This window comes from Hakea prostrata, chromosome 7 (genome assembly GCF_041222555.1).
Source record: "Hakea prostrata isolate BN-2017 chromosome 7, UWA_Hpros_2, whole genome shotgun sequence".
Taxonomy (NCBI): Eukaryota; Viridiplantae; Streptophyta; class Magnoliopsida; order Proteales; family Proteaceae; genus Hakea; species Hakea prostrata.
The window spans coordinates 27,327,647-27,399,735 of NC_142606.1; the positions used below are offsets into that span (position 1 = coordinate 27,327,647).

At 38.4% G+C, this 72,089-nt stretch overlaps 2 protein-coding genes across 2 annotated transcripts; both read left to right on the forward strand.

Annotated features, from left to right (window-relative positions):
• Positions 1 to 2,077: 2,077 nt before the first annotated feature.
• LOC149010841 (uncharacterized) lies at positions 2,078 to 2,869 on the forward strand. Its single transcript, XM_089162485.1, has one exon. It carries the CDS (start codon positions 2,078 to 2,080, stop codon positions 2,867 to 2,869), a length of 792 nt encoding a protein of 263 aa, XP_089018611.1.
• Positions 2,870 to 10,743: 7,874 nt separating this feature from the next.
• Positions 10,744 to 54,558, forward strand: LOC149010842 (uncharacterized). The gene is made up of 3 exons (XM_089163437.1): positions 10,744 to 11,156; positions 15,437 to 15,552; positions 53,554 to 54,558. The coding sequence occupies exons 1-3, from the start codon at positions 10,928 to 10,930 to the stop codon at positions 54,235 to 54,237; spliced, it is 1,029 nt and encodes a 342-aa protein (XP_089019563.1). The 5' UTR covers positions 10,744 to 10,927; the 3' UTR covers positions 54,238 to 54,558.
• Positions 54,559 to 72,089: the final 17,531 nt, after the last annotated feature.

Sequence of the window (72,089 nt, forward strand, 5' to 3'; positions counted from 1 at the left end):
AGTTCAACAAAAGCAATCCCCTATTATGATCATATTAAGGAGCTTGGACCTAAATTCATTTCAAAATCCAAAGCTCATGCCAGGTTTGTCAATTCTGTTTATTCTGTCGAATCTCATATTATTTCCAAGAGAATCAAGAAGATGAAGGAAATAATCTTCATGGAGGAAGAAATGAGTGGAATTCAAGAACCACATGATGACGCAATAGTAGTCATCATCGAAGTGGGGAACAGAGACATTCATAGAGTCTTGATTGATATGAGATCTTTTATAGACATTATGTCTACGAAGCTTTCTGCGTTTAAAAACTGGATGTTGTGAAGATAAAACCTTATGGAACAAGGCTGTTTGGGTTTTTTGGAGAATCAACTTTCATAGAAGGAACTGTTGAGTTAACAATAACGTTGGGAACACATCCACAAACAATAACTACAGTGACTAAATTCTTATTAATAAAGAATTTGTCAGCGTACAATGTAATTCTAGGGAGGCCAACTTTGAATTCTATTGGCGCTGTGGTCTCAACGAGGCATTTGAAGATGAAGTTTCCAACAAAGCAAGCATTGGAGAATGTAGATCTGACTAGAAAACTTCAAGACAAAGCTATACGAAATTTTTGAAGGATTCAAAGTCACAAGGTAAAGCACTCACCCTAACTGTTGAAATTATGGATAATAGAGATGAGGAAAAAATCCAAAGGGGAGAACTAGTAGAAAAGTTGGAGAATTTTCTTTCAATCTTGAAAATCCAAAAAAAGGGACCATGATTGGAGCTGATCAGACTGATCAGACTGATCAGATGATATTGAAGGAGTTCCTTCAAAAGAATGCAGATGCATTTGCCAGCTTAACCTAGGATATGCTAGGGCTGAGTAGAGAAGTTGCAGAACATTGTCTCTGGATAGATAGTACTGTTAAACCCATAAAACAAAGAAGGAGGATTTTCTCATCAGAAAAACATGAAGCAATCAAGGTCGAAGTTGAAAAACTCAGAAAATCAAGGTTCATAGAACAAATTGAATGTCCTAAGTGGCTGGCGAATGTCGTGATGGTGAAAAAGCATAATGGAAAATGGAGAATGTGTGTAGATCATACTGATCTAAACAAGGCATGTCCTAAAGATTGTTATCCATTGCCACGGATTGATCAACTAATTGATGCAACTTTAGGTCAGCAAATGTTAAGCTTCATGGATGCGTATTCAGGTTATAATCAAATTCTTATGAAAAAAGAAGATCAACCTAATACAGCATTTATGACCAATCGTGAAAGCTACTGTTACAAGGTCATGCCCTTTGGATTGAAGAATGCTGGAGCAACATATCAAAGGGCAATGAATAAATTATTTGTTCATCAAATTGGGAGAAATATGAAGGTTTATGTGGATGATCTCTTGGTAAAAAGTCAAATCAGAGCTGATCATCTTTTTGACCTGGAAGAGTGTTTCAATGTTTTAAGAAAAAATGGAATGAGGCTCAACCTTGAAAAGTGTGCATTTGGGGTCTCATCAGGAAAATTCTTAGGTTACATGGTCACCCAGAGGGGTATTGAGGCAAATCCAAAAAAAATCAAAGCCATCTTGGACATGCCACCAGCAAGTAATATGAAGGAAATTCAAAGCTTAAAAGGGAAATTGTGGCTCTGAGTAGATTCATATCTCGATCTGGAGATAAATGCGCACCTTTTTTCAAAACATTGAAGAATTTGAATGCACTTGATGAATTCACATGGACCGAGGATTGTCAAACTTCATTTGAAGAATTGAAAAGAAGGTTAACCAGCCCACCAGTGTTATCTCGACCAGTTTCAGGGAAGCTCTGTAGATATACTTATCTTCTTCAAAGGCGGCAGTAAGTGCAGTATTAATTCAGGAAGAATGTATGGTCCAGAACCCAATCTATTTTGTAAGTCATACATTACTAGATGCAGAAACTAGATATCCCGAGTTTGAGAAACAAGCTTTGGCTCTGATAGTAGCAGCTAGAAAGCTTAGACCCTATTTTCAAGCCCATCCAATTATTGTTCTGACTAATTGGCCATTAAAAAAAATACTCCATAAACTTGATCTTGCAGGGAGAATGGTGTCTTGGGCGGTGGAATTAATAGAGCATGACATTGATTATAGACCCAGAACTGCAATAAAGGCACAAGTTCTTGCAGATTTTGTCGCTGAAAGTGTCTTACCACCCATGGATCAAGGAAATCCCAGTGAAATTCCTAGTCAATGGACTCTCCATGTTGATGGTTCAAGTCACTCTCAGGGATCTGGAGCGTGTATAATTTTACAAAGTCCAGCTAGCTTTGTAATTCAGAATGCTCTTCAGTTCAATTTTCATGCTTCAAATAATGAAGCAAAGTATGAAGCCCTTATTGTAGGATTGCGATTGGCAGAATCCTTATGTATACAAAATATTGAAGTAAAAAGTGACTTTGAGCTAATAGTCAGTCAAGTAACAGGGGTATATGAGGCGAAAGATGTCAGAATGATCAGTTACCTCAAAAAAGCACTTGAATGCAAAGAATGGTTTCAACAGTTCTTGATCATGAGAATTCCAAGAAGTCAAAATACAATGGCAGATTCTTTAGCAAAGCTAGCATCAGCAAAGTTTGCCTCTCTGCCACAAGCAGTGTATGTTGAGGAGTTGGATACCCCTGCATATTCAGAATTGGAGACAATGGAAATTGATGAAGAAACATCATGGATGGATCCCATTATTGAATATCTCAAAGAAGACATCCTTTCTGTTAATAAGGAAAAGGCCAGAACATTGAGAAGAAGGTCAGCAAAATTCGTTTTAAAGAATGGACTACTTTATAAGAGGACAGTTTCTGGACCACTTCTAAAGTGTCTGGGCCCATCTGATGCATAGTATGCACTGGCGGAAGTTCAAGAGGGGATTTGTGGGAGTCATCTTGGAGGAAGACCTTTAGCTTATAAAGTTCTGAGACAAGGATTTTACTGGCCACAAATGCAATCTGAAGCAGTTGAATATGTAAAAAGATGTCATCAATGCCAAATCCATGCTCCAATCTAGAATCAACCCGTAGAACAACTGACTTCAATCTTGAATCCCATTCCATTTGCAATGTGTGGGATGGATTTACTTGGTCCATTTCCCATCGCATCTGGAGGAAGAAAATTTGTGGTGGCTGCAATTGACTACTTTACAAAGTGGGTAGAAGCAGAAGCTTTAGCAACAACAACAATGAATCAGATGGAGAATTTGTTCATAAATAAGATCATTTTCAAGTTTGGTTTGCCTAAGGTTTTGCTAACCGACCATGGCACCCAATTTGATAATGAAAAATTCAAAGAATTATGTGCAGACTACCACATTGAAAATAAAAATTCCTCTGTGGCTTATCCTCAATGTAATGGGCAGATTGAGATAACTAATAGAACTCTCTTATAAGGAATTAAGAGGAGATTAGATGAGGCAAGCAACCAATGGGTAGATGAACTGCCTCATATGTTATGGGCTTATCGAACTACAGTCAGAACTCCAACAGGAGAGACACCTTTCAAATTGGCTTATGGATCTGGAGGCCTTGGCTCTGTAGAAGTGGTGATTGGGTTAGAGAGATCAGCAAAATTTGATCTAGCGACCAATGAAGAAGGATTGAGAGTGAACCTAGAGTTTCTAGATGAAGTCGGAGAAAAAGCATTATATCGAAATATGGAATACTAGAGAAGGACAACATCATACTATAATGCTCGCATCAGACCCAGGTCTTTTAGGGTTGGTGATCTGGTTTTCGGAAAAAGTCAGCATCATATCCAATAAAATGTGGGAAACTATCTGCAAATTGGGAAGGATCATATATAGTGATGAAAATTGTTAGCGCAAACACATATTGACTTAAAGATCTACATGGAAGTTGTTTAAGGCGATCATGGAATGTAACCCATCTCAGAAAATATTATCAATAGCAAGAGCAAAGGATCCTATTATTCTTGAAGACTTATTTCTATCAACCGTTATCACTTAAAGATTCTTCTTCAACCACGCAATAGGACTTCTTCATCATGCCAGCCTTCTGAGGCCTGATCATGCTTTCCGAAGCTGATCCAGGATCATACCTTCCGAGGATGATCCCGACTTTCGTAAGTCAGGCTCTTAGTAAGCCAGCCTTCCAAGGCCTGATCATGCTTTTCGAAGCTGATCAAGGATAATACCTTTCGAGGATGATCCCGACTTTCCTTAAGTCAGGCTCTTAGCAAGCCAGCCTTCCGAGGCCTAATCATGCTTTTCGAAGCTGATCAAGGATCATACCTTCCGAGGATGATCCCGACTTTCCTTAAGTTAGGCTCTTAGCAAGCCAGCGTTCCGAGGCCTAATCATGCTTTCTGAAGCTGATCAAGGATCATATCTTCTGAGGATGATCTCGACTTTTTGTAAGTCAGGCTCTTAGTAAGACAGCCTTCCGAGGTCTGATCATGCTTTCCGAAGCTGATCAAGGATCATACCTTCCGAGGATGATCCCGACTTTCTGTAAGTCAGGCTCTTAGTAAGCCAGCCTTCCGAAACCTGATCATGCTTTCCGAAGCTGATCAAGAATACTCAATTTTTTGCACAAGACAAAGTATATTGAAGATTCTAATCAATATTATTAAGACTCTCCTCATCTATTATCTAAAGACAGAGAGATCAAATCAGTTGCCATTCATCCACATCAGCTATCTATTTCGGTAATCGCTGTATCAGGAAAATTTTTGAACAAATTCACAAGAACAACTTTATAAGAAGTAAAGGAAAAGAAAAGAAGATTCATTGATCAAAAAAGAAAACAAAAGGATCAATGGAATCAGAACATCAAAAAGTAAATAAAAAGGGGATTTCTTCTAGACATTTTGTTCAACAGGAGGATTGTTATTAGCAGGGGGACCATTGTCATCTTGCTTGGACGCTGATTTATAATCAAAACTAACTTCTTCATCAGAGCTAGAAGTTCCTTCTTCCTCGAAGCTTTCATCTTCATTTTCATCTTTAGATTCTTCTGAAGAGCCTTCCGAATCAGGATACTTTAAATGACGAAGATCAAAAAACTTTCTGGTAGGAAAGAACTCAGAGGGAAGCAACTTGAAGTCAACATTGGGACAGATCTTGAGAATCTCTGCAAAGATTTGATCAGTGTAGACGTTCACCACATTCTTGCAAAATCCCAGGAAGGTTGGATTGTCTTTTGTTTGTTCAATGGCGGAGGTAACATCACTGAAAGCAACTTGTTAATCATCTTGCATCTTTTTCTTCTCAAGTTCAAATTGTTTTCTCTCTGCTTGAAAAGCTTGAATCATGGAGATTTTCTCTTTGAGAACTTCATCCAGAATTGTTGCCAGACTGCTCTTTTCTTTAGAAACTTCATCCAGAGATGCTTTGAGATTGTCCTTTTCCAGGGAGGTTTCAACCAAAGTCACCTTCATGCTATCCTTTTGAATTTCCAAGTCAAACTTTTCCTTCGAAAGGGAATCAACAACTTGTTGTAAACGTTTGTTTCGTCTTTCTAAACTTGATTTCAATTTATCATCCTTTTGAAACTTTGCCTAGAGGTCATCTTTTTCCTTTTCAAAAATTTTGGACTAGGCAGTAACCCTCTCCAATTTCCTTTGAACTTCATCTCTCTCATACTTAGCAAGTCTAGCTCTTTCCAGAGCATCATTCTTCAACATCTCATTCTGCAAAAGCTCATCTTTATGCTTCATTATGGAAGCCCTTAAATTTGAAACCTCCTCCTGCAAGCCAGCATAGAGATCAGGACAAATTTGAAAATCATCCTACAAATAATCTATCTCAGAACATAAATCCTTTTCTCTGAGTTTAGCAGCTTCTAGTTTTCTTTTTGAATGTTTCAAGCTTTTCTTGAGTTCTTGTACCTCATCAATCAGTTCAACATTGCATTTAATCAGATTTTCATTTTCCAAAGAAAGAATCTTTTCCCTTTCTAAACCTTAGAGAAAGCATTAAAGGCAGCACCAAAACATCTGTAGACAAAATCATAGGAGTTTAACAAAATAAAGCTCAAAGAAGCAGTCAATTTCAATAAAAGAAGTAAAGTTTATTTCTTACCCCCAGGCATGAGTGTAAAGTCCATAATCAGTCATACCAGTTGTCTCTCGCTTATCCCTGGGAATTCTACCTTTTGTTCCCCATTCACGGGCAACTTCCCAATTCATATTAGCAGTATGGTTCTCTTTTAAGTTCCAGGCAAGGTTGAAATAATCCCCAGAGTCAGCAATACTTTGGGCATCTTCTAATTGGCCAGGGTCAACAAGATGAGGAATGGCAATTTCAATCATTTCATTGGGATTGGCATCTGCAGCGGCATCATTAGAGGCAACTTGAAGGTCAACCACTTCAGCCACGACATTTTCTTGACCCTCAAGGCCAGCAGGAGGATCAACTTGCATGTTAAAAAACAGGGGGAGCAATATCTAAAGCATTATCAGGAGGTGCAATCAGAACATTTTCTTCAACAACATCAGAAACAACATTAACGTCTGGAATGACATTATAAAAAAAAGGAGCAGGAAAAATAAAATCTGGTAAAGGGGGTGCAAGAGCAGGGGGATTATCAGCAAAAACAATATTATCTTCAAAAATACCCTTATGGATATATCCCTTAAGCATATCTTCAGGAGGAGAAACAGAATTATTTCCATCAAATAACTGATTAGCTATTTGTTCAATGATGTCACATGCAGCATGAGTAACAAACTCTTCAGCCATTTTCTTCAGCTAATCAAGAAAATAGTTAGAGAATTCCTCACCTTGGCAGTTAGGTTCAATTATTGTATCGGAAGGAACTGTACCATCATTTGGAGGAGTAGAGGCCTCATTTCCAGGAAAGGGGACAGGTTCAATTGTCTCTTCAGTAGGGTTTTTCTTTTTCAGTATGAACTTCAGCAGAAGGTGAAGCTAAAGTTCTCTTTTTTCTACTCTTCTTGGTGGCAGTTAACTCCCAGAGGAGGGGCCCATAGAGCAAACTTACTCCTCAGGGTCCTTGTCTTTTCAACAGGATTTTCACTGGTCACCACTTTAACAAACCGCACATCAAAGTTTTCAACATCAGCATTTTCCTGTCCCTGGTCCACTTTTTCCTGATCAAATTGATTTTTCTCCTTAGTAGTTTTTTCCTTGGTACCTTTGGATTTCTTCTTGGAAGATTCTTTAGGATTTTGATCATTTGAAGGATGGGTGGCTGAATGTTTTCTTTCCTCCCTAGCTTTCTGGGCTTGAGGTCAGACCTTTTTTCTTCAAAAACACCTTTTCAAAGTTCAGAAATATTTGGGATTTGGTAGATATCAGTTCAAGGGAAGAAGGGAACTTTGTGTATGTAAACACCACCGAGAACGATAGTTCGGAGTGGGAATGGCACAGAAGAAGTAATTCTCTCTCCACCTTTTGTTATCATGGGGTATGGAGGAGTTAGTGAAGATCTTTGTCTTCTCACCTAACTCATTGGCAATGCATGTTCTTCTAGAAAAGTGGAAGTAACCACGTTCATAGGAAACTTTGAGGGTATGATAATTTCTGAAAATTTCAATAGAGGGAATGCGCCCCATTTTACAAATGAAGGCGAAAAAACAGTAAACTAGTGTCACATCCACCCAGCTGGTACCCTACTTGGTATACCCGAGTGTGTGATCCACAGCCCCGAAGAACAAGTATCAAGGAAATCATCCTCCCATATACACAATAACATAATCATGAACAAGATATAATCAATATGTAATAATATAAACAAGAGATCAAAATAAGAAGAGACAATGACAATATAATCAGAGTGCAGAAAGAATGATACCAATATATAATAATCAAATGTAGAGTATGTGGAAAATCACTCCACATATTACAACGGAAATATAGCTCGAAAACTAAAAAGGAAAGGTTACAACTGATTCTCAAAAGAAAGGAAAGAAAAGAAGTAATCAAACTAAACTAAGGTCTCTTCGGTCTTATAAAGTATATCTTCATAAACATAAACTAAAGAAACTAAACACGGCCGCTTCCATTCCAGAGTAGGGCTAATCTTGGTATGTAGCATGATCACACGGTGGATCTTCACCATAGTCTTCATAACCGCTAGCACTTTGAGAGTAGTATGCTTCATCGGCTTGTGCTTTATAGAATTGGCCGTCATACTCATCGATACCTGTAGAATAATGTAACAAAGATATTTGCACAAAAAAGAGTGAGTTCAAAAGAACTCAGCAAGGCAAGTAATTCCATAACAACATAAATAACATGATAGCAAAACATAGCAGATGCAATATGATATGAAATAGACAATGTATGTATGAATCTAATTCTATATATGCTGGTCTCTATAGGCAGACATGCTATAAGTCATAGCACCATACTTCTTTGGGTAGGTCAAGTCACTCTCCCTCAACCATCTAGGTATCTTGGGCTCTGCCGGTGGTAGTTGGGTCCTGCATCCCTCGGGACATTCCATGGCTGGGGTTTAGGTTACCGCACCATTGGTCTAAGTATTGGTGCATGTCAAGGTAAAGCCTAGCCAAATGCAAGTCATCTACTTGGTTATATTAAGTCAGAGTTAGATACGTCCATTCCTCGCCCCGGGTGATCCTTTCCGATATCCTTTTCACTAAAGTCAGCATAATCCCAGACTACGGACTCATCAACCCTGTTGGTCATCCACAAATAATAGACGGGAAGCTCTCATGTCCTGTCACGGGTTGGCAACCAGTCTTGCGCTCCCATGAGCCCAAGTCTACTATTTGCAACCCTACCAATAAATGGCCCCTACAATGTCATTCATGTCCTCTCACGGGTTGGTTACCGGTCTTGAGCGCCCATAAATCCCCATTGCTACCACAGGTTACTTTGTCACATCCCCCCAGCGGTACCATAACTGGCATACCTAGGTGTGTGATCCACAGCCTCGAAGATCAAGTATTAAGGAAATCATCCTCCCACATATGCAATAACATAATCATGAACAGATAAAATCAAGTGTAATATTATAAATAAAATATCTAATCAAGAAATGAATATCAATATAATCAAAGTGTGGAAAATGATACCAGATGTAAGCACATCAAAAAGAAGTAGAGTGAGGTGGAATCTCACTCCACAGTTACAGTGGAATGTAGCACGTAAATCTAAAAAGAATTACAACTGTTTCTAGAGAAAAGTAAAGAAAAGGAAGTCAAATGAACTATGAGTTTTCTATTCTATACATAACATCTTCAAAGTAATGGACTTCATCAATCCAACAAAGATGTTCCCATTCTACGTTATGTTTAATCGTAGTACGCAACTTGATCGCTTGAGGGATCATCAGTGTGATCTTCATGGTTGCTAGCACCTTGAGTGTAGTACGCTTCATCGGCTTGCACTTCATCGTATTGTCCTTCATAATAGTCAATACCTATAGAATAATCTAACAAAAAGATTGCACAAAAAGGAGTGAGTTTGAATGAACTCAGCAAAGCAAGTTAACTCATAACAACATAAATAACATGCGGTAGAACATAACAAGATGCAATGCAACATGAAACAGATAATGTATGTATGCATCTAAACTCTATGTATGCTGGTTTCTATTGGCAGACATGCTTTAAGTCATAGCACCATGCTTCTCTGGGTAAGTCTCAGTCACTCGGCTCCGGTTGGTAGTAACAAGGGTGTCAATCGGTACAGTTTTCGTACATGCCAAATTTGAAAAATGCAAACCAAAACTGTATTGTACCAAATTTATATGGTACAGTTCCAATACCAAATCAATATGCAAAAATAGTTTAAATATATTTGTTATAAGCGAATTTTAAATGCTATAAGTGCAACCGTGGTTGGATGATAAAGATAACACCTTCAAACGGACTACCCTGGGTTCTATTATGCTCCATGGCAAAAGCTCCAATTTAATTTCACAACTATAGTACTTAAACCCTTATATTTATAAGAAACACAATTGAGTTACCACAAGCCCATTGGTCTGGGTTTGATTCTCATCTAAAGCAAACATTCATTTTAATCTCTTTAGAAATGAGTTCAGTACTTCGGTTTAATTCAATACGGTTTTCGGAGAACCAACAATATGGTTCAATGCAACCGATACTTTAGGCTGTGTTTGTTTGCAAAGGTAGGGTGGAAAAAAAAAAACATGTGCGCCCTATGTGTAGTGGGATGAGGGAAAAAGAAAGGAAATGAAAGAATTTTGTGGAAAAATGTTAATTGTGGATTTCACATTTTACTTTTCCACATTTTTTTATAAAGTCCCACACATTTTGTAGGGTTTTGAAAAGGCTTGGGGTGGGAAAGTTATGTTGCCACATCACCAGACAAGTTTTCTTAATTTAAGAGAACTTGTCTCTAACTTTTCTACCTCAAGCAACCAAATAATCTACAGTTTTAGGACTTAAATGAGAAGTAAGAAAAGTTTGTTTTTTTTGGAATTTTCCCACCCCTTTTTTCCCACCCCATCCTTATTCCAGCAAACAAACGCAGCCGTATTGAAACTGTTTTAATTCAGTTTCGGGTCAAACCATATCGAATTTTGAATGGTGCAGTACAAAGTGGTTTTAAATGGCGCTGTTTGATATGGTTAAATGGTTTCGGTACACAATTGACACTCTTAAGAGAGTAGCCAAATACAATTTTTCTAATGCTGTATTATTTATTTATTATATGATTATTATTATTATTATTTTATTTTTATGGGTTGAATCTAATGTTTTGATTTAGGTGATTAGGAAAAAAAACTGGGGAGTTCCAATTTTTCTACGCTGGCGGACTACATTGGTTCAGTTGAGCTAAGAATTTCCACTCTTCCCCACCCTTCCTGTTTGGTCTCTTACATTTTTCATTTCTATCCAGTTCTTAAACACTTCTTATCAACAAATTCTGAGGTTTGGAGAAAAACAAATTGTCATCCTTCAATCAGAAAACAGTTGAAAAGGGGCCATGAATCTCTCGACTCTTCAAGTGAAGAACACTAATGGTGGCCCTTTCTGTTCTACAAGTTGCTCTTTTTCAGGCAAAAATTCATGCAAAATGGGAAAGGTCACATCTTTGAGGATGGTAGATGGAAGGTTCGTGGAGATTAGGAATAAGAAATTTAAGGCGTTTCCATATCCGTCTTTGGTCGTAAGAGCCATGAGAAAGGAGAATCGTCAAAACCCATCTTCCTCTGGTAATAGTTGTTTAGGTTTATACATTTAAAATATTTAAATAATTTCGTATTTTTCGCTAATTTCAGCTGGGGCCGTTCAGTTCTATCAGATTGTAAGGATTTGTTTGCTGAATTTATACTTCTGGATCATAGAAACTTTAAGATGATTAAACTCCCCCACTCTTCACAACTTAAAAAAAAAACAATCTTATAATGTTGTTGTCGTATCTTAGACTTCATTGCTATTAATATTCTGAAAATAACCTAGGAGAAAAGTATTTTTATCTCATCTGTTTTGTGTAATCTTTTTAAAACAGACCTGTGATCCAACTGGAATTTTTTTTTTGGGTTGTTGGGGGGGGGGGGGGGGGATGGATCAGATCTGCCTGTTTTGTGTTTTTTTTCTGTTTTAAGTCTTAAATATAGAGATCAAAGTTTTGGGAATTAGCTTACCAGTATCAATGTAGAGTTTTACATCCAGAGTACTCTAGTACTTTTTTGTTTGTAAGCGCCCACTTTCTACTCCAAAAGGTGGGTTTATATTTCAACTCTTAGTTTCAGTTAAGTTTACTGTAATCAGTTGAAGCTGGTGTGGGTGAATTTGGGACAACTAAAATTGATTGGAAGACTATTCTGGACCTTTCTATTACTATACCTATAAAAAAATGACAACTGGAATCAAGTCAAGTCTCAGTTTCAAACCTAATGAACTGGTGTGTTGTTGAATCTGTAATCTATTTTACTAGCTAAGTTTTCTGTGTATCTATTACTCATGAGGATATCATAAATCATGATACAATTTTATCTTTTTTTAGCACTTAACGACAACAAGTATCGATAGGACTTCCTCCGTTCGTGAAATAGAGTAGTATATGTTCACAGTTTGCAACATGTTCTATATGTTGGTTGAAATCCTTTCTCATTTTACCAATGGTTTGAGGTTCAAGCCTGCATGCTTTGAAGATGACTAGGCAAGAACTATTGTTTGATGCATGTGTTGTGAAGCAACTTGGACTGGGCTTATATTTATGTTCAAAAACCAATTCATGTTCAGTAATCTTTAATTGTGCTTAACTAAGTTCTTGTTTCAGTGAATTAATCCACGTATCTACATTTTAGTTTAATTGTTTGAGGAAAGTGACAAATGGCTCAAAACTTAAAAAGGAAAACTCCACATGCTTATCCATGTGAACATGACTTCCCTTGAGTTGAATATTTAAAATCCAAGTAGGAAAATTATTTTAAGCTTGAGGGACTCCTGCATTATCTTGGGCTTCAAGAATAGTGGGTCAAACTAAGCAGTTAAGTGAAGAAATTCACAGAATTAGAAAAAAAACATACAAAACAGAGGAGGAATAACTGCTGTAGAATGAGTGCAAGCCTCGATGCAACAGTTAGGTTGCTCTATTAATCTGATGATCAATGGTTTAAACATGGAACCAGCCTTTTTGAGGTGGTAGAAGTAAGGCTGCGTACATATGCCCTGCCTCAGATCATGCAGTAGTTGGAAGTCTCGTGCAGTCTATGCCGTTTATGAATTACTGTAGAATCTCTATAGAAGACTTATAGAGATCTTCCCTTGCAGAAACAATGAGCAGGAAACACCTGAATGATAAACTATCCTGCAAGCATTTAGAATTGGATTTAGGATCGGTTTCCATTGATTCTATTCAAGACAGTTTGAAATCGGAGGTTATTGTCCCAGCCAGGGTTGGAATTGGCAGGAACTCAACCAAACTTAGTAGAACTTTGTTTGTCTGCAAAATCAAGAAAATTAAAATAAATAAATAAATAAAATGAAAAGAAGGTAATAGAAGGAGGGGTGATTGGATGCTTGGGAACCCAATTTTAGGGTTAGAGTTTCTAGGATAGGTTTCCCTAAAACTAAGTGTTTGCCTAAAATCTTCCTGCGAATAGGTCTAAAATATTATGGGATGTGTGTGGATTTCTAAAGAATTGATGGGAAGATCTTAGAGACAAGTTAGGACTGATATGGGTTGTTGACAAGCTGCCAAGGGACAGTTTGATATACCCAAAATTAATATGGGATGAAAAGGATCGATCTAGAAATGAATCAATTGATAAGGTAAGCTCAGTTAACTAAATCTAGATGGGTTGGATGATTTTGGGGAAAAAAAAAAAATTTAAGGTTTTATGAAATTTCCCATGGGATGATCTTGAGGGATAAAGTTGATGATTGATAGGAAAAGGGAGGGGATACTGTGGTTTGTTTTGGTACAGTTTAGGGAAGATTTTAGGGGTATAGGAAAAGGGTTAAATGAAAAATTGATGGTTTCTTGGATGGATCTTGGGCGATCTTTTCTTGAATCTTTCTCTTCTTTCTTTTCTTTTTTCCTTCTTTCTTCTCTGTTTTCAGATCTGCTGCAAGTCAAAAAAGGGGGTGGGAGGGGTGTGATAGAGAGAAGGGAGGAAATGGGGAAGCCGTAGGGTGGGGGAGAGGTGGGGGAGGGGATGGGAAGTGTTGCAGGGGGTAGGTGAGGGGTTTTAGGTGGGCTGTCGGGGGTGGGGTAGAGGCTGGGATGGGCTGAGATGGGGTGGGTTGGGTTGGGTTCCTAGGGTTTCCACAAGAGGAAAAGGGAGGGGATGGCTGCGATGGCCTAGGGAGGAAGGGGAAGCGGCTGGGGGTGCTTGCACTATCTTGCTGGTTTGTTAAAGAAAGCTTCTGCAACTTGAATCAAGACTCTTAAATCTGCCGTGGCCCTACCAAAGAAGACCACAACCTGTTTCCCACAGACAATATTCAATCTTTATTGAATGTAAACTAAAGTTTACAACTATAGACTGGGTTATTTATAGCCTTACATAAAAAAGAAAGAACTTAAGTCAAACTGGGAGACTCTGTTTAGACTCAACTAAACTTAGAAACCACTTAACTAGTGTTTCCTATATATAACTTACGATGCCCGGTTTACAACTAGATAATTACCACACAATCTAAAGGAACTCTTCTTGAAATAAAAGACTCAACAACATTGAGCCTTGTTGCAACTAAATGGGGTCGACTACATGGATTCTTGCCTTCCAATCAGCTCTGTTTAAGGCCATGCTAGATACAAGAGCCAACCTACCCATATCCTTTCTTACCTCTTCTCTTAAGGTTATGTTAAGTCTGCCCCTAACTCTTCTAATTCCTTCAATCTGGATCATCACTTCTTCATAAAGGGGCATTTATAGCCTCTATTGAATGTGGTCGTGCCACCTCAAACGACATTCTCGAAGCTTATCACTTATCAGAGCTACTTCCGGATTGACTCTAATATGATCATTCCTTGTCTTATCCTTCCTAGTTTTGCCACTCATCCATCTTAGCATCCTTGTTTATTCCACATTGAATTTATCTATATGATTTTTTAACTGCCCAACACTCTGCACCATACATCTTATATGGTAGAATGACGGTCCTATAGAAATTTTCTTTGAGCTTTAAAGGAATACGTTGATCACACAAGACTCAGGACACACCTCTCCACTTCATCTACCCTATCTTAATTCTTTGGGAAACATTATCTTTTATGTCACCTTTTTTTATTTATGATTGAACCAAGGTGCCTAAAACAATCACTCCAAGGAATCTATCATCAAGTTTCACCACCTCATCGTCAGTCCGATCATAACCAAAGTTACAAACGAGATACTCTCTTCGTCCAATAAGAGTCATACATTAAAAAAAGCCTCCTTAGGACTCAAGAACTCAACTAACAAATCAAACTAGGACTTTCAAACTATACTAGACTCTGAAAAATCAAGTTTAAAAATTTGAAATTTAATTCCAGCAAATTATTAGGGCTGGAATCAACCAAAATACCCTTCTTGAGAGTTTGGCCAGCCTTAGGTGCGGCCTAGGGTTTTGGCCAGGTTTGGACCCTTGTTCACATCTTTCATGCTGGCTGCCAGATGCCTGGATGGGGGAGACTTGTTTGGATCTGTGGGGGATCTAGGGTGGCTTCTGTAGGTTGAACACCACAACCAATGAAGGATCCTTGCTTGACCTCACAAAGAACCTTTTTATCGAACGCCTTGGAGACAGCTTAACAAGGGCTGAGAACGCCATTCTAAATTAGAACAATAAAGAGACAAGGTGACATGGCTTAGTTCACTTTTCCATGCAATCAATGATATTTGTTTTCCTCAATTAGCTTTCTCCTTTACTGCACTTTTGAGCATTTAGCTTGACTTTTGTGTATATGTTGGTGTGAGTGCGTGTTTGCATGTGCACGTGATCTATGGTAAGGTTCTTAATGTACAGTAGTTATATTCACTGGGCATGGTTTCTATTGCAGGAAATGATGATCAATCTATTCCGGAAAATGATGGTCCCAAAGGGAAGGATCCTGCTTCTGACAAAGTCATTTCGGACTGGAGAACATTCAGAGCAAATCTTGTTGCACGGGAGCAGGTAAACTATAGCTTTTCCACTAGCCTTATCCAAGTTTCAACTGAAAACTGAGATGAAATAAATCTCAACAGTTCTGAGGTGTTTGTAGGAAACTTCTCATCCTTAGTGGTTGCTAGGTAGAGTTCCATTACATATCACCAGCTGGTGTTTGCATTGCCTTTTTCGAATCAGAGGTAAGCAGGTTGCATATGTTTCACTGCTTGGATTAGTACCTTATATCCGACCGAGTTGCACAAATATCCTGAAGACTCTTAGTTAAGTACATGCTGTAACATGATTATGACCCTACAAAGTTGGAATGGCAGAATAAGGTTCATGTAGACGACCCAATATATTGGACCAAGATTTCCCATTGTTATCTCTTTCCTATTCTTTTTTATCCCTTCTTTTTTGGGTTTTTTTTTGGGGGGCAAGGGAGGAGGGATGAAGGATGAAGGGAGGAGAAGATGGGAGGACCAATGTGATTGATTTTAGATCAAGGATTTAAGTATTGGTATTTGGTATTGTATCAGAAGAGTGATTGTATGATATCTATTATGTGTATCAGAGAGACTTAAGATACGCAAGGAAATAGTCAGGAAATAAAGGATGCGCTTAGGATACATGTAAAATACAGTTTTAAAGGATATAAGAACCTTGTTAGACAACATGTTGATAAATTTGGCTTGCCTTCTAAAGCTCATCTGGAAGATTGCCTTAGACATGTCTCCATTGGGCTATTTGGGTTCACTTTTATCTCCTCAAATCTAACTTGACCTGGACCGTTCTTTCTCCTCTCGATCCCTTGTGGGTATGGAGGAAGCTCCTCCTCTTGAGATTGCTCGCCCTTTTAGCCATCTCCACTGGCTCATCTGTCTCTTTGTGGCTTTACTTGTGGCATCCAATGGGTATCCTCTATACTCTATTGGGCCCCCGCACTGCTTATGAGTCTTGCATCCCTAAATCTACCCTCTCTCTCCATGTTCATCACTAGTGGCTCCTAGTCCCCCCCCCCCCCCCCGCAGTCTCACTCAAGTTTGGTCTGCCCCCCCTCTTGGATATCCCCCTTGACCTCGCTGTTTGGATCCCCTCCCCCACCAAAACCTTCTCTATTTCTTCAGCCTAGAACCTTCTCAGATCCCCTTCCCCCCGTCCCTTGGGCCCCTTGGTTTGGTTTAAAGGGTACATCTCTTGCCCTTTCCCTCACCCTTTGGAGAGCCCTCAACCTTGGCCTTCCGACTCAATCCTTTTTCATTAGTTGCCACATCCTGGCTAACCCACCCTTTGTTAGACTGGTTCAGAGGATTTCGACCACCTCTTCTTCGCTTGCCCCTTTTCCCGTCCTTTTTGGGAAAAAGCCATTACTTCTATTTGGATCCGTTCTAGATGCTGCTTTGGTTTTGCTTGAGATTGCCTTGGATTTTGAGAAAATTTTCTGGTTCAACTATCTGTGTCTGTGATAGGGCTAGTAAGCTGGTTTTTAGTGCCACGATCCACCACTTGTGGTGGGAGCGCAACCTTAGGAGATAGACTTTCAAATTCTCTTGACATGATTTGGAACGCCATTTGCTTTGATGTATTCTAATGTTGTCCCCACCCCCCGGTTGTTGACACCCCAAGCAACAGGCTCATTGTCATCTCTTGAGGTGTTAGCTCCTCACTCCGGTCTCCCTCATGAAGGCCAATTCCCCTCTGCTTCCCCCTTGTACATTCTTCTTGCTGTTTAATTTATAAAAAAAAAACGTGTAGATAAATTTCAGCTTCAACACAAGGATTGGAATCGTTTTTTGGGTTGTTTTCATGTTGGATAGTATCCCTCAATTCAGATCATAGAGAAAACCAAGTCTCCAAAACCTTCGTGCTACTCTCTGTTCAAATCCAACTCATGGTTTCTGTTTTGCAGGTTTGAAGGAGGCATATTCAGGTTTTCTTACTTGTATCGTTGTGTGTTGGTTCTATATTAGGCTGTATTGGTCTTGAACTGGACCGCATCAACCTATAAAAGGAAGATACAAAATAAATAAATAAATAAATAATTTTCTTAAGTATTGTATTGATACTTATAGTCTGATACTGGTACATATTAGCCATTATTATACATTACTTAAGACCCTAAATAAGATATTAGTTTTTCATTCATAGTTTTGTTACTGCACAATCAGTTTGGCATCTTCTAGTTCTGCCATAGCCCCATAACTAAGGTGAAGTGGCAGAAATTGCAGTTCCCCCTACTCTAGTAACACGCTCATCCTTGTGTTGCTTTCTGTTAACATTTCTGGCCGCTTCCAAGGAGCTTTAGCTGTGGCCGGCTGTACACACTGACACTGTGGTGGTTTTCTTCAAAGTAACTTTGCATATAGAGAATTTGTTTCCTTTCTTTTAGGGCTTCTCTTTTGCTTCATTCTTTTATCTGAGGTATATCCCTCTTGAGAGAGGAATATAGGAGCATTTGCAGTAGTATTGTTTTTATTACCTTGGCGACTTTCTGCCTGAGTGAATATTCTGATCTGTGGTTCTCTTGATTTTGTGAGTCTACTAGTTTCTTACTGCCCCCGTGATTCTCATTAGGATTGTTTTTTCTCGTGTATTTATGCCCAATATATGGTACTTAGTGTTCTGTTCAGATTCTTACTTTTTCCCTTTCTTTGTCAAGTGTTTATGGTCCCTTTATTTTCTTTCTGTACTTGGATCGAGTGGTCTTTAGGCTCTTGGTCTTTTTGTGTCTTTATGTTTCCTTGGTGCGATCTTGTTAGTCTCTTGGCTGTTTCTTGTCATATGCAAATCCAGTGGTTTCTGCGGTATCTTGTAGTGTTTACTGTTTAATTGGCCAATGTCTTCTTTGTTGTGATTTCATGTCAAGTTTAGTATGTCAGTCTTAGCTGTCAGGGTTTGAGTCTTTCTTATTTATCTTTGTGTTTGTAGCAGTACAGCGCTGGGGGTTCTACAGTCTCAGTTGTTCTCCTGGTCTAACATCTTTTGTTGGAAGAACATTAGGGTGGCCTGGAGGCCTTTTAGCGTTCCTCTCCTAGTGAGGTGGAGGAAGGTCTGGTTCTGGATGCAGATTTTGCTAATACTGCCAATTGGAAGGTAAAAAAATAAAAAACAATAATAATTAAAATTGAGTTTTTTAGAATGTAGCTAAAGTCTACTCATAGCAAAACCATGAAAATGCCTCTGATTAGAAGTGATTAACCAAAACTAGCAGGGGTCGTTCCACATGGAGGTGACTGTCGGATAAAGGAAATCCCCCTTGGCTTTGATTGGGAAGATCTGTTATTCACGTTTTGATTTTTCTTGTACCTTCATACAAGGACAACAACGAATAAAGGAACTCACTGCACCATTTCTTTGCTTTGATTGGAGGATCTGTTAGCCACATTTAGGAGCCCTTGTAACTTCATACAAGGTCAACGGTGAGAATTACTAAGAGGATACATGTGTTTTGGGAGGTTAGATTGCATGTCTAATGGGGGATCTTTTTAAGTCCCTATCTATTCGGCTATCCCTTTGGCTGGACTCAGGGCATCCCCCTTAAAATGGCTATGCACCTTGCATGCAATGGTGTTAATCCTATCTGCATTGAGTTTGTTTCTGCCAAGCTGCTGCCTTTTGCTTTCATTGCAGGGTCATAGGCCACAATTTGCATAGCTTCGATGCCAAAGGTTCTTTTATCCATGGCCTGAAATCTCATTCTGTTTGTCCATCTTCCTGTGGACTTGAGGGTTTCTTCTTTCAGTGCCACTTCAGCGATTGGCTCCATTTTGGAGTTACCACTGTTCAACCTATCCCCATCACCCAAATGGTTTAGGCTGCAAAAGCCATCATTGTTGATTGGGAAATACACTTCTCTCGTGGATAGATTGGATGCTGGTAAACCTATGTGCTACCATTACGTCTGGGGGCTTGTGGACTTTTGATGCAACCAGGAGTTCAAACCCTAGCCGAAATACTAAGTGGGGCCCACTAAGTAGCTCCATGAAGCCCCTTAAGCTGGTTGAACCCCCTAGGCGTATTTAGGGCATTTTCAGCCCTCTTTTATTGCTGGAATTATTTACAGATTTAATCCTAGACTTTAATAGTGGATAAAGATTTAAAAAATGATGTGGTGGATAAAGAAAAAAGAGTGGGGATGTTAAAGAGTGGGGAAGGATAGCACAAGCGTAATGGAGAAAGAGTGAAATATAATTGTGCATATGCACCTCAAGTGGACTAGATGAAAGTCTAAGCTAGAATTTTGGGAAAATATGGGGGATTACGCAAGGAATTCGCAGGAGAAAAGATTATCATAGGAGGTGATTTAAATGGACATATTGGAAAAGACAAAGAGGATATGAGAGTGTCATGGAGGTTAGGTTTTGGAGAAAGGAAGACGGGGGATTTCAATTTTGGATTTTGCTACGCTTTTGATCTATCTATTATAAATACTTACTTCAAAAAGAGAGATGAGCATTTAATTACTTTCAAAAGTGGACAGCATAGAAGCCAAAAGATTTCTCCAACTAGAAGGACTGAAGATTGGGCAAGGATGCAAGGGATACGGGGAAAGCAACCGCACAACATAGACTTGGGCTTGGATATGTGCTTAGTCCCAAGAACATATAAAAGGTCCAAGGTAAACTATCCGAATAAGATGGTGGAATTTGAAAGGAGAGTACCTAAATCCTCGTAATGAAGTAGTCAAACAAGGAAAATGGGATTTTAAAGGGGATACCAATGCAAGGGAAGAGATGGCAGGAAGAAAGTGGCTAAAGATGTCTAGGTGAATCAAAGGAAAGATCCATTCTTATAGAGAGACGTGGTGGTGGGATAGTGAGGTTCAAGCTGCCATTAGGAATAAAAAGCTAGTTTTAAGACATGGCAAAGAACTAAGGATGTTGAGGATCTTCAAAGGTATAGGTTAGATAGAAATGAAGCTAAGAAAATTCGGGAAAAGCAAGGGAAAGGAAGATGAAGAGTTATACAATAAGTTGGGCACAAAGGAAGGGGAAAATCTATTTATAAGATAGCTAAGATGAGGGATAGGAAGAGTAGAGATCTTGACCATGTAGATGTATTAAAAATGGAGATGGTAAAGTATTAGTTTGTGAGGAGGATATTAAGAAAAGATGGGAAACCTATTTCTCTAGTTTACTAAATGAGCATTCTTCAAGCACTTATGGTTCGGACGATTACACTTTTCACCAAGGCACCGGTGTCCGAACTTATATTCGTAGAATTTCGATGTCCGAAGTAAAAGAAGCTTTAAGGAGGATGAAACTCGGCAAGACACAAGGTCCGATGAAATCCCAATTGAAGTATGGAAGAGCTTAGGAACCCATGGACTAGTTTGGTGACTAAGTTGTTTAATAAGATTATGAGCACGGGAAAATGCCGATGATTGGAGGAGAAGTGTTGTGATTCCAATTTACAAAAATAAAGGAGATATTCAAAGTTGTAATAACTATAGAGGCATTAAATTGATGAGCCATACGATGAAATTATGGGAGAGAATAATTGAAACCCGGTTGAGACACTTAACTATAGTTACGGAGAACCAATTTGGGTTTATGCCGGGAAGATCTACAACGGAGGCTATTTACTTAATTAGGAGACTTATGGAAAGGTATGAGAATGTGGAAAGACCTTCATATGGTATTTATTGATCTAGAAAAAGCATGAAGAGTCCTAGAGCGTTAATTTGGCAAGTACTGAGAAAAGAAGTGTTGCAAGTAAATATGTAGATATAGTTAAGGATATGTATGATGGTTCGGTGACTAGTGTTAGAACAGTGGGGGACAAAGTAATGAATTCCCGATAACAGTGGGCACACAAGGGCAACTTAAGCCCATATCTATTGCACCGGTAATGGATGAATTAACCAAAGACATTCAAGATGAGGCCCCCGGTGTATGCTTTGCGGATGATATTGTGTTGATTGATGAGACCCAAGTGGGGATTAATACCAAATTAGAATCAGGAGAGAGGGAACAAAAGGAAAAGAGAAAGAGAAAAGGAAAGAGAGGGAGAAAGGGGAAGAGAAAAGAGAGAGGAGAGGAAGGAAAAAGAAAAGAGGGAAGAAGAGAGGAAGAAAAAAAGGGGGAGAAGGGAGAGGGAGGGAGGAAAAAAGCAAGGAAAAAAGGAGGAGAAGAGGGAGGGGGGAAGAAGAAAAGAAAAGGAGAGAAAAGGAAAGAGGAAGGGAAAAAGGAGGAAAGAAAGAAAGAAAGAGGGGGAGGAAAGGAAAGGAGAAAGGAGGAGAGGAAAAAGAGAAGGAAAAAAAAGAAGAGAGGGGAGAAAAGGAGAAGGGAGAAGGGGAGAGAGATAGTGGGAAAGGTATTGTGTTGTTGTGTTCGAAATTTCACAGGTTTCAACACTAAAACTTGTTTTTCCTTGGTTTTTGTTGATTTTTATCCCATTTTTACCTCATTTCCACGACTACTTTGCCTTCAAACACCTCTTTTGCTCCTTTTTTTGCCTTAAAACACCTTTTAAGCCACAACAACAATTCATGGGCCTAAGCCCAAACTACAAAGGAAACTCTTCTGCAACAGAATGTGAAGCATGAGCCATACCCAACAGTTTCATACTTCTCATTTTTTCATCATTGTTTTCTTCTAGCCTTAAATGATTTTATATTGCTCTGAAATTAATTTAAGTTTAGTTGAGGACTATTGATCTATGATTATGTGTTGTTAAACTTATATTTGATTATTGTAAAATTTTTTTTTAAGTTTTTTATTTTAAAACTATTTTCTAAATTTCAAAATACATAGGTATACATGATATATGGGCTTGAACTTAATACATGTGAGACGCCATCACTTGATCTAGTTGGTCATTTTATTTTACTGACTTCTTGTATATATAAGCATTCTATCAGACAATTCATTTATGCTAGTAGTTCTATGCGTGTATGCAATACAGTTTGTAGTTGTTAGAACCAATCATTTGTTAGTTTACTTGAATGATAACTTTTGAGTAGTTTTTTTGGGGCAAAATACTGGTGCCATTATGTTTATTATGATTCATATAGGTAGAAGGCAATAAATCAGATGAAATGGAGGTCATATAAAGCCCAAAACCTACTTTGACACGACCCCAATTTTCACAGGCTTGGTGTGGCCCACATTATGGACATTCAACTAGGGCACGTGACAGTTCCTCTCTTTATTAACCTATTTATAACCACTAAAAACAATGTTAGACTAAACATTTCCAAGGACTAAGACAGATAACATGTTTGACAGTTTGACTCATAAACATATGTATACAAGTCCAAGTTTCGTTATGTTTACATTTGAGCTTTATACAATATCTATTTAAGTACATACAGTCTCAAAGGAATATATACATCCACAATTCAGTTAGGCAAACATCAGTTTCAACAAAAAGAAAAAGAGTTTTCATCTTCTACTTTAAAGGCATTGTGAGGTGGCAGCACCTTTGCCCTTGTCATGTATCTGAGGACCTATCAACATTTACAATAGTGAGCTTTGCGGCCTAGTAAGCAATATAGACAACCATGTAAGTAAGTCAGGCAATTCATCATGCATCAATTAACACATCAAAGTCATATAACATCATGCATTCCAATTTTCTTTTCATTTTCATTTTCCTTTTCCTTTTCCTTTTCCTTTTTTCTTATTAAACCAGACCTAAGCGCTACCTATAAAGAGGGCACCATCAGTTTAAACCACACAAGTGGCATCAATCTCAGTCTCACTCTTAGAGGTTCTCATTAAGAGATTTTCTTTTCAGTCTTTATAGAAGCCATTAACATTTTATTTATTTATTCTTATTATATTCAATTGCAATATTGCATTACTATGCTCTGTCCATTTCAATGTATCTTTTGCATTTCAATCATCACTTAGTCTTATCTGAATAAGAATAGACACAATTCATACATTCCAATCATTCAAATCTGAGAACATGATAATTCTACATTTAACAAGCATAAGCATCATTTCAAATTCATAATTCAACATCTCAAGAATACTATCGGCATTTCAATTCAAGCAGTTCAATCAAGTCATTAAGCTGTCATCCGATCCCATGCGTTTTTATTCCATTCACAAAGCAATATATCATGTATTTCCATAGTTTGTATAAGTGCATAAATAAATATATTAACATGTGAATGCTACTTGTCTACTAGGTGGAATCACCCACTTATAACATACATAGGTTGGTCAATACCACCTATCTGTTCATATTCCATGTTCGTTTCTTGATCTGGCATTAGTTGAAAAGTCTATCTTCTCTCCTGTATTCCAAATAATTGTCGGCTATTTTCGAGTACACGGGAGCCAACAGGATTTTCCCTTTATTTTCTCTCTCCTTACTTTCTCTTTCCTCTCTCCTCTCTCTTTCTCTTCTCTCTCCACTCCACTTCCACGCACAGAACAACTAACTTTCCACTTTATTCTCTCTCTCCTCATGTCCCTGTCATCCTCTCTCTCTTCTCCACTTAATCTCTCCTGTACCTTCCCTCTGTACTCTCTCTTTACTCTCCACTGCACGTTCTCTCCACTTCTCTTGTCTCTTCTCTCTCCTCGTTAACAGTTTTGCAGTTTTTTTTATTTCTCTTCCTCTTTCCTTTTCTCCTCAATTCTGCTTCTGAACTTCTCTTTATCTTTCTCTCACCTCTCCTCTCTCTTTGAAATCTCTTAGTTTTACACGCATGTACCACTTTTCCAACTCTCTTTGTATACTATCTCAACATTTACACGCAGAACACCACTTTCTTTTGTATTTTTAACTTTTGTTTACACGCATAACCGCCTCCACATACTTATCACTTCTCTCCTCTCTTCCTTTTTCTCTTAACACCTCATTTCTTATTTCCTAAAAATCTACCACATACTTGAATGATAACTTTTGAGTGGTTTTTTTGGGGCAAAATACTAGTTACATTATGTTTATTATGATTCAAATAGGTAGAAGGCAATAAATCAGATGAAATGGAGCTCATATAAGGCTCGAAACGTAGGGTTGAAATTAAAAAAAAAAATACCAGGTTTACACCGAAATTTCGGTCGAAACCTGAAAATTTTGGTTTTTTGCCGGGCCGTAAGTTAGATTTGACCGAAAATTTCTCCATGATTTTTACTTATTAATTTGAGCTGGTTTACATTAGTTAAGTTTTGGATAAGATAAGATGCTTATATAAAGAGGGTTCCTATCTTTTAGGAGGGTTCTTTGTTTTTAGGATTTTACTTTTAATTAGAAGTTGTCTTTTATGTAATTGGTGGTTGAGTGTTCTAAAGAGTTCCGTTTCAAGTGAACTTCCTTAGGTAGAGTCTTAATGTGGGCCCTACCAAGCCTATGAAAACTGGGGTCATGAAAACCTTGGAGAAGATAAGACTCTTATATAAAGAGGGTTCGTATCTTTTAGGAGGGTTCTTTGTTTTTAGGATTTTACTTTTAATTAGAAGTTGTCTTTTATGTAATTGGTGGTTGAGTGTCCTAAAGAGTTCTTTTTCAAGTGAACTTCGTTAGGTAGAGTCTTAAGTTATTTAGTCTTTTATTTTCAGTATGTGTCTTTGATTATTTGGATTCCAATTCAAGAGTCCAAATTATGTGGTGGGATCCTTGTTTGCTAATGAATGCCACATAATATTAAAGTCTTTAAGTAAGCTATAAATAAGCCTATTTTTCTTCCTAAATCTCAAGTCTAATTGAATAAAATTAAAGTATTCATGAGACACAGGGTCGTGGTTCTCTTTGGGAGGGCCACAACGATTTGTGAAGTGTTCGTCAACAATCAGCAATCAATCTCAAGTTCCAGCAGCCATTAACAAATTCCAGCAACCATTTTCAGCCTTCAACCAACAATTCCAGCAAGCATCCACAGCCCAACAAGAACGGCCCCTCCCCTAACGTGTGATCCAACCAAGGTCCCTCTTCCCATCGCAGGCCTTCTTGAGAATTACAAAATTTTCTGCAATTCAATTTTCTTGGATCTTGCGGTAGCCCCTCTCTTCCCCCCCCCGCCTTCCCCTTTTTTGTTTGTATTTTACTTTGTGGTTCTTGCAGCAGTATTGAAACAGTAGGGGGGGGGGGAGAAAGAAAAGAAAAAAAGACTGCAATGGAAGTAAGGGAAAAAAAGAAAAGAAAAGAAAAAAAGAAAAAGAAGAATAGAATGAAAGAAACAAAAGAAGAAAGAAGAAAGAAAGAAAGAAAAAAAGGAGAGAATTACAAGAAACCTACCATTTCCATCCCTTTTTCATTATTCCTTGAGTTCTTCGTTTCACTTTAGGTCCCTGATCTTTTCCCATCCCATCCTTCCCAGATAATTTTAGGTTACCCTATAACCACCCACATCCTTCCAACTAACTCCAAATTATTTAACTAAACTATTCCCCCCATTCCCCTTTTGGGCATCTAAACCCTTCCCATACCCAATCGTAGACTTCCTTTCCCTTCCCAAATAATTTTTGATAAAACCCTAATTTTTTTCCTTTTCCAAATTAACCCATCGTATATAATTTTGTTAAACCCATACCCTACCCATAACTTTCATATTTGGGATCCATCATTGTTCAACAATATTATCCTTCTCACCTAGATCTGATAATTACTTTGCTGGTTCAAAAGAAGATTATACTGCGCATACCATTAATTTTGGGGAAATTATTCCAGAATCCCTTACCCCTATAATTGGTTTTACATAAACTTCTGTATTAAATTTGAAGCCAAAATTTACACTACGCCAAAGACCTTTCATTACATGACTCTGTCTTGTCTAAAGTATAGCTAGAGGTTGTCAAGGGAAAAGTCTCTTGTAATCTTCCTACAAAGACGTTATTGAGAGTAGTGCCTTGAGGGTCTTTTACCCTCTTCCTTTTCCTGGTGAAGTGTTAAGGTTTGACCAAAGCCTTTCAGGGTGATGTAACCTTAGTAGTGGAATTCAATAGCCAATATCTGTATAAGAAGCTCTCAAATTTTGTATATAATATGGATTCTGGGAAACAAGGTTTTGCTATGGGGTTGTATCCATATTCCATGTATGATCAAGTGATATCCTTTGAAACAGATGAAAAAAGATAGCGCACAAAGAAGACGTCTTCAATGACTTTTGTTGGTTGAGTTTTACTAGGAGTTCAACTCTATTAGAGTTTTTATTCATGTAAATTTCTATTTCTTGTTACCCAAGTAAGGGTATTTATGTAATAGTGTTCTTTCCACTTTATTATACATAAAGGGCTTGAGATCACACTGATCAATTCAAGCCATTATACCAAAATTGTGTTTTTCAACATGGCATTAGAGCCTAAGTTCGATTAGGGAAGAGAAAGAAAAAAAAAAAAAAAAAATCTCTTTCGTTGACGAAGACCTTGCTGAAAATATCCACTGCAACCTCATCTTCTTCAGCAACTGCTCTGCCTTTGTCTTCCTATCGCCCACACTCGAACCTAGTCCCAGAAGCCATCGCAGAAACCTATCCCCCACAATCGAACCCATCTCTGCCCTTCTCTTCCTTCCGTCTTCTTCTTCTAGTTTTTTTTTTCCTTTCTTTCTTCTTCTGAAACGCGTCGCCATCGCTCACACTCGACCCATCTTTGCCCTTCTCTTCCTTCTGCCTTCTTCTGGTTTTTTTTTTTCCTTCTTCTAAAACGAGAGCTCCTTAACACCTATCAACCCTTGAATTAACATGGACTAGACCAGCCCAACTTTAACTGATCCATATTTTAGTTTTTTCCCTCCTAACCTACGGTTCTATTAGCCCAAAAAAAGAAAGAAAAAATACTGATGTTTCAGTGGCCTTGTTTGCAAATTTGAATATTTTTAGGGACCTAATTGTAAGTTTGCATATTTTCAGGGACCTAATTGTAAATTTGCATATTTTCAAGGACCTAATTGTAAATTTATATATATATATATATATATATATATATATATATATATATATATATATATATATATATATATATTTTAGGGACCTATTTGTGAATTTGAAATATTTTCAAGGGCCTATTTGTGAATTCAGATTTTTCAGGGACCTATTTGTAATTTCCATAATTCCACTAAAAAAACAAAAACCATGGTGTTCCTTATATGCACCTTTTTGAATCCTATCATTCCCTAGATTTGTTTGGATGATTTGGCTATTGCATTCTGCGATGTTTTAGTTATTTTGAAAGGATGAAGACTGAAGAATTGCAGACATTTTTTAAACAGGGCAACTACCGATGATACTACTGCTCCCACTAGCTCCAAACATTACCCCACTCTTCATCCTCTTTTGGTAAGATTTGATGGAACAAATTATTTGATCTAGTCTTAATTTGTTTACTTGACTATTGCCGGAAGAGGACTTGTTCGATACATTACGGGCGCAACTATCATGCCTACCACCACAAGTGTTTCACAGGATCAATGGATCTCGAGTGACTCCCTTATTATGTCATTCCTTTTAAATTCCATGCATCTAAATATTGCCTGTAGATACTTATTACTTGATACTGCAGCCCAAATCTGGAAGACTACTATTGAAACATATGGACAATTGGGAAATGATGCACAAGTTTATGAGCTACGGAAGAAGCTTCATGAGACTAGCCAAAAGGAACTGACTGTGGCCAATATTATGTTGAGTGGCGATATCTTTGGCAGGAGTTGGATCATTATAGGGATTATCACCCCACTAATCAGATGATGTGGCTACTTATAGGAAGCACGTTGACAAGATTCGGGTATATGACTTCTTGACAGGTTTGAATGTGGTGTACGATCAGATCAGAGTGTAAGTATTAAGTCATTCTCCCTTTCCTACACTATTAAAGTCTTATGCCCTTATTTAGTATGAGGAAAGCCATCGATTAGCCATGCTTCATGCTCCTATTGTGGAGAAGTCAACCTTATAGTCTATTAGCACTAAAACTGATTCGGCTAAGGAGATTGTCAAATGTGAGCACTGTCACAACCATATCATACCAAAGCCAATTATTGGAAGCTCCATAGGAAACATGCTGATTTTGAGCAAAAAAGGTCACAAAAGAAGGGGAAAACCGAAGGCTAATCTTTCTGAGACGGTTTCCACAACACCCTCTATAGACATTGGTTTTTCATAGGAGGAGTTAGCTACTCTGCGACGTATTCTACAATCTTCTATTGTTGGTACAACCTCTACTACTGCTTCCTCCACTATCCATACCAACTCTTACCTTGCTATTTCAGGTAAAACTTTTACAGGCTTCCATATTTATTTAGTTTCTGCTCCTGGATCATTGATACAGGAGCCACAGATCATATGACAGGTTCATCCTCCTTTTTCTTACGTTATGCCCCGACTTCCGGAAAAGATAGAGTTCAAATTGCTGAATGCTCCTTATTCTTCCATTGCTGGAAAATGGACCATTAACCATTCTCCATCACTTTCTTTGTCTAAAGTTTTACATGTTCTCTCTTTCTCTACTAATTTGCTCTCTATGAGTAGTCTCACACATGACTTGAATTGTAGAATGATTTTTTCCCCATCTTACTGTATCTTTTAGGATCTAATAACAGGGAAGGAGATTGGACGTGGTAAACTAGACAATGGATTTTATCTGTAGGAGCCAATTGGAGGATTTATTTCGACCTTCATCATGGCCCGTAGGATTAGGCATCTTCTGGTTTAGATCTTGAAACGGGTGAATTTTGTCCATTCGATAATATCGCTCACATTACCTCTCTATTAATAGAAAATCATTCATTTGGACTAATGGCATATGGGGGGGCCGGGGGGGGCCGTAGGCTAGGTCACTCCCCTCTATAGGATTTTAAAACTCTTAAGAAAATATTTCTTGGTTTAGTTTCTTCTTTGTAAAACATGACCATTGGTGAATTTTTGTTGCGAAGGAAGAACACATCTTTTGAGATAACCCGTTCACTTATGATTGCTTAAATGCCCGACCTCGTTACCTTGTAGGATCCCTAGGATACTTGGTTTAAAATGTCACAATGAGCCCGGGGCGCCTCTTCTTTTCCCACCAAAGTTTTGGACGTGTGTGTTATGCCAGAATCACAACCCACCAAAGTACGTTGGCTCCCCACGGCCTACGCTACATATTATTTTGGGGTATTTTGGTTGTCTCCTTGGATGTAATTTTTAATGAGTCTTGCCCTTACTATACACCTTTAAAGGGGAGAGTCTTAAAGGACAGTGCCTGTTTCCAACTCTAGACCTTTTTATCACACCACCACTACTGCACTATACAACTTAGGAGTTCAAGAAGTGTTTCCTGACCATGGGGAGACTTCAGCCAGTATACATGAGGATTGTAATTCTTCACCTCCATTTTTTGAACCATGTGAAGAACTTGGTCAGGGGGAGACCACTCTTGTGTGAGGCACATTATTGAGGTCTTTTAAAATAAAATTTACTAGAATAAAGAGGTGCAGACTTATTAGAGGAAGAATTACAACCGGCCAAAGCAGGTGGAGAAAGGTGACACATTACCACTTCGGTCTCTTGCTCCAGAATTAGATTCTATTGTTCCCCTTGAGGTATCTCCTTTTGATCTTCCTATTGCTGTTAGAAAATGAGTTAGATCTTGTACTCAACATCTCATAGCTAAATATGTTTCTTATAATTCTTTCTCTAACTCTTACCATGTTTTTATATCATCTTTATCATCTATATCTATTCCTAAAAGTTGGTAGGAAGCCTATGCTAATGGGAGATGGAAGGCAGCTATAGTAGAGGAATGCATGCAGTGTAGAAAAATGATACTTGGGAGCTGGTTACACTTCCTTTAGGAAAAAAACCCTTAGGCTGCAAATGGGTGTTTGTGGTTAAAGTGTTAAACAAAATATGGATGGATCAGTTAACAGGTTGAAGGCTAGACTAGTTGCAAAGGGGTTTACCCAGACCTATGGGATCGATTATCAGGAGACTTTTGCCCCTGTTGCGAAACTGAACATTGTTAGAGTTCTGTTGCCTATAGCTGTGAACAAAGATTGGAACTTGCATCAACTAGACATAAAGAATGTCTTCTTACATGGGAAGTTAGAGGAAGGAGTCTATATGGAAATCCCGCATGGTTTCTCAAATGACAATATTGCAGGGAATGTTTGTTGGTTGAAGAGGTCAATTTATGGGCTAAAACAGTCTCTTAGATGCTGGTTTGGATGCCTTCTAAAGGGAATGACTTCTATTGGGTACAAGCAAAGCAATGCTGATCATACACTATTTGTCAAGAAGTCAGGTACTAATATCACACTTCTCATTGTTTATGTGGACGATATTGTCATCATAGGGAATGATGGGGAAGAAATTCAAAAGTTCAAGGATTTTCTTAGCAAAGAGTTTGAGATTAAAGATCTAGGGAAGTTACAATACTTCTTAGGGATTGAGGTGGCTCGATCAAAGGGTATATTCCTACCACAAAGAAAGTATGTCCTAGATTTATTATCAGAAGTGGGAATTTTGGGGTGTCTAGTAGTTGATACCCCTATTGAAGCTGGAGCTAAACTTAAGGAAAAAGAGGGAGAGCTAATGGACAAAGGAAGATAATAAAGGCTGGTAAGGAAACTTATTTACTTGTCCCACACCAGGCTAGACATCGCTTATGCCGTGAGGATAGTGAGCCAGTTCATGCATGATCCATATTTAGCTCATATGAAGGATGTTACCAGAATACTGCAGTATTTGAAGGGAACTCCTGGAAAAGGAATATTTTTGTCACCCATTGATAATCTAAGAGTAGAAGCATATAGTGATGCAAACTAGGCTGGATCTCCTGACAGGAAGTCAATTTTAGGTTACTGTACCTTTGTTGGAAGTAATTTAGTTGCTTGGAGAAGTAAGAAACAAAATGTGTTAGCTTTATCCAGTACTGAAGCTGAATATAGAGTTATGGTTTGTGGAGTTTGTGAGCTACTATGGTTGAAAGGCTTGCTAGAAGATATTGGAGTCCAAGTTCCAAACCTTATGATGCTATATTGTGACAACAAGGCTGCTATTAGTATTGCCAATAATCCTGTGCAACATGATCGAACTAAGCACATTGAAATTGACAGAATTTTTGTCAAAGGAAAGCTGGAACAAGCGGTCATCTGCATGCCTTTTGTAAGGTCCGGAGACCAAGTGGCAAATATTTTCGTCAAGGGTTTGAAGGTAGGCAAGTTGGGCATGACTAATATCTATGCCTCAACTTGAGGGGGAGTATTGGTTGAGTTCTACTAGGAGTTTAACTCTATTAGAGTTTTTATTCATGTAAATTTCTATTTTTTGTTATCCAAGTAAGGATAGTTATGTAATAGTGTTCTTTCCACTTTATTATAAATAGAGGGCTCAAGATCATTGATCAATTCAAGCCATTATACCAAAATTGTGTTTCTCAACAACTTTCTTCATCTTTTGATGTGCGCCATGATTATGAGAGGGTTTGGGTGTGGCCCTTGATTGGCCCCCAAGCAGCTTTTAGTCTCTTCTGTTGGAACTGTTGAGAGGAACTGTCAAGGCTGTATTCAAGCTTCGATCCCAATTTCCATCCTAACAGACCAATCAAACCCTAGATTTGTCATTCCTTGTTATTCACCCTACTTTCCCCCCAAAATCTCCCAATCCATCCATCCAAAATCATTGATAGTTGAAGAGATCATTCTAAGGAGCCAAATTACATTCTTTAAAGTTCTACCCCATACCCTTAAGCATGGTGGGAGATCTCACTCTCGAGCGAGATCTCGCTACCATGAAAAACCGAGATCTCGACCATCTCGGCGAGATCTCGGTCGAGATATGCCATTTTTTGGGCGTCAACTCGGTATCCCATCTCGGTGGGTTTCAGGGTCCCAGTTAGGCTAAAACTTGGTATTTAGCCTATTTGATGCCTTTTGAACACACTAGTGGCCTTGGATTTGTGAGAAAACAGCCCTAAGTATGATTTCTAAGTCTACCCATATTGTGAAACCGAAATGCTCTATGATTAGAGAATGCAATGTTATATAACATATAATATAAAACCATTAATGCTATAGGATTAGAGAATGCAAGGTTATATAACATGTAATATAAAACCTTAAGGCATATAAATGAAAATCATGTGTATCAAATACATCAAATAACTTCAATGTCATCAAGATAACATTCATATGAGTATTACAATCTTAACTTTCGAGAATAGAATGATAAAAGTATACAACCGTTAGAAGTTTTATATAAGTCATTAATGCATAAGTTCATAAGACAAGTAAAAGATGATTGAGCTTTCTTTGATGTTGTAGATGTGCTAAGAGTAGTTGCAAGTGAAACTTTGGCTGAAATCTACAAAAAATTTGGTAAAAAATGAGAGTTCCAGCGAGATATGGCGAGATTTGGGGCGAGATATGGCGAGATATGGCGAGATCTCGAGCGAGATATCCCATCTCGCAGATCTCGCCCTTGATCTCGTCTCGGTTTATGAAAAAACCGAGATATCTCGCGAGATCTCGCCGAGATCTCGCGAGATCTCCCACCATGCCCTTAAGTTTCCATTCCATCTCAAATCTACCCCATCTCATTGAAAGACCAAACACACCAAGGTTAACAATCAATATCACATCAAACAAACCAAACCCTAACTAGGAAATTATTCCAAGACTTCGCTGAAGATTTTAACAAAGACATCAATGACATCAAGGAGTCCATCCAAGCCCAACCAAACTTATGGGATCATATCCCTATATTACACCTAAATTCCCCCCAAGTTTCACACTGTCCCAATTACTTTTCATCCCATATCTCAAGAACCTTTCCCATCCCGCCATACATCCTGCCATTTTAAATCTCTTCAAAACTAACACCACATTATCCTTGATATTATTTGATCTCAATCTATCCAACTAGGTGATTCGGAGGTCACTAACAAAATCCATCTTTACTAGCAAAGTCATCCCATCACATGCCATACTATGATACCAGAACCCCCCTATTTCTCGTAACTAAAATTTCAAGAAACCCTTTCTTGGTCCCATATGAGTTAATTCTCTTAAAAGATCTTGGAAGAAGTGTTCCTAATTAAATTGGGACTGCATAAGTTTTTGAACCAGATGCTTTACCATAATTACCACCATGATTCTTTCCTGTATTCTGTAACTTTGTCCTTCTGAAGTACCACTAGTAAATGTGGCACGGGCTGAATTATCGGCTGGTTTGGTGTCATGAGGGTTTTCTCTTGCTACATAAAGAACTTCTGGAAAGGTGTTAGCTAGAGTAGGAACTTTGTCAGCACCAAGAATCTGAGCCCAAACAGAGTCAAACTCCCTTCCAAGGCTTCCGAAGAAGCTTGTTATAGCAAGTTGTTCTCTTTGTTGTGCGCTCTTCTCACATAAGAGAAAATAGGTAGAACAGAGTTGAATTCTTCATATATTCTTTTAGAGTTACAAGGTCTACAATATGACCAGCCATGGAATTAAACATCTGTCCTAGGATACAGCATTAGTAACCTCCCAATTATCATCATTTTTTGGAGCTAGTTTAGTCAACTGGGCTACCTGTCTGCATCCAGTGAGAACTATTTTACAACAGCCCTCCACTGATGAAAGTGAGAGGCACCCTCTAACTTCTTTTCAGCCAAATGATAGGAGGTGTAGATAATCAGCCATAGCACTCTTATTGGATGAAGTTTCTCCACAGAAATCAGCATAAATATTCTAAATGATAGTCGTCAAATAGATCCACAAAGTAGGCCAAAGTGTATATTGGAATAGATCCTTAACCCAGAAGAACCTGCTTCTAAAGGGATCCTTAAAGCAGCAGAACCTGCTTCTGCATGGAGAACTAATAGTTCCTTAAACCAGCAAAATTTGTTCTAAACAAAGAAGCAAACCCAAGCGGCAGGATTAATTTCACAGCTTCTGCCCACAAATACAAAACAGAGAATTCCCCAAAACAGATAACAGAAAAATATCTTCTCAAACCCAAAAGGGACCATCAGTATTATCTTCAAAAGATTAGACCCGAAGTGTCCCCAAAAAAAAAACACCCCCAAAAAAAAACACAGTTTCTGTCCCAAAAAGATGGAATTCTTCAGCTGAAAAGAGGTATTTAGCAGCAACAGCATTCCAAAAAAATAATTTTAGATTCCTGCCCTGAACCGAAGCACAAAAGTTCATACCGTTGGGAAAGAAGCTGTCTTCAAACATAGAGACCTAGTTCTTACTTTATTTCATGAACTAGTCTTCAAGAAATCAGAAACACAGCAAAGGGGTGCTGTACCCTTCAACTGAAAGCTTGGAGTTTCTTCAGAATCAGTTCTGGAGGCTTCCTTCAATAAGAATACAATTAGGGATGCAAAGAGAGCTTAGTGACCTTTGGCATGGTGGGAGATCTCGCGAGATATCTCGCTATTTTGAAGTAGTGAGACAAGATGGAGATCAAGAGGGAAGAGATGGAAAATCTCAAGCGAGTTCTCGTGGCGAGATTCGTGAGATGGCGAGATATGGTCCATTTTGGTTGAATTACATGGTTAAGGGCCTTTTAAATGGCCTTATCTTGACTCTCTCTCGCCTATCTCTCTCCTCTCTCACTAGATCTAGGAGATCACCAAAAAGCTTTGTTTTTGCCGTAATTTGTTGGGGATTTAGTTGGATTTGAAGTTGCAACCTTCTTTAGCACATCTACAGCATCAAATTGCCATCCTTTAAGTTTATTTCAACTAGATCTTCAACAAAGGTAAGATTTTTCCCTGAAAATTCAAATAACATGTTCTACAATCGATGTATGAGTGTAGAGTAAATATATGTTGATCTACTAGATTTGATCTACACTTTCTTGGAAACAAATTTAATTTTCTGCTATTAATTTGTTTTTGGATTTTCGTTTTTAAAAAATATAATTTCTAAATATATATATATATATATATGTATGAATAAATACTTATGATATGAATGTGATGTTGACTATGTTGGACTACATTGAGAGGGCAACAATCCCATGTAGTATCATGCTTGTTGTATTTTCTTTAATTTCAAATTTAAATAATTAAATAAAATAATTATGAAAAAATAATATTTTATTAAAAATTTATCTTCCTTATTTTTTTTTTAAAATGATGCTTTTGTTATGTAGTTTATTTTAAAAAAGTAAACATGTCTGTTTGACTATTGTATATATGTTATTTTAGAACAAAATGTGTGTTTTGTTGTTTTATAAATTATTTTTACATGTTTTTAATTATCTAAAAATTATTCTAATGATTATTTGGGAACATCTTATTTGTATTTGAGTATTATAGGCTTGTAACTTGAATGGTAACTAGTGGGAGTGGCACTTGCAGTGGGGCCCTAGACATTGTTTGGCAACATGGGGATCCATTGACTACTGATAAGACAAAATTCCAATGCAAGTATTGCCTCAAGACCTAAATTCTAGTGGTTCAAAGATGTTGGCTATTGGCTACAAAGATGTTGCCAAGTGTCCTAAGGTTCCTTGTGAAGTGCAATAAGCAATTACAACAACTTTAAAGGGAGGAAGACAAAAAAAAGGAAGAGATTGTACAAAAGCAAAGGAAATTTGAGGATATAGTGCTAGAGAGACCTTTTGTTAACGTTGATGAGGAGAGGAGGAGGCGTATGTGTATTGAGTCATTGTCCGAATGGAGATAGATATAAGTTGCAATGGAAGCTAGTGGGTAATCCTTAATATTTTGAATGTAAGGAATATGAAAAGACAAAAGGAGCAGGTGGTTCGGTGGGGGGGGGGCGGGGGGCATCCATGCCTCCTAAACATAGTTTTCACGGAAGTGGGGGAAGTGAGAGAAGACTGAAAGAGGAAGACTGCACATTATGATGCCACATTTGACCAAGACCCCTCCCTCTTCAAGCATCTAAAACATTTATCAAAGAAGCAACCCATATATATTTGTGGGAGGTGGAAGCTAGGTTGGCAATTAGCAAATTCATGCTTTACAACAACATTGCAGCCAATTTAGCCAAAACACCATACTATTAAGGGATGATCAATGCAGTTGCTAGGGCAGGTGTAGGGGTTAAAGGCCCCACGGCTTGGGAAGTGATGAATAAATATTTACTAAAGGTGAAGAAGGAGGTGGAGGAATACATTAGTTCATTGAAGGAACGATGAGTAACATATGGTGTTACTGACATGGCTGATGGATGGAGTGGTCCTACTAGACAATCCATCATTAATTTCATAGTGAATTGCAATGGAAAGACAACCTTCCTAAAGTTAGTGGATGCCTCAGATAAAATCAAAGATGCTAACTACCTTTGCAAGCTTTTTGGGCAGGTGGTCTTCGAGGTAGGGCCAAACAATGTTGTCCAAATTATCACGAATAACGATGTTAACTTCAAGAAAGTTGGTGAAATGTTGATGATGAAGTAAGAGTGGCAGAATCCACCTCTTTTGGACACCATATGCAGCACACTCAATTGATCTCATGTTAAAGGACTAGGGAAGAGGAAGTCCATCACTGTTATGGTTGAGAGGGCGAGAAGGGTCAGTAATTTTATTTATAACCATGGTTATGTGCTGAAGATGATGAGGAATCACTATAAGGGTGATCTAGTCAGACCTAGATTGACTAGATTCGCCACCAACTATGTGGCTCTGAAAAGCTTCTAGAAGAAAGTGGTGGGTCTTGCAAGTGAGGAGTGGTTTAATTGGCGTGGATCTAGCCATCCTGATGCAGTATTAGCCTAACAAACCATTACTGATGATTCCTTTTGGAGGCAGTTGAATAGGACAATGGGCATTTTAGGGCCTATTGTGTTTGTTTTAAGGATGATGGATTCGGAGACGAAGCCCACAATAGCCCACATATATGCTGCCTTCCTACAAATGAAGGAGTTGGTTAAAGCTGCTGCCTTTGGCTCCTACAAATCCTATGAGAGGATCATCAATGAGAGATGGGAGATGCACTTGATGCATCCTTTGCACTTGGTTGTTGAGTCACTTTAAGTCTTTGTTGTATACTTTATTTACATTTTACATTGTTATAAGTTTATAAATTATAATAAACTAAACAACTAAGTCACTAACCAAAATTTTTATTTCCACAATACAAGCTTACTACCTCAACCCACAGTACCACTATAAGAATGATTTGGGGCTTAATGTAAGGTTGATGAATGAGGTGAAAAAAGTGATGGAGAAGCTTATGCCAAATCCCGTCATGCAAGGGACAATTAATGGAAATGTGAGAACTTATTCAATTGTTTCTTCAGTTTCTTGCATAATTGTATAAACTATACAATAATTGAACAGTTGGTGTACAGATCAGGGAGTTCAGGGATGCCTCTTGGAGTTTTGCAAAGCCTTCTGCGATTGCAACTAGGCATAAAATTGAGCCTGGTAAGTAGCCCATTACTATAAGTGATATTTGGTAAGTTCATAAGTGATAAGACTAGAACCTATAAATTATGTAAGTATTAAGTATTAAGATTTACTTGCCTAATGCATTTTATATTTGGTTGTGTAGTTGACTGGTGGGTGTTATATGGAACTAGTTTGCCTTATCTCAGAGACATAGCAATTAAGGTCCTCTTATAGACATAACAATTAAGCTCCTCTCATAGACATAACAATTAAGGTCCTCTCATAGACTTGCTCATCCTCTGGTTGCAAGAGGAACTGGAGCACCTTCTCACTCATTCATAGTAAGGTACGGAACAGATTAGGGAGTAAGAGGCTCGAGGTCTTAGTCTGTGGGCGTCACAACATGAGGTTGAGAGTAGGGCACATACAAGATGATGTGGATGACGAAAATCGGGAACCGTTCGAGTTAACTGACATATTCCATGAGCACCCCCATAGAGGATGAGGATGATGATGTCATATATCAGTGGGTTAGGGATCGAGGTGGCCCACTACTAAATGGGCCAGGAGGGCAGTCGGATCCTACCATTGCTGCTGCCCTGGGTCCAAATGTTGTGGATAAGCACTTTGTCTTCTGTCAGATTGCTATAGTTGCGTCAGTAGGACCAAGCGTACCCTCTATGGAGCCACTTGGTCAACTTAAGACAGTTGAGGTGAGGTCTAGTAGTGGGAGTTTAGATGATGGCGATGGTACCATCCCTTCAAGTCAGCCTTCGAGTCATGGAGGCAATCAAGCTGGTTGTGTTGCTGGTGGAAGTCAGGCTAGTTAGCAAAGGGAGTCACCTCCACTAGGTTCGAGTCATCTGACATATGCAACACAGGATACGGACCGTGGTTCCCTTGCCGTCTGGACTTATAGTAGGAGTAGGAAGACCAAATCAAACCAAGGACAGAGGAATGATGATGCAAGAATGCATGATCTTGTATTGAATATGGGAAGCATGAGCATAGATCATAGTCACAATGGTTCGCAGAGTTTGGCCAGTTGGCAGTCATCGAAGTACTTATACAGGGATCAAACCACCGAGTCAAATTACATGGGGTACTCTTCTTATGGAGATTACGCCATTCCTCAAGATCCTGCACTTGGAGAGTATAGATATGGGAGTGAAGGTGGGTTGCTGATTGAATGGTTTAAAAACCCCTACCCAAATATTCAGCAGCAACACGAACAACAAGAGCAACAATGGCTCTTTCACCCATGATTGATGGCTACCTGAGAGTGTTATTCCTGTAGTATTCAGACATGACAGCATATTAGAACCACGTAAACCGATATCTGACATACTAAAGTGATGAGTTGACTTGTGAATCGTATGTGGCCAATGTTTAGAATCAGTTGATGGAGAATGCTAAGTGATACTAAGTTACCAACTAGTAGACCAGTCATTAGGTGATTCAGGTTTCAATATTCAAACTTTAGACTTCTACATGTGCAACTTTGTTACTTGTGTACAAGTGTACAACTAATGTAGACATGTTACATGTAGTACTCTAAGTCTTAATTGTTGATTTTAATTGAATATGTGATGATATGGCTTTATAATTATATTTATAGGCATAAAGGACAATGATGTTGTGTGGCAACACAGTGTCCCTATGGATCCACAAGGCCAGAGGATCATATGCAATTACTGTGGAAGAGCCCTCAATATGTTTAAAAGGCCTTTAATAGGCTAAATACCGAGTTTATGCTAGAAAAATTGCATATCTTGACTGAGATCTCGCCATGTCGGTTCGAGATCTTGGTTTTTTGAGGTAGCGAAATCTTCTGGTTGTGGTTCTAATGACATTGCTTTGATACCATGTAAATTGTAACAAGGAACAAAGAAGAGAATGGAGAAAAGAAGAGAAGAGAGATAACTCGATTTGTCTTGGAGCTTCATAGAACTTGTGAAATCTCTAGGCCCAACAGCTTTTTATTTTGGAAGTGGAAGTTTTTAGGAAAACAACTGGAATCAAAGACTAGAAGTCCTATTCCAAATACCTAGGGATTCCTACTTCAAATAGAATAGGGAATCCTATTTTATCACAACATGGGAGATCGTCCCTATTGAGAATTAGCACTCAATTTTTTATGGGAAGATCTCCCTTTTTGAGATAAAATAGGACTTCCTTGTTGAGATAGCCAAGTAGATGCTTGGGGTGCGTGTCTTGATTGTTGGTGTTCTAGAAACAAAATCGTGGAAACTTGAGTGCAAGCTGTCTCAAAATAGAAAGTGCTAGCTTGCAGGAAAAGTTATTACACAATTGGAAAGTTTTGAGTGTTTTATAAAACTAGAAAGTTACTAACTTCCTAGTAGATCTAGTTTGATATTATCTTTCCTTTTTGGGAACTATCTTTAGAGTCTTAGAAAGTCAGTTTTTATTTTTGGAATGTACTCTTTGTTAGTAGGTGAATAGGGCAGTAATCTTCATCTATAAATAAAGCTTTCGGGGTAGAGACACAGATTACTGGAGCTGGTCTCTATCCACTTGCATCTTCTCTTCTCTTTTCTTTTTCTTCTTCTTCAGCTTCTGGCCTTTGGCTGCACCTCAGTAGAGGTTCTGGTTTGTTATATGGTATCAAAGCCGTTTTCTTGAGGTCATGGCCATCTGAGTTCTATTGGTATCAAAGCCATTCTCTTGAGGTCGTGGCCATCTGAGTTCTATTGTTTGGTGTTTTTTTGTATAAGCCATGTTTGGTTGCAGCAGCCTTAAACTGTGACTGTGGGTGTAATGTTCACATGGATGAAATTTTAAGAAGACATTAAGTCTTCTGTGTTTGTGGCTGTTTGTACTGTCAGTAGTTAGAGTTGTAAGCTTCCTAATGACTGATCCTTTGAAAGTTCTGTTCAAGGAAGGTTTACCGTTCCAAATTACAAGTATCAAGTTGAAAGGAGCCAAAAATTATTTCCTTTGGGCAAAGGCAATGTATGCCTTTATTCATAGTACTTGAAAGAAGATTGTCCTGATGTAGATTTAAAGGATACGGCCACTGTTTTCGCACATGAAACATGGACTCATGAAGATGCTGTAGTCAAGATATGGATTTGGAATAGCGTTGATTCTCTTATTGCAAATACCATTATGTACACATCCAACCAGATATGGGATGGGAAGACTTACACAATTCCTTTGGTTAAAAAAAAAATCTGTGTGTTTATGATCTATTGCAATAGCCTAATAGTTACTTGGAGAGCAATTTGTGGTTTCTTGCAGTCCAAGTTGTCTCAAAAATAGAAAACTCTTTCTTAGAGGAAAAGTAGTTATAGATTTAGAAATTATTATGTGCTTTATAGAATTAGAAAGTTACTAGTTTCCTAATAGATCTAGTTTATATTTTCTTTCCTTTCTGAGAGCTGTCGCTAGAATCTTAGTATCAGTTATTTTCTTTTTGAAATGTACTGAATTACTAAGTGATTAAAGCTGTAATCTTCATCTATAAATAAAGCTCTTGGGTAGAGATGCAGATTATTGAAGCAATCTCTACCCCCTTGCTTCTTCTCTTCTCTAGTTTTCTGGTTTCACTTTCTGACTTGCGGTGCACCTCAGTAGGAGATCTGGTTTGTTTCATGGTATGAGAACTTTCCTATTGAGGTCGTCGTGGTTACTTGAATTTCCATCCCTTTTTTTTTTGGTGGTTCGTGCGTGGCTGAGGCAGCCTCGTGCTGCAACAATAGTTGTAATGTTTATGCTAATTAAATTCTAAGAACATAATTACATTATTCTATGATCGTAGTTGTTTGTACTATTAGTAATTAGAGTGTAAGCTTTTGTAATGGCTGATCCTTCGAAAATGCTGACCAAGGAAGGTATGCCATTCCAAATTACAAGTATCAAGTTGAAAGGAGGTGAAAATTACTTTCTATGGGAAAAGGTGATGTATACATTTATTCATGCCCAAGGAAAATTAAAGTACTTAAAAGAAGATTGTCCTGAAGTTGATTCGAAGGATACAACCATTGTTTCTGCACATGAAACACGGCTTGCGAAGATGCTGTAGTCAAGGTATGGATTTAGAATAGCATTTATTCTTCTATTGCAAATAACGTCATGTTTTATGACACATCTAAGCAGATATGCGAGGACTTGTGCGATTCTGTTGGTCAAGAAAAAAATATTTTGCAAGTTTATGATTTGTATGATCGGATGTTCAATTACTCTCAGAATGGTTGCTCGTTGATGGAATATTATAGTGGATTTAAAGGATTAGTTAAAGAATTGCAACAACATTAGGATTAGTTAAAGAACTATAACAACATTAGCCCCTTACTACCAATCTGGAAAATTAAAGACACAACGGGTTGAATTCTACATTTCAAAATTCATGGCTGGTTTATCCATAATTTTTTACAGGTAAAAGTCAAATATTGACATCTAAAAATGTACCTACTTTGAGTGATGCTTTCTATAGGTTATTATGTATTAGTGGATAAAAGAGCACAAGAAGCAAGGAGAATTCAACAGTGGCTGCAGGCCGTGGCTCTTATTCTTCATGAGGAAGAGGAAGGGGAAGTGGTCAAACTCCCCCTCCAAACTTATCCAAAAAGGAAATCGAATGTGCTCTTACTGTGGTAAGCAAAATCATGCTGAAGAAAATTGTTGGGACAAACATGGCCGGCCAGAGTGGGCAAAAAAGTATGTTAATGTGACAACAACTACTGGAGAGAATACCAATGACAACGAATTTGTATCTGCTTTAGCGGTGTTTACAAGTTCCTCGTTTCCTAGTGTTGACCTCAGTTAATCCTAAGGCGCTTACAATAGTTAGAATAGAGTCAAAATACATCCACCACCAATCTTGCCCAAACAGGTATATCTATTAAGTCTTATGCTTCGATTCCTGGATTGTAGACTCTGGGGCATCTGAACATATGACAAGTATTTCATCAATATTTTCAATTTTTTTAAAATTTCATAACCCTACTCCTATTGTTATGGCTAATGGTGAAAAGTCTTCCGTTTCTGTAATGGCAATGTATCCCCTTTACCAAATTTGAACCTTTCCTTTATTTTATTTGTTCCATAATTCCTAGTAAATTTTATTTTGTGATTCGTCTTGCTAAAGCCTTAGCCTTTATTTTTATTTATATATATATATATATATATATATATATATATATATATATATATATATATATATATATATATATATATATATATATATATATATATATATATATATAAATTTTAGGATCTTCGGAGTAGGAGGATTGGTGGAGGAATTGAGAAAGATGGACTGCACTATCTGACCAATTTTAACACTTCTACTTCGAAGACGTACACTTTGTGACCATTGGACTGACACTTTCGTTTGGGACATCTTTCTCCTAGTAGGCTTAGGTTGGTTGTTCTTGATTGCAAGGATGTTAATAAATTGTGAAGCATGTGAGTTAGGTCAACATCATAAGACAAGTTTTCTCACTAGAATTGAACCTAGGAAGTACAAGTTTATTTTCTTTAGCATATTCAGATGTTTTGGGACCCTTTCGTATCCCTAGTCATTTTGGTTTTTGGTATTTAATCATTTTTGTAGATAACTTCTCTAGGTTTACCTGGTTAATGAAGGATTGTAGTGAATTTTTAAAAATTATTACAGATTTAGTTGCTGAAGTTTCTACTTAATTTAATACTTCTGTTAAAAAAATTTGTACGGATAATGCTTTGGAGTATATGCAAGATGCAATTCCTGATCTATGTTCTTCTAAAGGTATACTTCATTAGTCTAGTTGCTCATACACACCACAACAAATAGGTGTAGCCAAGCAGAAACATAGGCACTTGTTAGAAGTAGCAAGGTCCCTTATATTCCATATGAGTGTACTTAAGCAATATTGGTGTGATGCTATCGTTACAGCTTGGTACCTTATCAAATCAAATGCCATATTTAGTGTTGCAAGATGAAATACTGTTTTGACTTGTGTATTCGGACTTACCTCTGTTTCCTGTCTTACCTAAAGTTTTTGGCTGTATATGTTATACCCATGTTTTCCCCCAGCCAAAGGATAAGTTTTCAATCAAAGCTCATAAGTGTATTTTTTTTAGGTTATTCTTGGTACCAAAAAGTATACAAAGTTTCTTACACTTTGGCCAGACGTTGTTTCATCACAGCGTGTGTTACCTTTTTCAAAGATACATCGTATTATGACCCTAATCAGTTGTATGAAGACGATAGGCTTGACCCCCCTTTACATGTGATAGTACCGTTTCCTTTTAAGATGCCTTAGGAAGAACTAGTCCCCTTGAAAAACCCATTGTAATTCCTGGCTTGGGTGAGGTGCCAATTCAATTTCCACTAGTGCAAGTTTATCATCGGTGGAAGAAACAAAAACAATTAGATGGTACAACAGTCGATATCACTTCTTCTACAAATCCTCCTCCACCATCTGATAATCTTAAAGATCTTCACATTGCTTTGAGGAAAGGTAAACGTTCTTGTGCCCAACGTTCTAATTTGTTGTATCCTATTTCTCATTATGTTACTACTCTTCACTTGTTGGTTCAGTATCATACCCTTACCACATCTCTATCTTTTATTATTGTTCCATCTACACACTTTGAGGCTTTCTTTGATACGGGTTGAAAAGCTGCTATGGAAATCTAAAATTGAGGCTCTACACTAAGGGATATTTGAACTCTTGTGGATTTTCCTTTAGGTGAGGATCTTGTGAAACATTGTTGGATATGTGATTAAGTATAAGTTTGATGGATCTGTAGTGTCTTAAAGCACTGCTGATTGCAAAGGGGTATGCTTAGACTTATATGTGGATTTCCTTGAGATTTTCTCCCCGTAGCTTGTTTAGATTATGTGCGTACTTTGATATCCTTGGCGACTAATTTAGAATCGCCTCTTCATCAGTTATATGTAAAAAATGTTTTTTTATATGGAGACTTGGTTGAAGAAGTCTATATGGAGCAACCTCCTGGGTTTGTTGCTCAGGAGGGAATTTTATTGAAGTATGTCAACTTCACAAGTCCGTCTATGGGTTGAAACAATCATCAAGAGCATGGTTTGAAAATTTTAGTTCTATGCTATCTTAAGTGGAATTTTTCCCATTGTTACTCAAATCATTTTGTGTTTGTAAGAAAGGCAAAGTCTGAAATTGTGGTACTAATTATGTGGATGATATTATTGTTTTTGGAAGTGACAATGCAGGCATTGCTGAGGTAAAGAATTTTTTGACTGCACGGTTCTAGATATATGACTTGGGGCATTTGCAGTATTTTCTTTGAGTTGAAATTCTCTGAAGCAATCATGGGATCAACCTCTCTCAGCAAAAATATGTGCTGGAGTTTCTGATCAAAATTGGTTGCTTGGGTGTTAATCTATTGATACACCTATCGACCCTCATCTCAAACTCACCAAGTATGAAGGAAAGGATTTGACGAATCCTTAATGTTAATTGTCCATACTTGTCATATGCTGTAGGTGTTGTTAGCTAGTTTATGCATTCACCTAAGAAGCCTCATTGGGATGCCATGATGCGTATGTTATAGTATTTAATGAAAGCTCCATGAAAAGGGCTTGGGTACAAGAAAAATGCTCATTTAAAGTTGTGTTGTTAGGACCCTAGGATGAGGCGATGTGGAGGAGAGAGAGCATTAGGGTAAAGATAAATGGGTTGGACGTGGGTTTGATGGGCTGGATTGGGCTTTGGGTAATAAGAATGGAATGGGCCCAAAATAATTCTGTTGAGTGTGTTAAGAAATATGTGTTAATGAAACGAGATGGGCTTGACCCAAGGGGGTTTCTTTGGGGGTCTAGCGGCCCAATCTTTGTATTGGGTTTGTTTGGGCCCTATGTTTGAGTCAAAGCAGAACTGAATGTGGCCCAAATAACACAATCTTTGGCCCATAGGGTTTAGACCAAACCCATGAACTGGTTTAAGGTGAACCAATCTAACCCCAAAAACCCTAAAACTCCATTGTCTTCTCCCTTTTCTGCGATCAGACATCTTTGCCGTTGCCTGCTGATTCCCGCCATGCGCTTCCGACCAGCTTCCACTCCTCGTGTGACCCTCGTTTTATATTCCATTGCTAAAAGCAATAGCCTCAACCATCAAACCTTTATTTGGCTCTCTTCTCATGGTTCGGTGAGAAACACCTTCTGCAACTAATCGACCACAACCCTCGGCCGCTTCCTGCGCTTGATTGAAGTGGTGGTGCGGTTCCTCCTCTCCAAGAACCGATGCAGATTCGATATGAGGAAGCTTTGCATCCTTCCTACTACCGAAATCGATAACCAACGCCTTTTTGAAGTTAGTCCAGGTAAATTCCATCCAGTTCTTGCAATAGATCTAGTTGAGTGCCTCTCCTTCCAAATGTTGGATCGCCACCTCCAACCACTGCTCTTCCTCGATTTGGTTCTCCCAACAAAACACAAGAACCTCTAGAATCCATCTCTGAACTTCTCCTTCACCAGAAAATGAAGGCAGTGCCATCACCTCCCTGGGATCGTGTCTACTCTGATACCAGTTGATAAGACCCTTCTAATATCTTAGAAAATCAATATGAAATTGTAAGAAATTAACAAGATAGAGCTGGTTTTGATGGTGCTAGTCACCCCCACACCTCACGGTGTTTCCTCACCCTACGGCTGCCCAAGACTCACTCATAAAACATTCGATCCCCTCTCTACTCAATCCTCCCTCTATTTAATACCCCTCAACTAACCCTAATACTCTCTCTCCTCCAAATGGCCTCATCCTAGGGTCCTAACATGCGCTTATTTAGAGGGCTAATTGAGCAAGATTGCAAGATGATTGAAGGTCAACTTCTAGTTATTGTACTTCCCTTGGATGGAATTTGATTACTTAGAAGAGTAAGAAGCGGATTACAATGGCTCGGTCTAGCGTTGAGGCTAAGATCGTGCTATGGCACATACAATGTCTGAAATTTTTTGGGCCTAGTCTTTAATGAAAGAAGTAGGGATTAAAGTTGAAAACCCAAGTTGAGATGTTGTATGATAATAAGGTAGCAATCGACAGTGCTAGTAATCCGGTATTTCATGAGAGTACCAAACACATGGAATTGGATTTGCATTTTTTGTGGGAAACAATCATGAGAGGAGTTATAGTTACACCATGTGTTACTTCTGTTGAACAATTTGGAGACATCTTCACCAAACATTTATCTAGTCTAACCTTTGTAGAAGGATGTTGCAAGTTAGGAGTTGGTGAACAATACTCTCTAGCTTGGGGGGGGGGGGGGTTTGCCATAGCCTAGTAGTTACTTAGAGAGCAAGTTGTGGCTTCTTGGAGTCGAAGCTGTCTCAAAAATAGAAAACTTTATCTTGGAGGAAAAGTAGTTACACATTTAGAAAGTATTATGTGCTTTGCAGAATTAGAAAAGTTACTAATTTCCTAATAGCTCTAGTTTATATTTTCTTTCCTTTTTCAGAGCTGTTTCTAGAATCTTAAAGAGTCAATTTTTATTTTTGGAATGTACTTAGTGTCCCATCCCCCTAGCCAGTACCCTAACCGCGATAGTTGGAGGTGTAATCCACAGTCCCAAAAATAAGTTCGGGGCGATCATATACCCACATAGCACAATAATATAATCAAAAGCAAAGAACATTCACTGTTTACTATTATTTAAGGAAAAAATCAAAGTTGTAACTCAGAAAGATTACAAAGAATTATTAGATTGTGGGATAACAGATACCAATCAAAGTATAGAGTATAATGGAAATAAACTCTATAGTCAAAGTGGAAAGGTAGATCAATCTAATGTATTACAACCAAACAAACTAAAGAAAGACTAGGGTTATTCTAATTCTTCCATAGGTTCTTTGTCTTCTTCGTTTTCTTCTTCTTCTTCAATCTTCGTCTTCGTCACCTAAGGCTTTTGCACTTGCATCTTCGGATCAGCATCTAACTTACGTTCCCAATGACGAATAAGATGATGTCTACTGCTATCAATAGGAGTTATCAAGGTGGTCCAGACCGATGTTGGGGTTGTACCACTAGTCACCGTTTCTTCCCACTGAGTCCGCAGTTGTATTGCATACGAAAGGGGGCTTTGCACTGGTGCTCGGTATCTCTTATAAACCTGCAAAATCATCTATAAAGATGTCCCCGAAGGGTGAGCTCAAAAGAACTTAGAAAGTAGTTCAATTCACAATAAACGACTGCAAACAGTTTAGAACAAGCATGATGCAAATGATATAAGACAATGATGCAAGTATGCTTCTAACTCTATATATGTCTAGTATGAGTACTGGCGCGTGTTAGCGTTAAACCTTGCCTAATGCAAGTCATCTACTAAGCCATATCAATCTCCGAGTTGGATACTTCCCTTTCGTGCGCTAGACAATCCGTTCCGGTCTCATTACCTCCCTTCTGTGTCTAGGCAGTCTGTTCCAATATCTCCTCCCTAGAGTCATCGTATCCTATGGCACCCAACCAATCGGACTACGGACTCTTAACCCTATTGGTCATCTACATATAATAAACAGGAAGTTCTCATGTCCTCTCATGGGTTACCTTCCGGTCTTGAGCGCCCATGAGCCCAAGTTTATTATGTGCAACCCTACCTATGAATGACCCCCAACAATGTCATTATGTCCTCTCACGGATCGGATACTGGTCTTGAGCGCCCATAATCCCCATTGCTACCACGGGTCACTCGGCATCAATACCCTTGCCGTGACGAGGTTTCCTAGCCAAACTCATCTAGAAAAATCCTAAGTATGTCATCCAATAATCATGAAAAGCGTCAAGGGGCAACATAGGGAAGTGTCCCATACCACCTCCACTGATGTCCCGAGACAAAGACGCCAATAGGGCATTCCCCATTCCATAATTACAATTTAGGCGAACACATCACAATATGATTGCATAATATCATATCAAAGTCCAATCACAATAGGATCATTCACAAATATACAAGTATGCAAGTTAACATGATGAAACATATTTTGAAATTACAAGAGTATAACAAATATGAATATGTCCTACAACAGTAGCTAACACAAGCACACAAGTTCTGTTAATAAAATGAATGTAATCTTGTCAATTGTGAGTGAACGTACTCACCTTATACTCGATTCGTAATCTCTGGAGAAAGAGGTCAAGGGTAAGTCCAAAGTCACAAAAGAAAGCTTAAACAAACAAGTATTGAACATAAGGATCAAACCCTAAAGGATCGGAGATGAAACGGAGTCAAATAGGGAAAAGTTGCTGCCCTAGAACACCTTGGTCGCTTGGGGCGACCAAGGCAGTTCACCAAACAGACTGTATACGGACAGAAACCCTAAGTTTCAATCGGAAACTCCTCGTTCGGGTTCCAATCACTCCAAAATTAATAGGAAAATTCTGAAATAGTATATGGAGACTATCTATCATGATTTAAGCATCAAACATAGTCATCGAAATGAAAATATAACAATTTGCATAAAAGGCCTAATCTGCAGATTCTCATGGATAGACTAGAGTGAATGGGAATTCACTCTAGAGATAAGAAATAATTAGATCATGATCAGAAAACAACCTAGGAGTAGAACTAACATAGATTAGAAATCAATTAACTCAAGTAAGAGAAAATCATGGTCATCATGCTAGGTTAAACACCAAAATCATATCGTGTTGTTCACGGAAGGAATAAAATGAATGGGGATTCACTCAAAGACTGTGAAGATGAAGAAGTAGGTCATTACAGTAGCATAAGACCTTCACAATCACAGAATTGGGTAGAAACAAAAGAGAGAATAGATTTAGAGAGAATGAGATCGAATACTAACCTTGTAGAAGAAGATTCAATGGAGGAATTTCTCACGGATGCTTAGGATCTTCTTTGGCCTTGAAGAGAAAGCTCTAGGGTTCTTCTCACGTTCTCCAATAGCTTAGAGGCAAAGTGGTATGAATTAGATCGAAGTTTGTATATGTAGAGCTCCAAAAACCTAAATTTCCAAAAATACTCAATTCTGCCTCGAGGCAAGCAATGCTTGATGGTCAAAAACAGAATGTTGGTTCCAAAAGCCTCAAGCTACAGTTGGGTCTTTCACCAACTTAAGAAAGGGTCTTACCTGACTTTGTAGGACCTTTCAAAGGTGTCAACACTGTAATCGTGGTCCATCTCCCAAGTCCATCATCATTCAAATTACATCTTCTTCCCAAATCAGTCAGGGTTTCCATAATTCATCATCAACCTCCATTGGTTCTAGGTCAGATCCAATGGGTTCTAAAGGGATGACCCACAGTTGTCTTCTACCTTTCAGGTCTTCGGACCTACAACATAGATTCTCGTATTAGGGATTGTGAGGGATTTCACACTTAGAATTAGTAAGTGATTAGAGCTGTAATCTTGATCAATAAATATAGCTCTTGGGGTAGACATTCAGATTACGGAAGCAGTCTCTACCCCCTTGCTTCTTAATTTCTTTTCTCCACGTTCTCTTTTTGTTTCTTCTTCTCTATTTTTCTGGTTTCATTTTTTGACTTGCGGCTGCATCTCAGTAGGAAATTCTGGTTTGTGCCATGACTTATATGATTGGATGTTCAATTACTCTCAGAATAGTCACTCGTTGATGGAATATTGTAGAGGATTTAAATGATTAGTGGAAAAATTGCAGAAACATCAGCCTCTTTGCACCAATCTAAAAACCCTAAGGACACAATGAGTTGAATTCTATGTTTCAAAATTCCTGACTGTTTGGGTCTAGTATTCTTGTCAGGCTAAATCTAAATTTTGACATAAAAACTGTACCTACGTTGAGTGATGCTTTCAACAGGTTACTGCGTAGTAGTGGACAGAAAAGTACTCAAGGAAGCAAGGAGAATTCAGCAATGGTCGCAGGCATTGATGAGTTAAAGAATTTTTTGAGTATAGGGTTCCTAATAAAGGACTTGGGGCATTTGCAGTATTTTCTTGGAGTTGAAATTCTTCGAAGCAATCATGGGATCAACCGTTCTCAACGAAATTATGTGCTAGACTTGCTGAGGGAAACTGGTATGCTTGGGTGTGAACTTGTTGATACACACCCATAGACCCTCATCTCAAACTCATCAAAAATGAAGGAAAGGATTTGGTGAGTCCCTAGAGGTACAAACAGTTGGTAGGGAAGCTTATATATCTTACTGTGACTCGTCCATGCTTGTCATATACTATAGGTGTTGTTAACCAATTCATGCACTCACATAAGAAGCCTCACTGGGATGCCGTAATGTGTATCTTATATGATTTGAAAAAGGCTCCAGGAAAAGGCTTTTGTACAAGAAAAATGCTTAATTTAAAGTTATGTGCTTATTTAGATGCAGATTGGGCAAGATTGCGAGATGATCAAAGGTTGACTTCTAGTTATTATACTTTCTTTGGAGGGAATTTGGTTACTTGAAAGAGTAAGAAGCAAATCACAGTGGCTTGGTCTAGTGTTGAGGTTGAGTATTCTGCTACGGCTCATATAGTGTCTGAAATTTGTTTGGTCAAGTCTTCCCTGAAAGAAGTGGGGTTGAAGCTGAAGAGCCAATTGAGATGTTTTATGATAATCATGCAGCAATCTACATTGCTAGTAATCCACTGTTTCATGAGGGGACCAAACACATGGAAGTGGATTTGCATTTTGTGCAGGATGCAATCATGAGAGGAGTTATTGCTACACCATTTGTTGCTTCTGCTAAACAAGTTGGAGACATCATCACTAAATCTTTACTTGGTCCACCCTTTGTAGAAGGATGTTGCAAGCTGGGAGTTGGTGATCAATACTCTCAAGCTTGCGATGTAGTGTTTTGATAGCCAAGTAGAAGCTTGGGGAGCAAGTGAGTTGGTGTTCTAGAAACAAAATCATGGAAACTTGGGATTGCAAGCTGTCTCAAAATAAAATGTGCTGGCTTGGAGGAAAAGTTGTTACAGAATTGGAAGTTTTTGAGTGTTCTATAAAATTAGAAAGTTACTAATTTCCTAGTAGATTTAATTTGATATTATCTTTCCTTTTTGGGAACTATCTTTAGAGTCTTAGAGAGTCAGTTTTTATTTTTGATCTGAGAATCACTCTTCTCTGCAGAATCCCTTACATGGAAACATCTCCAGTTGGGTTCTGTTGCTGTTGGTGTTCCTCAATGATTCCCTCCTGGCTTGGATGTGACCTTGCCTTGCTCTGATTCCCCTATTGCTTCTTATAAACCTTGTTAATTGCTGCAAAAACTCATCTGCTCAACCTGGGGTTGAGATGAATTTTATAGAGAACCTCATTTAATGCCCAACAAGAGGAACAAATAACAAATTAAGAGGTGGGCTCTGTAAGAAAATGGGGAGAAAAAGCAAAAATGGAAAATTCTAGGGAAGTTTTTGTGTGGTTCCCTCCCTATTGCATCTTTTGTAATTGTGTCTCTTCACGATCCAAATCAACATAGGTAACCTTCATACTTGCCCAATTTTCTCTATCCTCTCCATCTTCACAGTTTTCTGCCTTTCACTTCCCCGGGAGTTTTTTGGCTCATCACTAGATGTTCAAGTAGGGATCACTTGGGGCTAAAGAAGCAAGCTTCTTTGTCTCTGTGGGCCAACAGGAGGATGCATGAATTGGTTAGATTTGCAGGTTAGTGTTAGTTGATAGGTTTCATGGAAGTTAGCAAGAGGACAGGAGGTTAAATGATTGTATTGATCTACCATTTCATTAAAGGCAAAATGATAGCTTCCTTTAAGGGGCAAACTAGTAGCATCAGCCATATCAAAGGTAGATGGTGAATAATAAAAATCTATCTTCAAATTAAGGTGTTAGATAAATCACTAGCACACTGGAGCTGAGTGATACGAAGTTAAATAAGTTGGGGGGTTTGAGTAGTCAGAAACACTGGATTGTCAGAAAGATCAGGAGTTCAGAGTAATATACTCTATTTTTTTAATTATCTAGCACATATTGTATACCTAATTACAGAAGTTACCTCTTGTTTTCAACCATTTTATTATTTCATTGAAATAGGAGAACAGGACAAATCTAAATAGTTCAATGAAAGGTGAACCACAGACATTCTCAAAGTTGCAGTCGATGATGGTGAATTTTTAATTTTTTTAATAGAGGATGCAAGTGAAAACAGAAAGAAGCACAAAATAAATGAAGATATGAACTAATACAGCATGCATTCACAACAATCTCTGATCTGTAAGGCTGGTTTGGACCCCAGATGACAGGTGATGACAATAAAGAGCGTGATGAAACTTGAGCAATTGATACCTGGCAGTGTCGAGTGAATCCACTGCTGCCATCAAGATCTTCACAGGAAGCATCTTCTTGGATTACATTGTAGATGGGATTAACCCTCATTGTTAATTTTCCGGTTCACTCACCACTTGAACTATATATGGGCTATGAGTCCATTTCCTCATAAAAGTTATTTACATATAAATAGTTCCAAGTGATTTTTCATTCTATTCTCGTTATGTCTCATAGTCACCAAACAGTTTTCATTTGTGAATAACAGAAAGACCTGAATTTATTCAGGATTTCCATTTGATTTGGCCCCTTCCCATCCATGGCTTGTCAACTGTACTGACTCCTGCATGGGAATTCCATGAGTTTGGACTTTGTCAACAATTTTATTTGTAGTATTAACCCTTGGGATTCCACTAACTTTGTTTAGGGAACCAATAAGTGTGTTGATATTTTCGATACTGCCAAAATAATTGTATGAATTATGGGCCCAGAAAATGTAATGGCTTCCTCTTATGAGAAATATGTAACCTGATTGTACTAAGTATTACTAGATGCTTGATTGGTAGTATACAAAGATGAAACGAAATTTACACTTGGAATTCTTCTGTAGGTGCAAGACGTAGATACTAAAGCTACTGATGACCAAGAAGCAGGTTCCCATGACTCCTCCAAACCACTTGGCTTAAAATGGGCCCATCCAATTCTTGTCCCAGAGTCGGGCTGTGTACTCGTTGCCACAGAGAAGCTTGATGGTGTTCACACTTTCGAAAGAACTGTGGTTCTTCTCCTCAGATCTGGAACCAGATCTCCATATGAGGGGCCCTTTGGAGTCATCTTAAACCGTCCACTTAACAAAAGAATCAAGCACATGACGTCCTCAAATCTGAATCTAGCGGCCACTTTTGCAGATTGTTCGCTGCATATTGGTGGACCACTGGAGGCAAGCATGTTCTTGTTGAGGACAGAAGAGAATTCCCAACTTCGAGGTTTTGAGCAGGTGCTGCCAGGCCTGTGTTTTGGTTCTATACACAGTTTTGATAAAGCTGCAGCACTTTTGAAGGAGGGAATGCTTAATCCAAAGGACTTGAGATTCTTTGTTGGATATGCAGGGTGGCAGTTTGATCAATTGAAGCAAGAAATCGAATCAAATTTTTGGTACGTTGCTGCCTGTAGTTCAAATTTGATATTTGATAATACACCGGATGCATCTGATGGCCTGTGGAAGGAAATTTTACAGTTAATGGGTGGTCACTACTCAGAGCTGAGCCAGAAACCTGAGCAAGATAGTCAATAAAGATGTCTTTGAACCCAGATGTACAGAAAACTACAGTTTACTGGTCTAGTAATTAGGTCTAATATCTTTGCATTGTCATCCTATTCCTCTGTGTTACACTTGAAGTCATTTTACCATCAAACCTATTTCAATGCGTTCTGTTTTTGTAGATGATCGATCTCAGGACAGTATTAGTCACACAGTACAAATAATGATATGATTGTCTTAAAAATCCATTTTTCAGGGGAGAATAAAAGAAAACTTCATAGACTGATACATGTTGATATCTATCAATAATGCACTAAAACCATAATAAATGTGACAATCCAGGTTACCACATTTCACACTTTGTTATGATGAATGCTTTCATTAGTAGCTCAACATTCCCATGTAGTTGATTGTGGAATTTAAAGATTAGAATTTTTGGAATTAGTATTCAGTATGGTTGATTGCTGGATTTCAATTATTAGAATCTGGAACTGATGCATTCTTGATTTAATTGGTTTGATTTAAATCAATCTCAATTTGAAATAGAGCAACCACTAACCAGTGAAAGGAAATATAAAGGCTGAGGTTGAGGATTTTTTATATATACAAGCTTAGTATAAGGAAGTGATAGTATTTCCTAAACCGTATAATCTCAATTAGTTCCAATAGTTCGTGGTTAGGGTGTTTAATAAAACACTATTGACCCAAACTTGCCCAAACCCGTGTTGAGCTTAGCCCGGGCTGGGCTTGACTTTTCAATCAGAGGGGCTGGTTTGAGTTACAAATTAACCAACCCAAGCAAGGCCAAGTAGGTTTTGGGTTCAGCCCTACCCAACCCTGTATTAATTTGGTCCAAAGGGGCTTTATTAAGCCGGAGGATGGGATATTAATATGCCTCAGCAGCGAGAGTTGAACTCATGACCTCTTCACTAAGAGGTGTTGGTTTCAACCACTAGAACAACTCTGCGGTGGCCAACCTTGTATTAATGTATTTACTTTTTAGGTAATAATTCTATGTTAATTTATTAAAATAAAATTGTATGTAAATTGAGTTGAACAACTACCCACCAACCCTGATGATGTAAACATATTCCCATTTAAGGGTTGTAGAATATGCTTATTATTTTGTTTCGATAGAACACATCATGTAGGTGTGTCAGCAAAGAAGGGATAAAAATCAAGATCAAGGTCAGGGTAAATCAAAGCTAATTCAACCTTACTTGGCCTTGTTAGGGTAATTTTGGATAGGTCGAGCTTCAAAGAACCATAGTAGGGTACAGCTTGGGTTGGAAATTCTTAAGCTTTGATAGGATTGGGTAGAGTTTGGGTACCGATCCTCAAATTCCATCCCATGCACATGACATCGGTGGCTATTAAAATCCAACGATCAGTTTTAAATCCTAAGATTTGCAAAGTTTGCATACAAGTTGTATTGGGGTGAAAAATGTGTTCTTAGTTCTTTGGTTCGCTCTTGATCTGTGCCTGGTACCTAAGACCAAAACAATAGTCAGAGCGGGCTGCCTCTAGGGATGGAAAACCACCTCCAATGATTAAGTCAGTTCAGGTAAAAAAACCAGAGACTCGTCTTCGAGAAATGACGCTTAACGAGACGAAGGAAGGAATGTTTGCCATGAACAAAATGTAGGAGAGTAATGGCCAGAGAGTCCAAGTCTTACCATCGTTCATGCATAGTGGTGGATTATATAGCAGGTCCATACCTGGAGAGATAGTGGATGCTTTAAGGCCCTTAGATGCGCATCTGATCAGATGGAGAGTAGAGGTGACTTCGAGTTGAAGCTTGAGAGTAAGCTAGATTGCCAGATATTCCTACCGTCGGAAGATCTTGTCAATGGACCAAGCGTCAACATCATTTTGATATTGACATGACAAAAGCCCACAATTGAGGGGACAAATGAGTTGCTGGCTTTGGGCTCAAGGAAAACCTTTAGTGAAGCAGAAGTTTCCTTATTCGCAGTGAGATATCGAAGATCCTTTACGCATTAAATGCTGGAATGAGTATCGCATGGAATTTCTCTCTCATCCTCTTTTACCGAGAAGTCCCATGGGGGGAGGAGAGCTTTATCGTTATGTCATTCACCATACAGCTTCTCTGAGGGAGGACTCCCTGAGAAGTGCCTTAGCCGAGAAGCGCTTGCTGAACCTCTCCGGTCCAAACTTAGATCTTAGGTACCGGTTCAAACGACTATTTTCTGGTTCAGGGATTGCGGTTTGAAATGTCAATAACAAGTTGTGAAGTGAGCCATTCAGTCTGGGCCACCCTCACAAAGGCTATTTACTTCCCTTCAAATTCTTTCCCGGAAACTTCACAAGGACAACAATCATCTTGGACTTGGAGGAGTGTGTTAGTGGGTAGAGCAGTATTGGTGGAAAACCTATGGTGGAAGGTGGAAGTGGCTGATAATCGATATCTATAAGGATTAGTGGATCCCCTCCATATCAAGGTATAAAACTTCCCCAAAACCAATTGGTTGCACCATCTCCAAGGTGCATCAACTGATTGATCAAGTTGAAAGGAAATGGAAAAATGAATTGCTGCATGAACTCTTTTCTCCTCGTCAGGTAGAAGCAATTCAGAAGATTAGTTCGGATTTGGATTGTTTCTTTAGGGATCTGATTGTTCGATTTCGACAGATCTAGAAGGAACTTCTGGGTAAAAGCTTCAAGGTATTAATAGTTGAAATCGATACTGCCTTACAGGTATTTATTTATTTATTTATTCAACTTTCAAATTTAAAACTCTTTTAGATTCCATAACTCAAGAAGAAATTTGATTATAGAAAATATTTAATTATTGAGTTTTTTTCTTAAGGCTCCCACTTAAGTTGAGCTGAAATTCTTGACTATTTACTTAAGTGAAAAATATTTCAAAATGTCCACTTTGTGCTTTTTAAAAAAATACAGTTACCCACATTTAGTTTTTTGTTAACTTTGAAAAGGAAATGAACATTTTGCCCATAGCGTGAAAGGAAAATATAAGTTTTGTACTTTATCAAACCTCACTTAATTTTCTTCAAATTCTACAAACAAACTCCCCTAGTTTACTCTGAATCCTCTTTCTTTGGATGCTTGAATCAATCCAATGGTAATGTGATTCTCTAAATAGTCTTCTACAACATCCTCCATCGTGCGATTTGCATTATTCTGATTCTCCAGGGGGTATTGGCGGCAATCCTATTAGTCCTTCAACTGTCAATAACTTGATCAATTGCCTCGCAGAAATCTCAGCGTCTTCATGGAAAACACCAAGGTAGAGAAAACACGATTTCAAGTGTCTGAGTAATATACAAATGCATAAGGTCAAAATGTCCATCTTGTTAGATTTTTATTAAAATTTATTTTATATTAAGTTTAAAAATTAGTATTTGCATTTATTTTATTTTAATTGTTTTGTTAGTGTGTGGGACCCATGAGTTTAGGGTGGTAACGAGGCATCTATGAATATAGTAGGCCCTTCATAACATTGATTATGAGGCTCTTCATGATATTGACCATGGGGTGTGAGGGGGTTATGAATATTAATTATAATTGACATGGAAATTTTAAAGGCCTTGATCATGGTGATGAGGTGGGCATACTTGTTGGTGCTATTTCGCTGATCGCCTTGAACCGTAGTTTCTTGCACCGAACTCCTCAGATCTGATTCGATCTGGTTTGCTCTTTGATCAATCAACCTCTCACTCCTGAAAGAAACTGAATTACAGTAAGAAACGGAGCCGATCGTCTTGATCGGCGTCTCGTCTCCGACGGTCTAGTCAGTATGGTGTCGATGGTGTTTACAGAGCTCTATGGAACTTCTAAAATGCTCGTAATGGAGTTCAATCAGAGTGAGCTTAGAGTTTTGGTTGATTCCAGAGACTTACCTTCCTACGGATCTTCTCTTGCTTTTATATTGGCTTTCCCGCTTATAATTCTCTTTCAATTATGACCATCAGATCATCGCTCCTTTTTGGACGTCTTTGATCATCTTGCCTTTATCTCTCAATCGAACCCGGTTGAAGTTGGTTTGACCGGTATAAATCGGTAATGGATATATTAGTTACAACATAAGCCCCCAAGCATGCTGATCAGGTTGAATCTAAATGAGATTCTGATCAGCAGGTTTTATCCTTTTCATCAAAATCACACAGTATTCCTTGTCCAGCTATTACGCCTTTTCCCCAGGTAATCCTCGGTTTCTTCAAAACCTTGATGACGAGTTATCGTATCATATCATCATTATCTTGAAAATCTGCTTATAACCATATCTCTCATGAAATCATGTCCTTTGTATTGGTTGAAATTATATTACTGTACTCAGCCCCCAAGTTATCTTAAAACCGGCTGAAATCACTGTCTTGTCAAATCTTTTTTGAATTTTCAAATATAACTTTTTAACTTCCTTAACGTTACCGCCGCTTGATCACTGACTTCGTCTTTTTCCCATGCATTACCATCATATTGTTCCCTTGCCCTTTCACACATCATCTTCATTCTTTTCAACTGCTGTTTTTCATGCGTTAGCCGATTAATCCCACGCGTCGGTTACGAAAGGTAATGACCATTGATTTTGGACCATCGTGTATTTCCCCCTCCTTTCAAGAAATCCTCTCTCATTCTTTATATATATCTGTCAACTGTCGCCTTTTCCTTTCCGTACTCTGTTCTTCTTCGCGAACATCAACATACCTATCTGCTAACTCCTTTATTACTCCTTTTCAGATTTTACCTTTTCAATTTTCTTCTTCTTCCTTTCTTATCTCCGCCATGGATCCTGCTTCCAATCCTTCAGTACCCAGTACCTCTTCCCAACCTGATATACCTCCAAGAAGCAGAGCAAATGAAAAACGTGTGTCGGTGCTTCTTCCTCCTCTCAACATAATCCTTCAGACTGGAAACCGGTCCCGTATGCTCATGACGAAGCCATCCTTCTTTATACTCCTGTCAACATGTCCAGAGAAAAAATGGACCCAAAGCATGCCGGTCCTGAATGGTATCCCACTAAAATAAAGAAATCCCACCTGGATTCTTATTTGGAAAGTTACCATTTTCCTTCTGATGCTAGAGTATGGGTTCCTGACTCCTCCGACCGTCCTTACTCAGTTGATCCTGGTGTTATCACCATCTACCTTGATCACCTTGATTCAGGTTTTAGAATCCCCCTGATTCCCGTAGTTCAATCTTTATTGGACTATTATCATGCTTGTCCTTCTCATCTTACTCCAAATAGTTGGAGGCTGGTTTACTGTTTTTTTGCGTTTATTCTCCAGATGAATCGTGTTCCGTCTGTTGATCTCTTCAGAAATTATTACACCTTGAAAGTATCCCGCGAACGCGGATACCTTCACTTTGCCAGAAGAACCTGCATTTTCGGTGAACTGGGAAGATAATCCAAAATTTTCATTGATTCTTCCATTCCCCATGACAATAAGCAATGGCGGGAAAAATACTTCTTCTGCGCTATTCCAAATCCAAACTTCCGGTCTCGATGGTGTCTTCATTCCTTGGAATCCTTATCTCCTCTAAAAGTATGTCCTGTGCTTACTGAATATGACCGAATAACCTGGAGTATGATTCCGACTGGAACTCCCATAGATGCGGCCAAGTTGAAGACAGATGGCAGTCTCATTAGTCACGGCCTTTTTCCAGGTAAAGATAATAACTGTTGTATACCTTTCTATCTTTTTGTAATCCTTACTCATTATCATATATTTTTGCCATCATAAGTAATTGCTCGTCCCATCCTTAATGTTGCTGACCTACGGAGAAGTGTTTCAGAGGAAAAGAAGTCTGATTCTAGGGTTATTAAACCCTCCAAGAAAAGAAAACACACTGCCCGTCATCCTTCGAAAAGAAAAACTGCTAAGAGAGATTCCCCTGATCAAGAGAAAACTACCCCGGCTCCAGAAAGTGTCATCAGAGAAGATGCTGATGTGCAAATTGTGAAAACAGTTGCAAGTGAAATCCCTGGTCCCAAGATGAGGACCTCCAGAACCTCCAATACACCGAGATGTAGACTTAGGTCTACTGAGTCCGATCTCACGACCGGGGCCCGTCTGGCTCAAAGAAGAAGAAGAAAAGAAGAAAAGAAATTCATACTGCCCCCACAGAAGTTCCCACTGTTGAAGATAATCCACGTGAAGAAATTCCTCATGATACTTCCGTCTTCCCAGAAAAAATGGTTGAGGACGAAGGTCAAGGTAAGGATTTATTTGACTATTCTTCTGACCACCTGAAGAAAATTGCTGAAGACATACTAACCCATGCTGCAGGTGGTATTATTGAAGAAATAGCCGATCAATTATGTGATGAAAATGTTGATGTTCCTGTCTCTCCCTTGGATGTTGCTGCCGAGGATCGTGTGAATGAAATTTCCGTTTCCGTTTTACCTTTATCCATCCCTGTGTTGGATGTTGCTGTCCCAGATACTGATGTTGTTGCTCTCCCAGATATTGATGTTCTTGCTCCTCCAAATATTGATGTTCCCCCTCCTGAGAAAAGTGATCAAGATGTTCCTCCTTTGGAGGACAATAACCAAAATGTTTCCCATGGAATTCATGAAGTAGCTCTCCCAGAGAATAATCTTGTCCCTCCTGAAGCTCTCATGGTAATTGACCCTCATGTCGGTCATGAAGACCAAGAGAATATCATCATGCAGACTGGTTCAAATGATGCTGCAGTGAATGTTAATCCTGAGAATATTCTTGAGATAGCTGATCTCCAACTAGCCCCTGACCAGGTTGATGATACCATGAGCAATGCTGATTCCATGAATCCTTTCCACCCTGAGTGGTTTTTAAAAGAAAATCACACAGCCAGCCGTAATTGGGAGGCTGCTAGAGAATGGGGTACAAAAGGCAGAATCCCTCGTGACAAGAAGAATACTGCACGGATGTCTGATTCTGATCTTTATTCTCATGGGTGGGGGTAAGAATTAAACCTTTTTTTTATTATTATTTATTTATAACTAATTTATTTTTGATCTGATTATTTATATTGTCTTTAATATATATATATATATATATATATATATATATATATATATATATATATATATATATATATATATATATATATATATATATATGTATGTATGTATTGATTGATCAACAGATGTTTTGGGGCTGCCTTCAATGCATTTTCTGAAGTGTTGGAGAGAGAAAAAACTTTGTCTCAGGAAAATGATGAACTGATCAAGAAGAACTTTGAATTGGTTAATGAGGTACAGGATCTTCGAAGAAAATTGGGATCTTCAGAGAGAAAATTAACACAGGCTGAGTTCAGAGAAATAGATTTGATGAATGATCTTGATAGTTTGCATAATGATTATGAAATTTGCTCTGACCATTGTGATGAATTGCAGGAAGAAGTTTCTATGTTGAGAGAAGCCGTTTTGAATCATAGGAATGAGCTTTTCCAACTTAAAATGTTAAAGGATGATGCCCTTGACAGGGCCAAAATTGCCACAGGTGAAAGAGAAGATTTTAAAGGAAAGCTAACCAGAGCTTTGGTCTGGTCACAAAGTATTGAGAAGGAAAAGAATGAACTCCAGGAGAAGTTTGATGAGATTGAGAAGCTAAATACAGCTTTAGAGTTGGCACAAGAATATCATGTGAAAGCTTTCAGTTCAATTCTGCTGGAGAAGTCTGCTTTGGAGGATAAGAGTAATGGTTTGGAGTTAAGACTCGATGAGATAACAGCAGAAAAGGATAATCTCAATGCTTCCTTTAATTTGGTTTCTAAAGAGAAAGAAAACCTTCATGCACTCTTGGATGAAACTTTAAAATTCAAAACTTTGCTGCATGAAGACTTAGAGGCAGAGAGGAAACAGTTTGAAATTGAAAAGAGAAGAATACAAAGTGAAAGCCAGATAGTTTTAAATTCGGTTACCTCCTTTATGAAGGAAGTTGGAGATAATCCAACTTTCCTAGGGTTTTGCAAAAATATGGTAAAGGACTGCTCTGACCAAATTTTTTCAGAGATCCTTAAGACTCATCCTGGTTTAGATTTCAAGTTGTTATCTCCAGAGTTTCTCCCTTCTAGAACCCTTTTTGATCTTAGGAATTTGAAGCATCCCAGTTCTGATTGTTCATCAGAAGATGATTCTGATAATGATATGAGTGACTCCTCCAGCTCTGGCCCAGATCATTCTGCCAGTGGTTCAGATGATAATGATGATGATAACTTACCTGCTCAAGGAGATGAAGATATTGCTGCTAATGATGCTGTTGATGTTGATCCGTCTGGTAATGCTACAGATGTTGATCCATCTACAAAATCACACATATGAAGAAAACACTCTTTTTGCTTTATGAACTTACCTTTTTCTTTCTTACCTACCTCTTTTGCATATAAGGTTTTTTTTTTTTTGTTCAACTTTTATATGAATGAAATTTTCTTCCCTCCTTCTATTGTGATTATTTTTATATTATATATACTGCTGAAATACCCCTGATGAAAAAGTATTTAAAAGGAATTTTAATACCTGATCAGATACCTTGAGATGTTGATTTAATACCTGATCTGACTTTTGAACTTCAATTAATAGACTTCAGTGTAACCTGATCCTTGAGTTATTTTACTGATTAATTCCGTCGTACTCAATCCGAATGCTGCCTTAGAAAGATGGCTACTGGAGCCTGACTTGGGAAAGTCGGGATCATTCCTCGGAAGGAACAATCCGGGATCATCCTTGCAAAAGGAATGATCCGTGATCAGCTTCGGAAGGCATGACTAGGCCTCGGAAGGCTGGCTACTTGAGCCTGACTTTGGAAAGTCGGGATCATTCCTCGGAAGGAACAATCCGGGATCACCCTCGCGAAAGGAATGATCCGTGATTAGCTTAGCATGACCTGGCTTCCTGAGCCTGACTTACGTAAAGTCGGGATCACCCTTGGTACGGAATGATCCGTGATTAGCTTTGGAAAGCATGACCAGGCCTCGGAAGGCTGGCTACTTGAGCCTAACTCACGAAGAGTTGGGATCACCCTCGGTACGGAATGATCCGTGATCAGCTTCGGAAAGCATGACCAGGCCTCGGAAGGCTGGCTACTTGAGCCTAACTCACGAAGAGTAGGGATCACCCTCGGTACGGAATGATCCGGATCAGCTAGCATAATCACGCCTCGGAAGGCTGGCTACTTGAGCCTAACTCACGAAGAGTCGGGATCACCCTAGGTACGGAATGATCCGTGATCAGCTTCGGAAAGCATGACCAGGCCTCGGAAGGCTGACCACTTGGGTCTGACTTCGGAAAGTCGGGATCATCCTCAAAAAGAATGACCCTGATCAGCGTTGAAATGGCTTGATCAGAAGAAACTGGTTCGCATAGATGTCTTTTGGATTAATAATGAGAAAGAAACTTTGGATGACCACGTTTAATAAAATGCATTCTCCAAGAATACCAGAAAATTCTTTCTACTAATAATATTTCTTAAGGTGAACTACATTCCACGGTCGTTTCAAACAACTTCCATGAGAGTCCTTCAGCCAATATGTGTTTTTGCTCACAGTTTTTGTTACCACATATGGTCCTTCCCAGTTTGCAGAAAGCTTTCCACAGTTCCTTGGATCTGATGCTGATTTTTTCCTTAAAACCAAATCTCCTACTCTGAAAGATTTATGTTTGATTCGAGCATTATAATACGCTGCTGTTCTCCTTTGATATTCCATATTACGGTTCCTTGGATCTGATCTTGATTTTTTCCTTAAAACCAAATCTCCTACTCTGAAAGATTTATGTTTGATTCGAGCATTATAATACGCTACTGTTCTCCTTTGATATTCCATATTACGGTATAAGGCCTTTTCTCTGACTTCATCTAAAAATTCGAGGTTTGCCCGCAGTCCCTCTTCATTAGTTATTGGATCAAATCCTTCATATCCGTTTGATCCCACCATAACTTCCACTGGAGCCAATGCTTCTGATCCATACGCCAGTCTGAAAGGTGTTTCACCTGTTGGGGTCCTGACCGTAGTCCTATATGCCCATAGTACATGAGGTAGTTCATCAATCCACAAACTATGCGCTTCATCCAGTCTCTTTTTTATCCCCTGCAAAAGTGTTCTGTTTGTTACCTCAATTTGGCCATTGCATTGAGGATATGCTACAGATGAGTGTTTGCACTCAATATGATAATCTGCACAGAATTCCTTGAATCTCTCATTGTCAAATTGCGGTCCGTGATCAGTCAATAGAATCTTTGGTAGGCCATATCTGAATATGACATGATTTCTGAAGAACTTTTCAATTTGACTCGTCGTAGTTGTTGCCAAGGCTTCTGCTTCTACCCATTTCGTAAAATAATCGATTGCAGCCACTACAAACTTTTTCCCTCCAGCTACAACAGGAAAAGGTCCCAACAAATCCATACCCCACATAGCAAATGGGAGAGGATTAAGAATTGATGTTAGCTGCTCTGCTGGCTGGCTCTGAATTGGTGCATGAATCTGACATTGATGACACCTTCTTACATACTCAATTGCCTCAAATTGCATTCGCGGCCAATAAAATCCTTGTCTTAAAATTTTATACGCCAAAGCTTTCCCACCTAAGTGATTTCCACAAATTCCTTCGTGAACTTCGGATTAGGCATAAAGAGCATCAGAGGGTCCCAAACATTTCAAAAGTGGCCCAGAAACTGTTCTTTTATATAATAATTCATTTTTTAGAATAAACCTGGCAGCCCTTCTTTTCACAGTTCTGGCCTTTTCCCTATCTTCAGGAAGAATACCATCCTTCAGATACTGTATAATAGGATCCATCCAAGATATCTCTGCGTCAATTTCCATTATCTCTGGCTCTGAATATGCCGGAATATCTAGCTCCTCATAATATACAGTTTGTGGAATAGAAATAGACTTTGCGGATGCCAATTTTGCCAAAGAATTTGCTTCATTATTTTGATTTCGAGATATCCTTGTGACTGAGAATTGTGCGAACCACTCCTTACATTGTGATACTTTTTTAAGATAGTTGACCATTCGATCATCTTTCGCACCATACGCTCCAGTGACTTGACTGACCACCAGCTCTGAATCACTTTTTACTTCGATGCTTTGAACACAGAGAGATCTCGCTAGTCGTAAACCTGCAATAAGAGCTTCATATTCTGCTTCATTGTTTGAAGCATGAAAATTAAACCGAAGTGCATTTTGAATTACAAATCCGAACGGACTTTGTAAAATTACTCCCGCTCCTGATCCCTGCGAATGACTTGACCCATCTACATGTAAGGTCCACATAGAAGACACCTTACTAGAATCTTTTTCCTCCTCTGGTGATGAAATACTTTCAGCAATAAAATCGGCCAAAACTTGTGCCTTTATCATAGTTCTAGGTTTATAATCTATATCATGTTCAGTTAACTCTACTGCCCATGATACCATTCTCCCCGCGATCAGGTTTATGCAGTATTTTCTTTAAAGGCCAGTTAGTAAGAACAATAATTGGATGAGCCCGAAAATAGGGCCGGAGCTTCCTGGCTGCTACTATTAAGGCGAAAGCCTGTTTCTCAAATTCCAGATATCTAGATTCTGCATCTAACAATGTATGGCTTACAAAGTAGATAGGATTTTGAACAGTACCTTCCTCCCGGATTAACACCGCGCTTACCGCCACCTTTGAAGAAGATAGATATATCTACAAGCTTTCTCCGGGCTTTGGTCGAGATAAAACTGGTGGACTGGTCAACCTCCTCTTCAACTCTTCAAATGAATTCTGACAGTCCTCTGACCATTTGAATTCGTTGAGTGCATTTAGATTCTTCAAAGCCTTGAAGAATGGTGCACACTTATCTCCTGATCTGGATATAAATCTACTTAATGTTGCAACTCTTCCTGTTAAGCTTTGAATTTCTTTCATACTGCTGGGAGCCGTCATATTTAAGATAGCCCTGATTTTTTCTGGATTTGCTTCAATGCCCCTCTGTGTGACCATGAAACCTAGGAATTTACCAGATGAAACTCCAAATGCACACTTCTCAGGATTGAGTCTCATTCCATTTCTCCTCAATACATCAAAACACTCTCTTAAATCGACGAGATGATCAGATTTAAATTGACTTTTTACAAGAAGATCATCTACATAAACCTCCATATTTCTTCCAATCTGATCAGCGAACAGCTTGTTCATTGCCCTTTGGTATGTTGCACCAGCATTTTTCAACCCAAAAGGCATAACTTTATAACAATAGCTTTTTCGATTGGTCATGAATGCCGTGTGAGGTTGATCCTCCTTCATAAGAATTTGATTATAACCTGAATAAGCATCCATAAAACTCAACATTTGCTGACCTAATGTGGCATCGATTAGCTGATCAATTCGCGGCAAAGGATAGCAATCCTTAGGACATGCCTTGTTCAAATCAGTGTAATCTACACACATTCGCCATTTTCCATTATGCTTTTTCACCATTACCACATTTGCTAACCACCTTGGACACTCGATTTGCTCAATGAACTCAGATCTCCTAAGTTTCTCCACTTCAACCTTAATTGCATCATGCTTTTCTGATGAGAAGTTCCTTCGTCTCTGTTTCACTGGTTTGATAGATTTATCTATCCATAAACAATGCTCCGCCACCTCTCTGCTTAAACCTGGCATGTCTTGTGCTGACCAGGCAAAGACATCTGCGTTTTGCTGAAGAAATTCTTTCAATTGCTCCTTGTCCTGACTGTTCTGATCAGCTCCTATCATGGTCCCTTTTTCTGGATTCTCCAAACCAAAACAAATTTTTTCTAGCTTTTCTACTGGTTCACCTCTTTGAATTTTTTCCTCATCCCTATTATCTGTAACTTCAACAGTAAAAGCAAGTGCCTTACCTTGTGCTTTCGAATCCTTCAAAAAAGTTGTATAGCTTTGCCTTGAAGTTTTCTGATCTGATTTGCATTCTCCAATGCCTCCTTCTGTTGGGAATTTGACCTTCAAATGTCTTGTCGAAATTATTGCACCAATAGTATTCAACGTTGGTCTCCCGAGAATTATATTGTATGCTGATAGACTTTTTATTAACAAAAATTTAGTAACTGTAGTTACCGTTTGTGGATGTGTTCTAAGTGTTATCATTAGCTCCACAGTCCCCTCTACCGAAGTAGACTCTCCAGAAAATCCAAATAGTCTTGTGCTGCAAGGTTTTATCTTGACCGTATCCAACTTCAATCGTTGAAAAGCTTTGTAAGACATGATGTCTACAGATGATCCTGTGTCTACCAGAACTCTATGAATATCTCTGTTTGCCACCTCGATGACTACCACAATGGCGTCATCGTGTGGTTCTTGAATTCCTTCCATTTCTTCCTCCGTGAAGACTATTTCCTTCATCATTTTGATTCTTCTAGGAATAACATGAGATTCGAAAGTATTCACATTGTGAGATCCCACCTAACCCTAACCTCGCTATTGTACCAAATGCATACATACCATATGCATACCATATGCATTGTTCGATTTATTCTCTGTTGTACGAATTGCCTAGTTTCGTTTGTAGAAGTTTACTCCAAAGCTGATCTATTCTCTCCACGATTTCTTCTTGTGCCTTACATTCCCTTTGATAGGAGGATGACCTTAAATCATTCCCATGATTGATCCTTCTATCCTTGCTGTTCTAGATTGGATCTCTATACACTCTATAACCTTGTAAATTCTCCACATGATGATTTCGAAGGGAAATCAAGTGTGATCTTCATGATTTGTTATTCTTTCTAATTGTTTCAAGACTTCAAGCTTTTCATCTCCTATTATTCAATCAAAGATTGTAATCTCTCTTGTGTTGTATTGATCTACTCTTGCTATGATTTATTCTTTGAGATTGAGATTATGAAGAAGATGCCGCATCCTTGCAACATATTGATCCTTGCAACCATCTCTTCTACAATCTCCTTTCATTCTTAAAGTTTTATGATCTTCATATTAATCTTTGCCATGATCCTTGTGAAATCTTCATGAAGCCATGATCATACTTTCGATTTGATTTCAAAGCATGTCAGATATATTCCTTGTTTCCTTACATAAGACTTATTGTTATTTGTTTTCCGTGGACTTTGAGAGAAGGAAGCCAAGATAATAGGAAAGTACCCCTGTCTTTCGGAATCCAGGAACTCTCCCAATTTCGAGGACAAAATTATTTTAAGGGGGGGGAGAATGTGAAATCCAGCCCAAACCTAGCCAGGACACCCTATCTATTTTGGGTGAAGAAAGGTTAGTTTAATGTTACATCTTGAAGTTGGACCTTGATTTCAGTGTTTTGTCTCCTTCTTCTATCTTTTCTTCTTCTTACTGTTCTATCTTGATGTTTTGATTATGGAGAAGGTGTTACACTACTATAACTACCTATTCTCTAATCTCCTTATGTCTTAGAGTGAACCCCCAATCACTCTATGCATTCCTTGAAACCACATGGTGAATCTCCTCAATTCTTCACTGATTTTGATTGAATTTTGGACAGCAGGATCATTCAACTGTAGCTTCTTTTCTAATTAATGTTTAACATGTTTGATCTTAGCCTTTACTGCTGTTCCAATGTGTTTCATCTCCGTGAATCAATTCCCCTTTCTTTCTAGCCATTTTAGCCTTCTATGTTGACCATTGATATAAGCATTCTAGTAAGTTTCTATTTTTGATTCCTCTCATTCTAGGATTAGTATTCTTTTGATTTTCTATTTAGTTATTCTTGCCTCTGATATGTTCTTGATATTCCATTAGAGAGAAGCCTTGTTCTCTCTAATTCTTCCCTTGAATCCATGGTAAGTTTGCTATGAGAACCATGTTGTTTCCAATTTAGAAACTCATGTTCCCAATTTATAAAGTACTGATTTTTGGACCATGGATGATGTCAAATTCATGCTAGATAGTCTTAGTATGCTTGTGTGAAGTTCCCTTTCGAATTTCGGATCAATTGGACTTCAAACGAAGAAGTTATGACCAAAACAGTGCAATATGTACCTTGCTGTCTCCATTAGTCGACTGATTGGTAGACTGGGCCAGTAGACCAATCCAATCGACCAATGAGATCTGTTTTCCAGATTTAGGTCTTTGTTGCTCTATTTAAGTCCAATCTCGGGATTAGTTCGTCTCCTCTGCCTCCTAAGCCTCTGGAACGAGTTAGAACTCCATTCTAATCAATTTCCTTGCATCCTTGGTTGATCCCTCGCAAGAACTCAAGTAATCTTCTTCCTCTTGCATCAAAGGTATGTCTACACTCTCTTCTTCTTCTCCATCTCTGTTTTTCTTTCCTTTTTGGGCTGACATAGTAGAGAAGATGCTGCATTCTCTGTTGCAAACATCTCTCTACTCATCCCTCATGATCTTCCTAAGGATTAATGGCTAATGCGATGATCTTAACCATGATCATTGCAAGCTTTTGAAGGAATCATGATCTAAATCATGATCTTGTCTTTGTTCATCTTTTGATTCAAATTCTGATCTTCTTAGATCGGTTTTATTGATCATATTAGTAGTTAATCGCTGTGTTTTCTTTACAAGAGTTGTAACCTGTCAATCTTTAGTTCTTTCTTCTTGATCATACCTTGCTTTCTTAGAAAACCATAACTGATACATTTATGGTAAGTTTTGTTTCCTTATTTAGATTCATGTTCTTTAGTCTTAGATCTATTTTTCTTGAAGATCTATGCATGCTTTTCATGATTTCTTTATCACAATCAATGATCCATCATCCTATTGTTCTTGTCCATGATTTTTACTATGAATTCTTCAAGAACCATGATTGATCTAATTATGGTAACTTTTGTTTCCTAATTTGTAACTTGAAGACTTGATTTTATTAGTGTTTTGAAGTCCTCTATATACTAGGATACTTTCATAATAGTTTCCCCCTTGTTTGGTACCCTTTTGAGCCACCAAATTCGGTTCTATATTCTACAAACTCTGATTTTGTAGGCCACTGTCTCTGTTGGTCGACTGATTGGTCGACTGAGACAGTAGACCAATCCAATCGACCAATGAGTACAGCAACTCCAGATTTGGTCTGTTTTGGATGTTTTGATATATTTCCTTCTAGGTTTCTTTCCTAATATGATATATATACTTGTTTAGGACCTTCTTGCCAAGTTTGGGAAGATTCTCCTTGATCCTTGGGATTCTCTTCAAGTTGTATAAGGTAAGGATGGTTACTTCTATAATAGCATAGATTGTGTAATTTTAGTTTCTATATTAGAATCTTTCGGATTTGTTACCATAATTAGATTCTTTTATGAATATATTACTGCTGTATTTACTTCAATTACAGTAGCATTATTTACTTGCTTTCTTTAGTTTATGAAAGTCTTTATTTGTCAATCGTATATGAGATGAATCTTATTATGGTATATTTTCTATATACTGTAAATGTGTATGATATGATTGATTTGTGATTGTGATTGATTAAGTATGGTTCGGGAAGGAGAGGTGTCCTTTTGACACTTCTGTCCTTGGACAACTACAGGAATATTTTGGGATGTTTCCGGAGATGCCCTCTGGACACCTTCCTAAACTGTTGGATGACATATTTAGGACTGTCTAGTAGTGTTTGGCTAGGATGTCCCATTATGTCAGACCCTAATCGGAGGGGTATTGAGACCGAACGACCCGTGGTAGCAATGGGGATTTGTGGGCGCTCAAGACCGGTAACCAACCCGTGAGAGGATAGGAATCACATTGTGGGGGCCATTTATTGGTAGGGTTGCATATGGTTAGACTTGGGCTCACGGGCGCTTAAGACCGGTAACCAACCCGTGAGGGGACGTGAGAGCTTCCCGTTTACCATATGTGGATAACCAATAGGGTTGATGAGTCCGTAGTCAGGGACTATGAGGACTCTAGTGTGAAGGATACCGGAAATGATCGCCAGGGGCGAGGAATGGATGTATCTGGATCTGACTTGATATAACTAAATAGAAGACTTGCATTTGGCTAGGCTTTACCCTGACATGCGCCGGTACTTAGACCAATGGTGATGTGAGAGAGTGGTGACCTATACCCCAGCCATGGAATGTCCTGAGGGATGAAGGACCCATTACCAACTGATGATGAGTGAATGAGACTTTCCTAAAGAAGTACGGTGCTATGACTTAAAGCATGTCTGCCAATAGAGACCAGCATACATAGAGTTAGATTCATACATTCATTGTTTGTCTCATACCATATTGCATTTATGTTTGTTCTGAAATCCTGCCATTTATGTTATTATGGATTTAACTGTCTTACTGGGTTTCTTTCGAAACTCACTCCTTTTGTACCATATTTGTTGTTAGACTTCTCTGCAGGTTTGGAATACGATGGCGGTCCATATAAGGAAGCGCAAGGTGAAGAAGAGCCAACTGAAGATGTGGATTAGATTTCTCTTGTTTCTTCTAGACTTATCTTTTACTTTACTTGTATTAGCTTAGAGCTTTACTTAGATTTCGATCTACCTTCCGCATATGTTGTGGAGTATATTTCCACTATACTCTACAGTTGTCTTTTGATTTGGTATCATGTTTTCGCACTCTGATATTCTTAGTGATTCTTTTGAGATCTTTTCTTGAATTTTATTATTAACTTATTAGAATACAATGATTTGTTCTTGCTTTTGATTATGTTATTGTGCTAAATGGATATGATCGTTCCTAAACTTGATCTTTAGGGCTGTGGATCACACTCTCGGGTATGCCAGTTAGGGTACCGGCTGGGAGGATGTGACACACATACCTGGCATGAGCCTTAGATTTTGAAATTGAATTTAAGTCCAAACTTCCCAGGATGGTCATGACGGGGGACTGCTTCTGTTGAATCTGCCGATTTTCCTGCTGTTTAGTATTTTCCTCTGGAGAGTTGTACTAAAAATCTCCCTTGGCTTGTTCTTCTCTAGCTGGTGTTCGATTGTTCCACCTTCTCGGCTGATCAGCGGCATTTC

What these genes read in the sequence shown, in the direction of transcription:
- LOC149010842 (XM_089163437.1), top strand. Translation starts at nt 10,928, where the DNA reads ATGAATCTCTCGACTCTTCAAGTGAAGAACACTAATGGTGGCCCTTTC. An exon ending in TCAAAACCCATCTTCCTCTG is followed by an intron (nt 11,157 to 15,436) that starts GTAATAGTTGTT and finishes TTTCTATTGCAG; the next exon opens with GAAATGATGATCAATCTATT. An exon ending in ATCTTGTTGCACGGGAGCAG is followed by an intron (nt 15,553 to 53,553) that starts GTAAACTATAGC and finishes ATTCTTCTGTAG; the next exon opens with GTGCAAGACGTAGATACTAA.
- LOC149010841 (XM_089162485.1), top strand. Translation starts at nt 2,078, where the DNA reads ATGGTGTCTTGGGCGGTGGAATTAATAGAGCATGACATTGATTATAGA.